At 39.9% G+C, this 72,089-nt stretch overlaps 1 protein-coding gene across 2 annotated transcripts; it reads left to right on the forward strand.

Moving 5' to 3' along the window:
* Positions 1 to 13,295: 13,295 nt before the first annotated feature.
* Positions 13,296 to 52,590, forward strand: LOC134603473 (intercellular adhesion molecule 5-like). 2 transcript variants are annotated; one of them, XM_063449467.1, is made up of 8 exons: positions 13,296 to 13,560; positions 41,105 to 41,347; positions 43,571 to 43,885; positions 45,476 to 45,766; positions 46,204 to 46,467; positions 48,578 to 48,793; positions 49,965 to 50,228; positions 52,043 to 52,590. In XM_063449467.1, the coding sequence occupies exons 1-8, from the start codon at positions 13,497 to 13,499 to the stop codon at positions 52,216 to 52,218; spliced, it is 1,833 nt and encodes a 610-aa protein (XP_063305537.1). In that variant the 5' UTR covers positions 13,296 to 13,496; the 3' UTR covers positions 52,219 to 52,590. The 2 variants fall into 2 exon arrangements, with proteins under 2 accessions (XP_063305537.1, XP_063305535.1); XM_063449465.1 differs by having other exon boundaries at positions 13,297 to 13,560; positions 41,102 to 41,347.
* The last annotated feature ends 19,499 nt before the right edge of the window (positions 52,591 to 72,089 follow it).

The raw sequence follows: 72,089 nt of genomic DNA on the forward strand, positions 1-72,089 counted from the left end.
GAATAAAATTACATATATATATAATTAAAAAATATATATTTTTACAGTTTATTTATTTTCAATTAATAATTTATTTTTTATAATATATATATATATACAATATATATATAGTTATTATGTGTGTAATTTTACTCTAAGTATATTTTTATATTAATAGATGTATATATTAATAAAAAAAACTTAGTATGACGTTATACATAAGAGATATATATATATATATATATATATTTATATATATATATATATATATATATATATATATATATACGTATTATATATAGATATAATCTTATATATTTTTTTTTAAATGTATTAATTTAATTATTATTTTTTTACTTTTATTAAGTTTATTTTTACGTTTCCACCAGCAAGGGGACTGCCTGTCAGTTCAGGCAGAGCATCATAAGCCTGCCTGAAGGCTTCCGATGCTCTGCTCCACACTACTGGGCACCATGTGCGGCAACCCGGAAGTGATCGCTCCGGGGAGAGCGATCACTCGGGTGCCTGGGAGTGTGGGGGGTTATTACACAATGTAATACCCATAGAGCGACTGTGTCACGGACTCCAACATCTCTGCCAGCGTGGCTGCACTCAAACATAACAGCCACGCCGTCTGAGATGTTTTCAACTTAGTCTTCAAACTTAAAGGAATTGGTCTAGATGAATATTCATGTTCTTGGGTAGAACATTGGCTTAAGGATAGAATACAATGAGTTGTCATTAATGGTAAATTTTCAAACTGGACAAAAGTGGTAAGTGGTGTTCCTCAGGATTCTGTTTTGGGACCATTTCTATTTAACATATTTATAAATTATCTTGAAATATGCATTGAAAGCCATGTTTCATTGTTTGCAGATGACACAAAACTTTGTAAAGTAATAAAATGTGAGCTGGATATTTAGATAGATTGGGGGACTGGGCACTAAAATAACAGATGAAATTTAATGTAGAGAAATGTAAAGTTATGCACTTCGGGGTCAAAAATGCACAAGCAACCCCAGTGTGACTGAGATGAAAGCTGAGATCTTGATCGTGTATCGGTGGCCTGCCCCTCCTCCCCCCCCCCCCCCTCCCTCCTTCCACTACTTCTTTCTTCTTCTCGGCTAAAGTGGCATTTCCCTCTTCTCTCCACACCTCTCTATTCTCTTTTTCCTCTGGGGATGTCTCCCTGTCTTTCTGTCCTAATTATCTTTTCTTTCCTCCTTTTTTTTTTGATTTTCCCCTCTTCTATCTAGCCTGATCATGGGGTTTGAAGGAACAGCGGAGCCTTTCAGCTACCCACTAGGAAGATATAGAATTCTGCCAAACCTTATGTTAGGCTCATATAATTGAAAATCCACCGATAGGGGGCAAACCATAAGAGACCCGGGACCGGGTCAGAATTGGGAATTCCGTTATGTATTTCTTCGCATACGTATGTTTTTTCTCATGATTCTATGCAACAAGACGGCCTCTGCGTAGGCCTCACAGTTTAAAGTACACTTGATCTACCTGTCGAGTACTGATCTATGTTGTGTTGGCTTCTGCGCAAGCCTCCAAGTTGTGATATGCTTGCCTGTCGTGTGAAAAAAATAAAGAATTAAAAAAAAAAATGCACAAGCAACTTACACCCTAAATGGTAGTGAATTAGGGGTAACCGCACACGAGAAGGATTTGAGAAATGTTATAGACAACAAATTAGGCAGCAATATGCAATTTGCAGTTGCTAAGGCCAGTAAGGTTTTGTCATGTATAAATAGGGGCATAAATTCTTGGGATGAAAATATAGTTTTGACTCTTTATAAATCGTTGGTAAGACCCCACCTTGAATATGCTGTGCAATTTTGGGCACCTGTTCTAAAAAAGGATATCATGGCACTAGAAAAAGTGCAAAGACGAGCTACAAAATTGATAAAAGGAATAAAGTATTTTAGTTACGTAGAAAGGTTAAAAAATTGTAATCTCTTTAGTTTGGAAAAATGGCGCCTCAGAGGGGATATGATCACATTATACAAATATATTCGGGGCCAGTACAAACCATTATCTGGAAATCTATTCATAAACAGGGCTATACATAGGACACAAGGTCACGCATTTAGGCTGGAAGAAAGGAGATTTCTTCTAAGGCAAAGATAAGTTGTTGTTTTTTACAGTAATAACTATAAAGATATGGAATGGAGTACATACAGATGTTTAAACAGCAATTGGATAAATACTTGCAAAAACATGACACAAAAGGATATCATTTCTAAAAGGTGGAGTAATAGCTGCTTGATCCAAGGAGATATCTGACTGCCATTTTCGGGTCAAGAAGGCATTTTTTCCTAGTTTGATCCAAAATGGAACAATGAGCATTGCAGGGGCATGCTCTATACACCATAACTGTTTCATTCAACTACAGTTATTTTGACATCTGTAACATTCCTTTAACCCCTTAAGGACCAAACTTTTGGAATAAAAGGGAATCATGACATGTCACACACGTCATGTGTCCTTAAGGGGTTAAATGTATTTGATTTGAATCAAATCCGCATTGCTTATTTGAATTTCCAACATTATTTTCCCTTTAACATTTTTGACATGTATACTTATTCAATACTATTTATAGAGAATGGTCTGTAAACCAGTGACAGTGCAAAATGTTTTCATCTGAAACATTTTTACAAGAAAATTAAAGTAACTCAACTCTTTTTATCTACAAACTTTCTGAGCAGCAAATATCTTGGTAATTTCTGACTCAGAATGTCTGACTCAGAAAAGATTATTGCTAGTTTTGTAACGAGGTGTTGGTCATAGATGCACGCTGGAATCTTTTTATCAGTTTTATTTTTGAAAATTTAGCCTTTACATATTTGCAAATGATGATATTGTAAATAAACTGCTCAAGACTGCAGTCTTCCTTTCCTCATCCAAAACAATCGCTAAAATGTAATTAATTCAGCACCAAAACATTGATAGTTTATGTACTTTAACTTCAACGGGGTCAGAGTCCATTGTAGGAAAATGTATGAGGAATCCAAAGAGATCATACACTGTGATGTAGGCCCTAGCCGATGTCCAGATGGTTAACGTAGAGGGACACTCCACTGGCCAAATAAAAAAAAAATGAAAATCACTGTGTAGTAGATAGACCTCATTGGAAACATGCATGCATTTGCTTTTTACTTTTTTTTTTTCATTGCTGGTATATCTAAAAATAGCTTGTAATGCTGCAATTCTCTTGCCTGAATCTTTTGCCAGCCCTCCCCTTCTAACTAGTGGTGTATTCTAGATTTGTGCTGCCCTAGGCATGACAAAACTTAGGAACTCCCCCCCCTCCCCCCCTTCTAAATTTGACTTCCTGTTAAAAACCAACACGCTGTTTGCCTAACAGACACACACGTCTTCACTGATGCATATGCTGACATACACTCACTGATAGATACACAGTCAGTGGCGTACACACAATCCATGGGGCCCCGGTGCAAAACTGATCCATGGGGCCCTCCAGCCGTTTGCTCCCCCAACAGACAGACACACACACACACATACATACAGACACACATACATAGACACAGACAGATACATACAGACACATACACACATACATACAGACACACACACACCGACACATACAGACAGACAGACACAGACAGACTTACACATAGACACACACACACGCAAAGACACATACATAGACACACAGGCACAGACATACACACAGACACATACAGACACACACAAGATACACATACATACAAAGACACATACATACATACAAACAGACAGGCACACATACAGACAGACAGACACACACACATACACACAGACACATACATACATACATACAGACACACACATACATACAGACACACTCTCTTTGCCTAACCAACACGCTCTTTGCCTAACAGGCACACACGTCTTCACTGATGCATACGCTGACATACACTCAATGATAGATACACAGTCAGTGGCGTACACACAATCCATGGGGCCCCGGTGCGAAACTGATCCATGGGGCCCTCCCGCTGTTTGCTACCCCCCGTGACAGACAGACACACACACATACATACAGACACACATACATACACACACATACAGACACATACATAGAGACACACACACAAAGACACAGACAGATACATACAGACACATACACACATACAGACAGACACACACACAAGACACACATACATCAAAGAAACATACATACATACAGACACACACACAGACACATACAGACAGACCGACACACACAGACACAGACAGACTCACACATAGACACACATACATACACACACACATACACACACACACAAAGACACATACATACACACACACACACAGACAAACACACATACATACAAACAAACACACACATATACAAAATATTTTAGTCTACCTTTTAAGTGCAGGAGGGTGACATTCCCTGAGATCCAGTGGTGGCTCAGGCTGGTGGGAGTCAGAGTTACAACTCTGACTCCCTGTCCTTCCTCCCACACGGGCTCTGTGTGATTGCTGGGAGGAGTGACCGGGGCAGTCACTTCCTCCCAGCAGTGATGTCATCCATCTCCATCGGGTGGCCCTAACAGCATGGGCCACCCGATGGGCCCCTTCACGTGCGGCCCTGGCAGTTTGCCATGCGGACGGGGGCCGCAAAACATGGCAGCTGGTACCCGGTTGCAGGGGTCCGCAGGGCGGCCGGGCCCCCTGGACTGACGGGCCCGGTCGCAGCTGTGCCCCCTATATGTACGCCAGTGTACACAGTCGTTATCACACACACTGTTTAACCAACACACACTTTCACTGAAACATACACACTCAATGACAGACAAACACACACACTCACATTCACCGACAGACACACATACACACTCACTGACAAGACACATACACACCCACTGACAGATGCACACTCACTCTATCTCAGACACAAACACACTCACTGACAGGCACACACTGACAAACACACATACACACTCACTGACTGACACATATACACCTGTGTATATATATATATATATATATATATATACATTATATACATTCGCTAACAGACATACAAATTGACTGACAGATACACACTCTAAGTGACAGACACACATGCACACTGACATAAACATTCACTAACAGACATACACACACTCACTAACAGACACACACACACTCTCACTAACAGACATACTAACACTCACCAACAGACACACACACTAACACACACTCTCTCACTGACACACTCACTAACCGACACACACACACACTCACTAACAGACACACACACACTCTCACTAACAGACACACACTCTCACTATCAGACACACACTAACACTCTTACTAACAGACACACACACACTTACTAAAAGACACACACACACTCTCGCTAACAGACACACACTCACTCACTAACAGACACAAACTCTCACTATCAGACACACACTAACAGACACAGACTAACACTCTCACTAACAGACACACACTAATATACTCACTTTTTTTATTATTTGCTTACATTTTGGTGGCTTCTTCCCTGGGGTCCAGTGGGGCTGCTGTTTGCTGGGCTGGAAGAGGCACTCCAGGAGGCAGGCTCATAGTGGAGGCAGTGAGGGAGCAGTGATCCTCCTCTTAGTGATTCCGGAGCCGGAGTGACGTCATATTCCGGCTGCGGCATCACTGCGATGCGCGTGAGAGAGCTGAACAGGGAAGAGCTCAGAGGGCTCCCTCACCGCCCGCCTCCCACATCAGCCCATGTTCGTCTGTACGAATGGCAGCCACCCAAAGAAGCACTCATTAATTACTTCCCTTGTGGCTTCACACTATGTTGCAATGTTCTAATTGATTGGTGTGAACATTCCAAGGGGTTTCGGGGAGGACCTCTTTCGGGACCTCATTCGCCAATGCTCCCCCTGGACGGCGTTCGTCAGACGAACGGTCTGCCACCCATGGGAGGCACGTGTGAGGCTTTCCTTGCGGTTTTGCGGTTTTGACACCTCATTACGAGGTGCGAACGTTCTAAAACCACATTCTAAATGAGATTTCATGGTGGTCCCTGCTCGGGAGGTGAATGGAGTCCCGTTCGTGACGGTACTCCTGAACGGGGAGTGGGTAGTTCTAGAAACACAATGAATGAAACACAGGGTCAAGATAGGGAAAACCTACAAAGGGATGTCAGGACAGTAACACACATTGTCAGGTTCGCAGTCTAGCGAGGGTCCTGCTACAGAAGTCTTTGCAAGGCAGGTGCTCTGAGCAATTTTTGCCTCTTGAGTTTAGTTTCACTGAGCAAACCTAATCAGGAAGTAACAGAACCGGATGCCTGATTGAAAGCCAGGGGGTGTAACCAACTTAAATTAAAAGAGTGCCAATTTCTATTGAAATCTGCACCTTTTGTAGAATTAAAAAAAAGAGGACACACTCTTCACACATAAAGCATTTCAGCAAGCCAAAGTGTTTTATAGTCCTGGAGTGTCCCTTTAACATGTAGGATGCCCAATTACAATGTGCCTTATGTGTGCACAATACCTTACTACTATTTGAAACGGTACAGTGGCAAAATATGACATCACAGAATTAGTTTCATCACTGGTGCAAAAACAAAATATCTAAATGTGGCGGCAGTCACCATCACTCAGGGAGTGAGAACAGCTCTTTTCAGCGCTAAATCACAGGTAATTGTTATGGCTTTTTTTAATTGTATTTTCAAAGAGAGGCCCAGTAATCTACACAAAAAATGAACACATACTAAAAATATATATATATTTTTTTAATTTCATTTCCGACAAAATATAATTTTTTCTGGCTTTTTTTTATGCACTCAAACATAAAACAAATCTGAACTCCTAGAACAAAAATGTACACGAGGATTAAAAAGAGAGAGGAATAGGTCCCCAAGAGGGATTGCCTATTAAAATAGGGAGAGTTCAGAATGAGGTATGTGAAGTGCCATTTACACAGGACATCTGTGCCTAGTGTACATTACAAGTTCATGTTTATATATATCTCAGCAGGTTTGATCCCAGTATCAAAGTGAATATAGCATGTCTGTTACTGTGTTATTCCCCTCTTCCACTGTTCTGACTTTACAGAAAAGCACGAGGTTTCAGGGAAATGAGAAAACGAAAGTGACGTGTGAGTGGAATTTCAAGTATGCTACATTAGCTTCTGTCACTATAAACATACTATAAACTAAGCCGAGGGGGCCCCAGGCATCTCTTCCACAGAATAATTCAACTTTGAAGGACTTTGCATTCCATTTTAATTCGATTTTCATTTAATCTGTACATTGTGCTAGCTAAACATGCTTTATTTAATCATTAAAACGTTGAAGTCTAGCATGAGTCTTCTAGTGATCATAGTTGATTATATATGTCCTACCTGTTCTATGTTAAATTTAGTATTTATTGTGTATTAATATTGTTTTTTTGTATTTTATTGTACCCTAATGTAACAATGCAATGATTTGTGGACCCAGGACATACTTGAAAACGAGAGAAATCTCAATGTTTCTTTCCTGGTAAAATATTTTATAAATAAATAATAAATACATAGTGTCATGTCACCAACTTAACCCCTTAAGGACCAAACTTCTGGAATAAAAGGGAATCATGACATGTCACACATGTCATTTGTCCTTAAGGGGTTAAAGTGCATAGCTGCCAGCTGTCCCACATCTGCTAGGACACTCCTGATTTTTTTTTACCCCTTGCCTGGCACATCAGGAATTTCTTTCTGGTGTCCCTGTGTTCCTTTGGTGTCCTTCTTGGTTCTGAGATTGTCAGAAGTGAAATGTCTCCACAAAGAGCAGTGGGAATGCAATGCATCTTTCAACACACTTTCAGCTGCAATAGGTTATCTCCGGGACCAACTAATCTTTTCCAACGTTGTTCCGGTCCCGCCAGGTCTTGTCTCATTGCGCTAAGATGACGGCGCCGGGTATTCCATGCTCTACTGCCCTATCTTGAACATGCACTTCTAATGACTGCTTAAAACAGGCAATCATGATGGCTTTCTGATGTGTTTCAAGCCCGGGCTCTGTTCCACACATGGGTCCAGCAGAGCGTGTTTTCATGCAACTCTCTTCACTCATGTTGGCTTATCTTGGCCAGTTTCTCACTGCAAGCTGATTGGGGCATGAAATTACTTTTTGTTATATAAAGACCAACGCGGAAAGAGGTCCAAGCACAAGTTAATACCTGTTGATTGTGTAGCTTTTATTTTAAACCGGTTTCTTTTATTTTGGCTCACCTCGCGATTTCTGAGTTTTACAAATCTCACACACAGCTGCTCCAGTAGTTGTCTATAAGTGTCTTCCAGCTAGTCTCTATACTATTTAATAGGGAGAGTTAGTTCAGGTAGACACTAGTGGTTAGACCACGGTGTCGAGGTAACTTTTAGGGTGAATTGAGAGATTTTTTTTTTGATTTTTTTTGTGTGAGGCTTTTCATCTGCGTTTGGACCTGATTACCCGGTCCCTTGTTCTCTGGGGTCCCTGTGCCTCTTCTCTCTCCCTAACCTCGTTTACACTACCTTCCTGTCAGTCGGACACTAGGGGAACTGGAACTTAGATGCTAGCTAGTACTCCAGACAATTGATCCCCTGGGCACCGTTTAGTAGATCTCCCTTTTTTTCAAGTTATACTTTTTGTTTGCATATCCCTTTTTATCCTTAGATTGATTAAAGGTAGTTGGTTTCCCCTTGTGGGACTCTACACATCACCTACTCCTGTTACCTAATAATTGAGTTATGCGGGTAACTTTGTTGAAACGTAGTCATTAATTAGTATTGTCCTGCTATATTTCTGATGAGCAAAGGAGCTTTTCTTGTGCTTAACTTTATCTGTAAAACTTACTCTGTAGACTATTTACCTCAATAAAAAAATATTTGCCCAAAAAAATAAATGTTGAAACTTAATTGCAAAATGCCCCAGTAAAAACGAATGTATCACTAAATAGCTAATACAGAGCAAGGACATTTCAGAACATTCTCAAGCATTGTTTGCGGTCCTCAAGGGGACCTTTTCCTTTTGAGGTAGAAGTGGATTTTCCATGATTTGCATGGGTCATTGAGGTCAAACTTCTCAATGAGTGCATTGTTCCCGTGTGTTCTCTTTCCCACTGATGTAATGCAGGAACTGTAGTTTTTTTTTTTTTTAGTTTTTTTTAGGTAGTGGGGAAAATGACCCAGAAATTATTTGTTTTTAATTTTCAGCATCATTAATTCATATAATGTAATTTTCATTAAAATGTCTCGTAGCTGTTTATTCTCAGTGTAAATCATATTTTGTTTTTCAATTAAAATTTTAGGTTATTTTATTAATATTATTATTATTATTTTATTATTTATATATGCTAGCAAATTCTGCAGCGCTATACAATGGATGGACTAACAGTGACACAAAAGGTAAAAGTAGGGGTAACAAAGTTGGCTGCTAGAAAAGTATTCACTGAGGCCTTATGTTATGTTTGCCAGTTGCAGGAGAGGAATCAAGATGCGGGATGAAAGCTGTTAACAGTTTAATTCATATGCAATCCTGAAGAAGTGAGTTTTCAAAGATTTTTTTGCAGGAATGGAGACTGTGTGTAGATTTACGGAGAAGGGAAGGGACTTCCACAGAAAAGGTGCAGCCTTGGAGGAATATTAAACTATAAAGCATGTTTAGATGTATTACCAATAATCTAAAGGAACAATCTAAGCATAACCCCTACAGCACACTGCAGTGGTTATGGTGCAAGGATTGCTTTGGCGAACACCCCAATGTAAGCAGTCAAACTGTTTACGAGGAGCTTCTGGAAGCTCTCCTAAACAAAAAAATCTGTACTCTACAAGGCCAACTTAACTTTTGCAATTTGTTAGATCAAGTGTTACTTCAATATTTTGTACAAAAAGCAATATTAACAAATATTTGCTAGGGCAGGCATAGGCAACCTTCAGCACTCCAGATGTGTTGGACTACACCTCCCATAATGCTTTGCCAGCATTATGGGGGATGTAGTCCACAACATCTGGAGTGCCAAAGGTTGCCTATCCCTGTGCAGGGTGTTAACCTGTCATAAGCCCCCCTTCATAAAAAAAAAAAAAGTTGTACAAAAAGTCTAATGTGCTCGCCACATGTGCGCATACCCCCACCTGAGAAGACAGAGCGCCGACCCAGCGCCGAGGGAGATCGACGCTGCAATTGGGTGTGTCATAAAGGGTTTTTAGCCTTTTCAATGCAGATATTTAATGGGGGGAGGCGAGATAGCCCCCCATGAATGTTTCAGACAGAATAAAGGCTAATAGATCTTTGTAAGATAAAGTAGAGAACTGTTAGGTATTTGATGAGTTGGGGGTAGTGTGCTAGCCCCCACATGAAAGTTTTAGGCACAACACTCAGGCTAATATATCTTTGTTAGACCAGGTAAGAACAAGCGTTGTTTGTGTTCGATCTCATATAATTACAGATGTGTTTCACATAATTACTGAGATATTATGTATTTTGTAGTATATTGTATTGAAAATGAGTAAACAAAGTCCCATTTTATGTCCCGATTTTTTTGCTGTGGCTTTGGAACCTACGGAGCTTTTTTTCTCTAGACGAATTACAATAGCGTTTAATCGTGAACAGCAAAAATGCACACAAATGGGTTAACCCTCCCCCTCCCCTTTGTATGTGGAGTGTGACAAAAAAACAGCTTGATCTTATCTAAACTAACAAAAAACGTTCAGCCTGAATGATTTTTCATTCAGACATTTTCAAGCTGGGGGCTAGCCCTCCCACCCCCCCTTATGAAAAAAGTTTGTATCTCTAAGTATGTGAAATATCTCTGTAATTCGGTGAGATCTACCACAGAGACCACTTCTTCTTACCTGATATAACACAGTAATTTAGGAATATATCAGGAAAAAAACAGCTGCTCTTCTGGGTGCCATCTGCTAAATGTTATGACACGTTTTCTTGGTTTCCATGGTGACTGCCCTCTATTTAGCAATTTGCAGCAGAATCATAAATCTCCCTCTATATCTGGAGCTCTTAGTGAGGGGATTTATCAGAGCAAAAGAACTGCTATTTTTGGGCAAAATACTAAATAGTGAGCAAAATCCTTGGAAATTAATACATCTTAACAATCCATTTAACAGATTACATTTTTCTTTAATGCATCTAATTTGCCATGATAATCCCCCTTTATCCATTTAAATAAGATGATTATATATATTTCTCATAGTATTTCGGACAGAAAGCTGTCCACTTCTAAATAAACACAGTGACACAGACATATTGTAAAAGGGAAATTCCCATTACTTGAAACATTATTTCAAAGCATTAGGTAAGTCGTGGAAACTCCCAGATGGATAAAGCATGTGGAAAAGTGAAAAAGGGATCGGAAACAAGGTGAGTGAAAATGAGCGTAAACAGAAACTGGTCATATGAAGGAAGAGCATAGGGTGGGAGATGTGGGGAAAATCCTGAATAATAGACAGTCAGACTCCATCCTATAACCCTATATTTATTCATTTTTAAAATATTTTACCAGGAAGGATACATTGAGATTTCTCTCGTTTTCAAGTATGTCCTGGGTATATTACCTCTACCTATAACTCCTCCTATTACTCCATAAAACCTCTCCCTATAACTCCTCCTATTACTCCATATAATCTCTCTCTATAACTCCTCCTATTACTCAATATAACCTCTCTCTATAACTCCTCCTATTACTCCATATAACCTCTCTCTATAACTCCTCCTATTACTCTATATAACCTCTCTCTATAACTCATCCTATTACTCCATATAACCTCTCTCTATAACTCCTCCTATTACTCCATATAATCTCTCTGTATAACTCCTCCTATTACTCCATATAACCTCTCTATAACTCCTCCTATTACTCCATATAACCTCTCCCTATAACTCCTCCTATTATTCCATATAACCTCTCTCTATAACTCCTCATATTACTCCATATAACCTCTCCCTATAACTCCTCCTATTACTCCATATAACCTCTCCCTATAACTCCTCCTATTACTCCATATAACCTCTCCCTATAACTCCTCCTATTACTCCATATAACCTCTCCCTATAACTCCTCCTATTACTCCATATAACCTCTCCCTATAACTCCTCCTATTACTCCATAGAACCTCTCCCTATAACTCCTCCTATTACTCCATATAACCTCTCCCTATAACTCCTCCTATTACTCCATATAACCTCTCCCTATAACTCCTCCTATTACTCCATATAACCTCTCCCTATAACTCCTCCTATTACTCCATATAACCTCTCCCTATAACTCCTCCTATTACTCCATATAACCTCTCCCTATAACTCCTCCTATTACTCCATAGAACCTCTCCCTATAACTCCTCCTATTACTCCATATAACCTCTCCCTATAACTCCTCCTATTACTCCATATAACCTCTCCCTATAACTCCTCCTATTACTCTATATAACCTCTCTCTATAACTCCTCCTATTACTCCATATAACCTCTCTCTATAACTCCTCCTATTACTCCATATAACCTTTCCCTATAACTCCTCCTATTACTCCATATAACCTCTCTCTATAACTCCTCCTATTATTCCATATAACCTCTCTCCATAACTCCTCATATTACTCCATATAACCTCTCCCTATAACTCCTCCTATTACTCCATATAACCTCTCCCTATAACTCCTCCTATTACTCCATATAATCTCTCTCTATAACTCCTCCTATTACTCCATATAACCTCTCTCTATAACTCCTCCTATTACTCCATATAACCTCTCTCTATAACTCCTCCTATTACTCCATATAACCTCTCCCTATAACTCCTCCTATTACTCCATATAACCTCTCCCTATAACTCCTCCTATTATTCCATATAATCTCTCTCTATAACTCCTCCTATTACTCCATATAACCTCTCTCTATAACTCCTCATATTACTCCATATAACCTCTCCCTATAACTCCTCCTATTACTCCATATAACCTCTCCCTATAACTCCTCCTATTACTCCATATAACCTCTCTCTATAACTCCTCCTATTACTTCATATAACCTCTCTCTATAACTCCTCCTATTACTCCATATAACCTCTCCCTATAACTCCTCCTATTACTCCATATAACCTCTCTCTATAACTCCTCCTATTACTCCATATAACATCTCACTATAACTCCTCCTATTACTACATATAGACAGAGAAAACACAGTGAAAGCAAAGCAGTGTGATTGCTGTTTATAAGAATTAGCCATACTTTCACAAGCTTTCTGACCGTCACCACTTGTCTCCTCCTCTTAATTTAACAGACCAGTTGTATGTCAGGGGTGGAGATATAAGTAGAGAGAGGAATAGCAGAGACTGGAGCAGAGACTGAGCGTGTGGGAGAGAAACAGACCTAAAACAGAGAATAAGAAACGGGCATCACATTACAAGAAGAGCCCAGACAACGTGCTGACACTAACCCCTGGCTTTCTGAAGCTCTGAAATACAGGAATTAAAGTCTCTGTGTTTTACTGCAGCTCACATCTTACTTCTTAACGTGACGGAATACACTTTGGATTTCATTATGACATTTTGGATAGAGTGGATTTTGGCTTTTCTGGTCATTGTATTTGGAAGAAGTCATGCTGGTGAGTTAGTGATTTTATCCCGTTATTTCTCAATTATTTGTTCAAGGATTACGCTGTCTGTAAAACAATTATTAAAAACCACAATACTATTGTTTATTCGGGGTGGGCATAGCCTGGCGCCACAACAGCCATTGACTCCAGCCTTGCAGGGAAAAGCAGTTTCCCAGCCGTCCAGCTGTCGTGTACTGCAATGTTCTTATGTTCTCTCTGGCCCTCCAATTTATATGGACTGTAACTTGCACTGGGCATGATGTGAGTTGTATTCCAGAGCAACTAGGGTGATGAAATTTTGTGTAGCTTAACCCCTTAAGGACACGTGACATGTCATGATTCCCTTTTATTCCAGAAGTTTGGTCCTTAAGGGGTTAAGTGAAGTAAAATATCCTTTGTACAGCACTGCGGAATATGTTGGCGCTTAATAAATTATAGTACACCTTTAAGGAAGGCATAAAATACGTATAATCAGATTAACGTTTCTGTGGGTATCACAGTCATACCCACTTCTGATTTTACCAATTCTGCATCACAACAGTAATTTGCTTGGGGTTTACAGTAAAGTGTTTCCTGGACCACCTGTATCAAGTCACATACTGGTGTAATTCTGGGATAAAATGTTATCAGAGAATTCACTAAAGTAACAATTCAAAGTGAAGCCCAAATTTAAGACCAGAGTATCCGAGCTGGAATCATAGCTTTGAATTCACTCGGGGTAGTAGAGGCGGTGCTTTGGGTGCCAGTGTGCCTTGCTTTTGTCAAATTGCTCAGTAAACTGCAATACCCCTTTAAGGAATAAATAGTTTCAGCAGTCAATGACCTTAAGACAAGAATGTTTGCTTCTTTAATTTTCTCTCTTGTGTGAGTGTGAGATTTTGGGAAGTTTGTTCTGATGCAAAAAAGGGACTTTTTTCTGCCCTGCACTTTGATCGTATATTTTATGACTTGCTAGGGTATTTCTGAGTAGGCTTGGTTTAACCACTTGGGTGCTAAAGGTTTGACCTTTTACTGCTTTGCAACATAGTTAGCATATTCCTTATGCTCAAAGCGTAATGAACACTAAAACATAGACTGTTAAACGCATCATGAAGAGCTACAATTGAAGAGCAATATTTTTGATGTGAAGTGCATTGTAGCACATCCTTATTCCCCTTTAAAAGTATCTGGGTTGAATATTACCATTATATTGTATGAACCTGTCGGGCAATTTGGGCCCCTGATCCAGGTCACATGCATTCAGGGGGAACTGCGGAAAAACTTGTTTGAGATGTTTTATTTTGTTGTCTCTGTCCAACGGCTCTGTTTATAGTGCTGCCGTCATTAAGGATTTCTGGGACATTAGCTTTAGAAGTAATTTGTATTTCCCGGTACACACCCCACCCCTCACTCTCACTTTTCAATTGTTTCACAGAGTTCTGGCAGAGTTATTATTATTTTATTATTTATATAGTGCCAGCAAATTCCGTAGCGCTGGATCCTGAGCTACCTTTCAACAGAGGGGGACCTTAAAAAAAAAAAAAAAGAGGGATCCCCTTAAATAGTTCTTCCATTAGCTATCCATTAACAAAATGCTGCTCCTGTCAAAGTGCCGCTTGGGGCCAGGGCTCCACCTGGCCCTATGGAGGGGATGGCCCTGCACATATAATAGAATATAATCAATATAAAATTGAATTCAAAGATTAACGGCATAGATAGCATACACTGATCAGCCAAAACATTAAAACCACTGACAGGTGAAGTGAATAACATTGATTATATTGTTACAATGGCTTCTGTCAAGGGGGGAATATATTAGGCACAAGTGGACAGTTAGTTCTTGATTTTCATATGTTGGAAGCAGGAAAAATGGGCAAGTGAAAAGATCTGCATGACTGGCAAGGGCCAAAGAGTGATGGCTAGATAACTGGGTCAGAGCATCTCTAAAATGGCAAGTATTGTGGGGTGTTCCCGGTATGCAGTGATTAGTACCTACCAAAAGTGGTGCAAGGATGGACAACCGGTGACACAGTGTCAGTGTCATGGGCGCCCAAGGTTCATTGATTGACATGGGGAGTGAAGTCTAACCCGTCTGATCCGATCATACTGAAGAGCTATTGTAGCTTAAATCACTGAAAATGTAATGCTGGTCCTGATACAAAAGTGTGTGAACACACAGTTCATCACATTTTGCGATGTATGGGTCTGTGCAAGCGCAGACAGGTCCGAGCACCCCTGATGACTCCTGTCCATCACCGAAAGCACCTTCAATGGGGTAGTGAGAGTCAGAACTAGCCCGTTGAGCAAAGGAAAGGTTGCCTGGTCTGATGATTCATGTTTTCTTTAAGATCAAGTGTGTTTTCTTTAAGATCATGGATGTCCGTGTGTGTGTGTTTGTTGTTTACCTGGGAAAGAAATGGCACTATGGGAAGAAGGCAGGCCGCCGGAGGCAGACTTATGATCCTGATCCTTATGATGTTCTGCTTGGAAATCTTAGGTCCTGGCATTCATGTTACCTAGAGATTGTTGCAGATCACATACACCCCTTTATGGGGTGGCAGTGACCTCTTTTAGCAGCATTATGCACACTGCCACACAGCAAAAATTGATCAGAAATATTTTGAGGAACATGACAAAGAGTGCAAAGTGTTGCCTTAGCCTCCAAATTCCCCAGATCTTAATCCAATTGAGCATTTATGGGATGTGCTGGAACAATAAATCCAATTCATGGAGGCTCCATTTCTCAACTTACAGGACTTAAAGGACTGCTAATGTCTTGGTGCCAGATAGATACCACGTTCAGAGGTCTTCTGGAGTCCATGTCTCTACACATCAGATGTTTTGCCAGCGCGAGTGGGACCTAGACAATATTAGGCAGGTGGTTTTCATGTTGCGGCTGATCAGTGTATAAAAGGAGATCCATATGTTTTACCAATGAGTGCCTTTGGTGGGTTCTCCTCATACTTTAAGAAAAACTAAACTGCAAGGTGCTGGGTTCTAACCTGTAAGGACAAAACAATCAGATCTGAACCTGGAATAAAATATTGTACCTTCATCCCAGCCAATGCATAGATAAAGATCTGTACATGGTAAACACTACACAGAGTGGAGGGGGCACATTTTGGATAACACTTTGGGGCGTTCCTGGTCTTTGTGAGGATCTGCTCTCCTTCTGAACTGTTACTTCCTTCTGCTGGGTATGTTTACATATTGTTTATTTTATGACTTTGCTGGTTAGGAAGGACTCACTTCCGATATTTGCACGTTTTGCCATTTTTTTTCCAAGGTCCTTGATATGGCTTGTAATTTGTTTGCTAAGTATTATATGAATATGTATTCATTGTAACATTGAGTGGGATGTTATTAACAATTTGACATGATAAAGTTTATTATTTATACATGGTGCACTGCACACCTGGTTTAGCTCAATGAAGAGGGCCTCTGGTTCTCACTAAACTGTAGTGGAGGCAGAGAGCAGCATCCAGCAGATCCCTGGTAAGAAAACAGTTTGAGTCCTTACAATGAGAGGTGCCTGGGCACGCCTGTCACCGTCATCACTACAGTGAGCTGTAGTGGTTATGGTGCTTGCAGTGTTCCTTTAATATGGCATCATGGAGGCATGCACAGCTCTCTCCCTCCTCTAACGACATGCATCGCTACTCATCATCCCTAGCACACTAGATCTCTCTGTTTGTCTTAAGTGTGAACCCACAGTGCTTTGATCATCACCTCTGCCTAGCCATATATTGCACGGACCTAGGTGTCAGCTGAAGAGCCAGGTCAATGTCTGAGCCCTGAGCCCCGAACTGGTAACCTGCCTCAATTAAGTCTTAAATGAATAAAACAAATTATTCATTTGTATTTTGTATTGTGACAATAATATCTTTTTTTTTTTCTTGCAATTTTAAAGATAACAATAAACAGAGGAATAAAGAGGTGAAGTCGGGAGGGGGTCCATATTATTTTATAAGTATACATGAACTTTATATGTAACTATTGTCATGCTTGCCTGGTTCTGTGCTTTTTTCCCCCAGATCTGACAGCAGGATAGACACTGCACGCTACTCGTGTGCGTCTATTTGTGAAAGAATTCGAAACGGACACAAGTTTGACATTCCGCCTGTCCAAAGTGACGCCAGACAATATTTTAAAGGGACACTATAGTCACCAAAACGACTACAGCTTAATTGTAGTTGTTCGGGTGAATATAAACATTCCCTGCACTCATTTCTTTTTCTCTCTGAAAAGGCAGTGTTCACATTGCCCCTTAGGGACACCTCCAGTGGCCACTCTTCAAATGGCCACTTGAGGTGCTTCCTGGGGCAGTGCTGCACAGTGTTGCATTCTAAGGCTTGGTAATATATTGTATATTGTATAAATGCTGAGTGGATTTATAAGCAGAGCTGCAAAAAACTAGGACTCCAGCTAAACTGCAAATCTCAGAATCCTGAGCCAGACATCAGCAGACAGAAGGATGGCTAAAATCTTGGGGGTTATACGTTACGAAACAGCTGTCAGCTAATTCTGGTTTAGATCATGATGTCAGAATTGTGTTTTCCATTAAAATGTAAAGGGTCACTCCAGGCACCCAGACCACTTCTGCCCATTGAAGTGGTCTGGGTGCCAACTCCCACTACCCTTAACCCTGCAACTGTAATTATTGCACTTTTCATAAACTGCAATATTTACCTTGAAGGGTTAAGTCCTCCTCTAGTGGCTGTCTACTAGACAGCCACTAGAGGACACTTCCATGTTCATAGAACCCTATAACATCGCTGGACGTCCTCACACTATTTGAGGACCTCCAGCGTCGCTGAAATACCCATAAGAAAAGCATTGAAAGCATTATTCAATGCTTTCCTATGGGGAGGTCTAATGCGCGTGCGCGGCATTGCTGCGCATGCGTATTAGGTCTCCCCCGCCGCGCATGCTCAATAGGTTGCCCCCGTCGGATGACGTCGGGGGGGAGGAGCGGGGGCAGGCCCTTACCCAGTGCCGAGGGACATCGGCGCTGGATACAGGTAAGTCACAGAAAGGGTTTTAACCCCTTTAGCAGCATGGGATGGGTGGTGGGAGGGAGATGGGACCTGCAGTGCCAGGAAAACAGTTTGTGTTCCTGGCACTGGAGAGTCCCTTTAACTAACCCCTGAGATACACAAGGGCATAGTAACGTTGGGTACACTGAGTATATGTGGGCATAGTAACATTGGGTACACTGGGTATATGTGAGCACAGTAACATTGGGTACACTGAGTATATGTGGGCACAGTAACATTGGGTACACTGAGTATATGTGGGCATAGTAACATTGGGTACACTGAGTATATGTGGGCATAGTAACATTGGGTACACTGAGTATATGTGGGCACAGTAACATTGGGTACACTGAGTATATGTGGGCATAGTAACATTGGGTACACTGAGTATATGTGGGCATAGTAACATTGGGTACACTGAGTATATGTGGGCACAGTAACATTGGGTACACTGAGTATATGTGGGCATAGTAACATTGGGTACACTGAGTATATGTGGGCACAGTAACATTGGGTACACTGGGTATATGTGGGCACAGTAACATTGGGTACACTGGGTATATGTTGGCACAGTGACATTGGATACACTGGGTATATGTGAGCACAGTAACATTGGGTACACTGAGTATATGTGGGCACAGTAACATTGGGTACACTGGGTATATGTTGGCACAGTGACATTGGATACACTGGGTATATGTGGGCACAGTAACATTGGGTACACTGGGTATATGTTGGCACAGTGACATTGGATACACTGGGTATATGTGAGCACAGTAACATTGGGTACACTGAGTATATGTGGGCACAGTAACATTGGGTACACTGGGTATATGTTGGCACAGTGACATTGGATACACTGGGTATATGTGGGCACAGTAACATTGGGTACACTGGGTATATGTAGGCACAGTGACATTGGATACACTGGGTATATGTTGGCACAGTGACATTGGATACACTGGATATATGTTGGCACAGTGACATTGTGTATTCTGGGTATATGTGGGCACAGTGACATTGGATACACTGGGTATATGTGGGCACAGTGACATTGGATACACTGGGTATACGTGGGCACAGTAACATTGGATACACTGGGTATATGTGGGCACAGTGACATTGGGTACATTAGGTAGAATACTATCACCACAATATCGGTAATCTCATATCAATCGGAATATAGACAACAAAAACATATGGGATACGAAAAGAACATAAAACACAATATAGTGTAATACAGTTTAGAGTGAAAATGTGCGCTGTAAATTGGTGCACTCACAGAATGAAGGAATGAATTGCGCTCAAAGGGTGCCTCCCAGTTGAATATGGACTTCCAATATTGAGCCTAAGACACACACCCTGTGGCACGTCTAGTTGTGTGGCCCAATTCCTATCTTTTTGTTACTTTAATCTTTGGAGGGGGAGTCTTTTGGGCACTATGGAGAAGGTCCCCCACCCTCCCCTTTCGTTTGTAATAAAACTTAAAAAAAAAACAGGGGTTTATTCACCTTGAATCCATCACTACGCAAAACACCCAACGCTGATCTTCCACGTTCCCTATGACATCACAGGGGCCACTGAAGTGGTTATGGTAGTTGGAGTAACCCTTTAATTTAGAGTGAACGAGCTTAGGGCACAAATAGTGCTGTTGTTGCCTATCTAACGCTGCACTGCACACTTACCGAAAATGTACACTGCAGGGCTGAATAAAAAATGAATGCTTTGCATAATATGTTTTTGTAAAAACCCATCAAACTACAAAGAGGTTACCGTGTCTGTTTGTAAAACACAGCAAATTGAATTATCATTTTTTTTTTGCTTGTGGCTACTTTGAAGAAGTGGATATGACACTAGGTAATTTCCTGTGTGTTTTCCAGGGTTCGTAGTTAATATCTCACACTGTGTGTGCTGCGCATGTGGTTTCTATGGGAAATGAATGCACAAGGCAGGGAGATACCAGGGGAAAATATCTACCTTTAAAATAACCCTAGGTAATATTTCAGTGCCTAGGATCTAGTTTGCTTAAACGCTTTAGGAGTTAGCATCTTTTTTACTGTATGAAAGTGATCATTTCAAAAGAAATCAGCACTTTTTTTTTAAGCTTATAGGTTGCACTCTCCCAGCTTTCAAGGTCATTGGGACTTTTGAGAGTTAATTTCCACTGACATTTTAAGGGTTAACTCAGTTGATCACAAACCAGTGTGGAAACCAAATGGTTAACATTGCGTGGGAAGAAGGCATTTTTCAAGTGAGAACAGTCTTTGGTGTGGCAGGAAGAGTTCATTGTGTGCTTCTTTTAAGGTAAAATGACATTCTCCATCTCATGGTTCTCTGAACGAGTCACCCTGGTCAGTTTGGTTTGCGAGTCCACCTGTCCATGCAGAGCCTTCTGGTACAAATCAGTTAACTTACCTGAGCTTTACCTAGACTCAGCAGGGGGCACTATCCATTGAAAAGCACCAAACCTGGCCAGAGATGGCACGAGTACCCGCTAATGTTATCGAGAGTGTCACTCTGACCCCCGTGTCTGGAGTACTTGTCCTTTTCAGCTTGGGTAAGTAAGGGCATAATAAATCTAGTTAAATCATTAGATTGAGGGAGCTCCTCTCTTTTATGAAGAGCTCCCCTTTTTTTAGTTGCCCCCTAGTATACACATAGGGACTTGCTCTCTTCCACCCTAGCCAGTTGCTCATTTCAGCCCAAACAATCTTTGCCTGGGTATGTTCCTAGCACTCTGATTCTGGTTCTCGCTGTGTCACTCATGACGCCACACAGTTTCAAATGTTTGTCACACTTTTATGTAACACCTTGTATGGTATAAATGCACTGCCTGTATTTCAATAAGCCAGTATTGTGTTGTCCCTGCACTTAGTCTTGTCTAGTGTTTGGGTACAAGATGGGATGAGCTATTCATCACTTTATCCAGTATCTGCTTGATGTTTGGGCGATATCACTGAAGAAGCTCAGGCTGCTAGGCTAGCTGTAAGGTACCAGGTTTCTGCCGTAGCTCCAGGAGGTCCCTGGTGGCATGGAGAGGGGATTGATACAGCAACAGGTTTAGGACTGGATCCAAAGCCTTGTGATTGTCACAGTACGGAACACGTTTTGAATGGCAGGTGACTCTGTATGAACTGTTATACAATTAACAAGAAACATATATTTAAAAAAAAAAAAAAAATCTCTTGCCTTTTGCTTTATTTCTCATCTCCAATTCGCCATTTAGTGAGTAAGCCCCAGTTAATTTCTTGTATAAATTGTCAAAAATCTCAGTTCGCCCCACTATTTTAGATTGTTATATTTTTATTCTTTGTATCATTACTTTGTATCATTACCTGAAATGTATTAATAATATTTAAGAGCTGTTAAAAATAAACAGGCTAAAAAAAAGTTTGTTTAACTGGTAAATGGATATTTGACTTGGAAAGCGGTTAATTTCTGGTCATAACTTTTCCCTGTTGGTTTCAATTTACGATGCTTCCTTCCGCAGGGAAATGAAGTTGGCGGAGATATTTCAGCATTTCAAGGATATTTTTCTGATTGTTCATAGTGTTGGTCGGAATCAGGATGACAACATTGTTCATTTTAGCAGCAAAGTGTAGATTGTTTTATCCTCATGCATGCTTACTTATGTGGGTGAACAGGATAATTAGCAGCAGTCAACTTAGGAAATACTAAATACACAATCCAAGTTTTTCATTTTGTTTTAATTAAAAGTCATGTAAAGTCCTAGACATCGCACTGAACTCATGCACCAAACCGCAACATAACTAAAATAACATAGGCTGGTGAGATAGCTCAGTGGTTAATGCTCCACTGCATTCTATTTTTTTGAAAGTGCAGTTCAATTCCTTTCGGGGTGGAATCTGGCTGCTATCCTTCCAAGGTCAAGAAAGTATCATACACTTGCGGATAGTTGTATAATGATGCTGTAGTGGTTATGGTGCCAAGAGTGCGTTAGTGCTATCTTACAGTGAGATGTCAACCCGTTTCAGCATAGTTTGACACCTTATCTGGGTCAAACTAGACCACCGTGGCCACATCTGGTCTACTCCTACAGGAGAAGTGAGTGGCTGATTATCGCTCTCGTTACGTGCTGGATTCTCAATTTAAATGTTTTTATGTTTTAAAAAAAAAAAAAAACATGCTGGGGGTCTGCATGTTTTTATATTTTTTTTTTTCACCATCACTAAAGATAACAGCGTATTGAATTGCTCACTGCTTGAACTGTCAGGTTAATTTCACTGTATTGCATTGTGTGTTTTGTTTTGTTACAGGGGTTTGTCATGTTTGCACGTGAGCTGTAGGATTTACGCCCAAAAATATTACAATTTTTTTAAAGTGTATCTCCTACTGTCAATTAGTAAATTGCAAATGGCAAAGAAAGGTATTTAAACCTGTTGTCGCTGCCTGAGTGTCTCCATTAATATCCCTCCTGCAGGACACCTTCAGTGGTTGTAGCAGCTCACCCAAATATTAGCCCAGACTTGATATAGGGTGAAAACAAATTACACTTTATTTGGTTCAAATGTACACGTTTATCCACAGACCCCTGTGTCTGTAAGATAACTAGATCAAGTTACGCTGATCTAATCAACCTCCAGACCACAAGGAGCCTTAACAGAATATCCCCAATACACACATATAATCATCACAAAACCCCTTATGTCTGGTGTCTCTGGATAGCTCATCCCTGAGCACCCTAACTGGCAAAATAGCACAGAGGGACCAAGCTACCTCGGATTAAAGTTTCAGCGGTATTTTTCAAAGTTCCTATCGCTCAGCAGTTCCATAGAGTTTCCAGGCTTGTCCCGTTCAAGCGCATGGAGGCCAACTGATCAGTCTGTGGATGTCTGGTGTGGGTAGGCCAGCCTGGGTTTTAAGTCATCCTGTGCCCCCAATAAATACAGGGTGACTTAAACATAAAAAGGGGACTGTGCAATTTAGAAAGGGAGTCCCCTCTGAATCCGTCATAGCCCCACTTCCAAACTTAAACCTGCCCCCATATGTCCCTATTTTCAGAACACACACACAGATTGAAACACTGAATTTGGAACCCCCGTGTTTCCAGCCCAGGGCACTTGCTGTCATAAACAGCAATCTGTTTTCTCCCTCCCACTTGATTATCACTATGCCTGGAATCCGTACAAGCTGGCTTCTTGGCAGCAGGATTCTTGTAACATCGACGTCCACACCTAAAATAGATATGATCTGCCTAACTTGACCCCAGTGAATTCGCTTCAGTATTACAGATACGATTAGCATCAAATAGCTGCAAACACTAACAGAGATTTCTGCTTCCTCATTGCTTCCGCAAAACAAGGTTTGGCTTCCTTACTGATATGCAAGGAAGGCTGTTGAACGCCCATCCATGATTATGTGTGAATGACTGTGTGTCTCAAGTGCCAAAACTTTAATCGCCTAGTGCTGACATCTAGACCTGTGCACAAATGTGTTAAAGCTGGTTTGAACAAATCAAATTCAAATTTAATCTACGCCTGAACGAACTGATATGTCCGACTTCACAGGTAAATCCTGGACGGATCAGTTCGTTTGGCAGGCGTGATTTTTCGAGTTGATCTGACATGTGATTGTACTTCTATTTAACTGCAATAATGCTCACTGCAGTGTTTTGCAAACCTTTAGATGTGGGAACATTTGATCTGATGAGCTTACAAGTAAAGCACTGTCGTGACCTAGCCATTCCTACCACTGCTATGACAATTTTCAAGGTCCTTGTGTTTCCAGATATGCTATATCATGCCATATCTTCCACAGCCAGCTCTGAGTCCTTTCAAAGTTTGTCACCAAAAGCAACGGCCAAGCATTTTTAATACCAACAAGATTTGTTTTTCTTAGAATTGAGTCCAGCAAGGAGTAGACAGCTCTACAGATCATTAACCACTACCCTTTTGAACACTTTCTGATAAAAAAAAAAATAACGTAACATTTATTTGAAGCAAGGGATGCATAGCTAGTTTTGCACACGTCCCTGCACAACAAGTGTGTGTATAAATGCTGTGCAGAATAAAAACTATTTAAATTTACACCCTTTTTATTATTCACTTATTTCTTCATCTTTTATAAAAAAAAAAATTGGAAAATCTTTAGACATTATACAGTATCCTTTATCTTGTAATATTTCACACAGGATCTAACATGTTAGTATAAAAGAGACATTCACATTTTATCACAGTAGGTGTCCCCCCCCCCCCCCCCAAAAAAAAAAAAAGCAAAATCAGGTGCCCTAAAAGCGGCACTTTCATGCCAAACCTACCTTTCCTCTTCCTATCTGATCTAGGAGGAGGAGCTTAAATCAGCTCAATTTCCTGTGTCAAAGAAAGATTTTCCACAATACTCACTTTTCTTTCGTGATATCGTGATTCTTCATTCGCCATTCCCGAAGCCCTGCCATTTAGACTAGGGCGTGGGCGAATGGACCACATATTGTCCAAATATTGTTTATAAGAATGAAATTTCGATCCAATCAGATCCCAAAAAATTACTAAGTATTAGTAATTAAGGGAGATAAAAATCTCCCTCCTGCCCCTACCCGCTATGCCATGAATGAAAAAAGAGTGTATTGTTCCTCCCGGTTCTCACCCATTGGCGTCTGGTTGCGACCCTAAGTGACACGTGGAGACATATCTTAATAGTAATTGTAAAAATAAAGCCCCCTCAAGTGACATGGGGTCCCCAAGCTCCTAGTAACCTCCCTCAATAAAAGAAATATCTACCCATATCACCCTAATAATTGTGAGGGGAGAGCAATAAACTAAAAAAGGCAAAATTAAATAGTTCATACTTACCATTAAATGACTGCTTCAGCCCCAAAAAAGGGCAAGTAAAAATCCATAAGACCCATCAAACTAATCAAATAAAAAAAGACCCGATCACAAAAAAGAAAAAAAAAAAACAGAACGAATCTATCTTCACCCAACGAGGGCTCTGCGCAGACTGAGCTCGGCAGGCCGGGAAAAGGCTTATAAAGCCTCCCCACACCGTGCAATTTGACTCAAAGGGCTCTGATTGGTTGGCAACATAGCGAGTAGGGGCAGGAGGGGGATTTTAATCTCCTTTATACCAATAAGGGGGTCCTATTGACATTTGCTGTGCTGTTACCACTGCAGGGGATTCTGGCTGGACATATGCAAATTAGTTAATCAAAGAACCACCTTTTTGCCTCATAAATTCCAATTTATACATGGATTCCTTGTGCACAACACCTTTTAAACACAACTCAGGAAGAGGTACACAGCCAGATAACCACTCATGGACAGTTGTTTCGTTGTTAAGGCAACTCTTCAACATGAGGTTGGTTACTTTATTGCTATTGAGGCTTGGCATTACAACAAAGGGGCAGCAGAAGGAGAGCTTTCCTACAACGGGAGAGGACTACATCCCACTACAGAGGATCAGACTAACCAGCTGGGGTAGGAAGTCAAGAGTACTTCCTGGTGCCTCCTGGTAACTGTAGAAGGAAAGACAATTCACTACCAAAAGACGATTCTGGTAGTGAAGCGGTTAAAGCAGATACTCATCCATTATTTGTGGTTTCATTTTGACTTCTCCTTAGGTAGAGTAGCACGCAAAGCAATTGTAAAGCTATAGGCTAAAGTTCTTAAATATCAGAGGTAGATCTTTCAGCCGGATATACCTGTATATATATAACAGATCTCCAAGATGAACAAAATGTTTCTTTTTATCAACAATAAGTCTGGATCCCAAGCCAGGAACCAGCTACCTCCGTTCTCTTAACAGTTACTAAAGAGGCATAAAAGAGCCCAAGACTTCTTCATATATTGTCCAAAACTTGATTTTGGTATCCCACCCAGCCGACCTGACCATTATACTGTATAAGCAAATGTATATCCTCTATATGAGTGTTCCCCAACCCAGTCCTCACGGTTCACCAACAGTCCAGGTTTTGTCACTATCTCCATTGGAATAAAGCAGGGAAATACATCAATCCTGGACTGTTGGTGGTCCCTGAGGACTGGGTTGGGGAAAACTGCATTACCCTCTTAAGGCTCACTACTTCTTCTACATACCTCACCATGGAATGATTGCCCCAGTGTTACTATTAGATGCCATGTTAAGCAAATTACAAAAAGTGCATTGCGTGATAAAATTGGAGACAAGTTATATATTGTGAGGTCAGGCTCTGAGCATGGTTTCCTGTTCTCAAACCACGTATGTTAAACCACAGACATATTCTGCCTACTTTTTACTTAAATACTTACATTTCAGCATTTTATTTATATATAAATTATTTTATGGGCAGACTAGATGGGCTGAATGGTTCTTATCTGCCGTCACATTCTATGTTTCTATTTTACCAGGAAAGGTATATTGAGATCTTTCTCGTTTTTAAATATGTTGAGCCCACAAACATAGCATTGTTACAATAGGGTACAATATAGTATTAAAAACACAAAATAATATTAAAATACACATATATAAATCAACACAGGTAAGAAATATAAACAATCACTATCACAGGCGCATTGTGTATTGAGATATGTTGACAGAGATCTCTTAAATGATTTTAGACTGGAGGAAGATTTGATTGTGTCTATGAGGTTATTCCAGAATTGTGGTACTCTGTTGGAAAGGGAGGAGCGAGCCACTTTCTTTTTGTATTTTGATAGACTAAATAAAGTGCTGTTACTGGATTGGAGGTTATAGAAGACGGGACGAGCTGCAGACAGCCCAACATACAAAAGCTCATTTCAGGGAGGTGGCTTCACCAGCAACTGCACACCCCATGCACATACACACAAACTAAAAGCACCCCCACAAACACCCCAAAACGCGTACAGTCACCAAACATGTATGAACAATGACATGATATTAGATGACAAAACACAACTATTTACATATTACAACTATTTACACACACTATTAACACACAGACTCATGCACACACCTTGACATACAGATACGGACACTGACACACAGATACAGACACTGTCACGTGCACACACTTGCACATATACACACACTGGCACATACACATACACACTCAGATACACACTTACATACAGATACACACACACACACACACACTCAAATACACACAGATACACAGACTGGTATATACACACACTTAGATACACTCACTGGCACATACACACACTTAGATACATAAAGATACACACACTGGCACTTACACACACTGACACACAGATACACACACTCAGATACACACTGACATACAGATACACTACACTAAGATGCACACACTGGTACATACACACACTTAGATACACTCACTGGTACATACACACACTTAGATATATACACTGGCACACACTCACTCAGATACACACTGACACACATATACAGACACTTGCACATATATACACACACTAGCACATACACACACACAAGGCATAATGATTTGATCAGCCGCCACCATTAGCTTACCTTGTTTCCTGGCTAAAGCTGATGGGTGAGCATGTAGGTGCTCACTCCAGCCTCTCCTTGCCTCCATGCTGACTGTGTGCTCCAGCCTCCTCCTCCTCTTAGCTGGGAGGAAGTGACAGGCTGCGTATCACTATCTCCCAGCCGGCAGATACTGCAGGGGCCGGTGAGGCTCTTAAAGGGCCAGGCACCCGACCAGGCCCCTGCTCAGAAGAAACATTCATTGGGTGGGTAATCTTAATGTATGCTAAATGCTCTTAATTTATTGAGGGCATTTAGCATATATACTAGCCTGGAAATCACACACAATCTGATATATATAGTATGTCAGATTGTGTGTGATTTCCGGGATATTGTATGAGACATGAGGGTGTCAGGAAGACACACTACAAATACGGGAGTCTCCCCGACCTACCGGGAGACTTGGAATGTCTGCAACTGGGGAGAGCAATCTGCTCAGGTGGGGTGGGAGCTTCCCAGAAAAGCTCTTAAATACACAACTGGAAAAATTAAGGGTTCGTCCTGATTCCAGCGACAGCCAGTTTAGCCTTTTTATTGTGTCACAATAGTGCATCGTGTAATTACTTTGTAGCAAAAAGCAGCAGAAAGAGTTATACAATGTACAAAGTTTATTAAGGTGGGTTTGCGGCGCAGGTGCATACACTACATCCCCATAATCAATGACCGGCATTAGCATTGCTGTACAATCTGTTTCCTTACTGTAGGGCTTAGGCAGGATTTGTTTCTGTACAGGGCACCTAGTTTTGGATATCGTTTTGATGAGAGTGTTTCAATGTGAAGGCCAAAATATAAATTGGGGTCTAGCAACATACCTAGATAGTTTAAAGAACAAACTGCGGTCAGTGTGCTATTTAATTTTGTTTTGATGCATAGATGGGAATTTTGTAGTTTATGTAATTTAGGTACTTTTCCAAATAGCACTGTGACAGTTTTGTCAGTGTTTAGGAAAAGCTTGTTATCTGTGATCTACTTTTCTACCTCTGTAAACTGGTCTTGGAGCACAGCCTCAATCTGTGGTAGATTTGGCTTGCTAGCATAGATTACGGTGTTGTCTGCGTACATGAGTACAGTTGAGGCTTTGCATACATCAAGCAGATCATTAAGGTGAATAGTCAGGGGTCGAGTAGGGAGCCTTGGGGAACACCACACATAAATGGGAGAGGGAGGGGCTATCAGAAATGGACACACACTGTGATCAATCCGGATTGAAAATAGGTTAGCAGATGATCACCGACACCGACACCAGATGATCACCGACACGAGTTTTTAAGTTTTGTGGACTGGTATATTCTAGAATTGCTTTTACTTAAAACATGCATGACATTATATGCTTAAAAATATTTAATAATTTTCAAAACGCAATTGCAATACTGATGAAAATGTAGGGTGATGGTGAAGCGCTATATTTAGAATAAATTGTAGGAAATGGAGATAATATTAGAGATGAGTGAATATACCTGGATAAAACTCTTTTCTTGCGACCTTAACCTTGATATAAGATTCCTTAAAAGTATAAACACAAAAAATATATCATAGTATAAAACTGTAAAATACACAGTAAAATATATACATAAGATCTTTCCCACTCACACTCTCTAGAGCCAAAAGGTTTTAGCTCAGTTCTTGCTCCTGTAGGGTCCGTAAAGGCGACCCTCTCCCTTCTTGGGAACCTTTTATTCTTCTTTTTTTCAATCTAAGATATAGAGCATATATGGTGCAGTACCTTTGGTAAAAATATCTTATAATTGATAAAATATAGGATGGGGTACTCACAAACCCAGAGCCTTCAGTATAGGCTCAATGGAACAGCATATGTGGTTAAGGACCACAATCCTTCTTTCTTGTAGCAGGAACATTTTTTTGCCAAATAGTGTCTTAGTAAAAATATATTTATTAAACTATCACTTTAAAAGTATATAAAAGTATAAAACAATATCTATACAAATATCCACTATATAGGCAAAGTCAAAAGAGTCCAATAGTTACAGTCTTTTCACATTCCAGGACGCGTTTCGCCAAATAGGCTTCCTCAGCTGGATTAAAAAAAGTCTTTGCAATTGCAATACTGACCAAATTGCTCATGCATCCTTTACATCAGGAAATCCCTCAGCCATAGCAGGTGAGGCAGGGCGGATCTCAGGATATTCAGATTAATGGATTGGTCAATGGCAAAATTATGTTTAATCATGACTTAATTCATGGGGCTACTGCAGCTGCTGTGTAGATGCAACTCGTGTTATGCGGAATCAGAAGGTAAATATGAAATTCAGGCAATTCATTGATCAGAAGACAAGCACTGGTTGTGACATATATCTGAAATATTGAGAAACGAAACAGATTTGGAACCCTGACAGCTCCATTGGAGTAGCTGAAGATGTGCTTTAGTCTATTCCCCTGGCATGCTCATGGATCACAGGGCTGGGTACCGATGATGGTCATGTGAAGCAATAACCAAACAAATTTTACTTGCTATTGACAATATTGGGTATACAAAATTCTGAGGTATGGGAACATACTTTCATAATCACGTATACACGATTTTGGTAGTGAAGCGGTGCAAGCAGATACTCATCCATTATTTGTGGTTTTATTTTGACTTCTCCTTAGGCAGAGTAGCACGCGATGCAATTGTAAAGATATAGACTAAACTCCTTCAATATCAGAGGTAGATCTTCCACCTGGATATGCCTTTATATATATATCGCAGGTTTCCAAGGTAAAGAAAATGTTTATTTTTATCAACAATAATTTTACCTTGGGGAAAATGCTTATTTTATGTTTCATTCCAGGAAATAATCATGTTTTTCTATGTACTTTGGCACCAGAAACATAAACATGACCTATGAGTGTTTTCACCAAAAAACAAAGCAGAAAAGAAACCTCTACAATATTTCACAAGTTAATTTCTCCTCGACTGGATAATGCTCCCTTGGAAATTCTTTTTATAGATTGTCTAGCATGCTATTTCTGACGCAATGCCAGTTCCTTTCTTATCTTAGTATATTATTATTATTATTATTATCGCCATTTATATAGCGCCAACAGATTCCGTAGCGCTTTACAATATTATGAGATGGGGGATTTAACTATAAATAGGACAATTACAAGAAAACGTACAGGAACGATAGGTAGAAGAGGACCCTGCTCAAACAAGCTTACAGTCTAAAGGAGGTGGGGGGTACAACACAGTAGGACAGGAAAACATAACATGTCAATGAAAGTTGAACCATGTAAACATAATCGAATCAGACTTTCCAACTATTTTGAAGGAAAAACTATCAGTTTTATACATTGTAATTTTAAGCTCTCATGATTTAATCATCCATATTGATTTTGTAATTATCATCTTCCTCTATTATTTTCTTCCTTTTCACCTTCCTGTGCTTCCATTTTGAGGGATCTTAGATCAGAATTAGCGGTTATCTCACCCAGGATCCCAGCTCACTTGCCAGGCTGTTGGGCGTTCGTCGAGCGATGATGACTTAAATTGTCAACATTGTCCTGCAAGCAGTGCATTGATAAGCAGCTTTCTCAGCAATCTTCAGTTTGTGCAACTCTTGCGGCTAGTCAGAAAAGTAAAAAGTCAGGTGAACATGACTGCTGACCAAAATAATTACCCTTTTACCCCCCCACCCCCACCTACCCATTAATGACATGATTTAATGGATAAGGGCAACAGCAGCAGCTATGTTTAACTTCAACTCATAACACTGCCAGCATTATCTCAACCTGTCGGCTTTTGGGGTGAATACCCATAGAGACAGATAACCCGTATATTTCCAGAGTTCGTACGGCCTGCCTTCTGCCATCAGCCTTAGCAGGCTGCGGCATCCCAAACCACCTTGTCACATGAATTAATTGTGCTGGCCAGGAACTCCATCTTTGCTGTGACAAAAAAAAAAACAACAGAAAACAAACAACACCAAGAAAAAACACCAACAACAATAACCATAATGGAGGGAGGGAAAAGACCAGTTCTTCACGTTCCTTCTGAAAAAGGCGAGTACGCTCCCTTCTACACACCTTCTTATACTGTCCCATATTTGCTGCATATGAATCCATCTATATCCCACCATTAACTGTGGGGCAGCCGTCAATAGGAGAGAGAGAGAAACAAACTTAGAAAAAAAAAAAATATATATATATATATATATTTGTGTAAGGGGCAAATAGCCGTATATGGAGTAAGGATCCAGCATAAGCGTAGGATAATATAAAGGGAGCAAGTCGGTTGTGGTGTGCCGAGACCGACGATACGGTAGGCTTGTAAATAAAGAGGGCCCACCAAGGAGTAAGAAAGTAAAAGTAAATGGAAAGAAAAGAGAAAGTGTTGAAATGAGGAGTGGGTGGGAGGGTCATTCTGATGCTGACCTCAAGTGATATGAGTCAGGTAAGGGGTGTCCCTTAAATAGGGGAGTGAATTAATTTAAGCCCCTCCCACAAATACAGGCCAAACGGCCTTAAAACTTGTGTAAGGGGCAAATAGCCGTATATGGAGTAAGGATCCAGCATAAGCGTAGGATAATATAAAGGGAGCAAGTCGGTTGTGGTGTGCCGAGACCGACGATACGGTAGGCCTGTAAATAAAGAGGGCAAAATGAATAATCAAAGATTTAATACAGTCAACAAATATATACAAATTAACCAGACATTTCCTTAAATGCATTACAGTATTTAATTCCTGGAAGAATTTTGAAGGTAGGAATCTAGGACCGAAAGTGGACACCATTTGTTGTCGGTAGGATAGTATGTTATCTCTACTGTTGGTCCGTGTTGACTCGTTTCGGAATGTGGTAGAACCAATAGGTAAATGATATATGTGTTTACGTACGTGAGATCGTTGAAGACAATGATCTGTCTGAGTGGTGGTGATGGTAGTGGATTCTCTGGCCCAAGAAAGGCATAAAAGGCAATGTGCATGGCTGGTAATGCCCAACTTGGTAGTATAATTGAATGGTTGTAGATCTAATAGGTCCGATAAGGATGAAAAGTTGAATGGCTATTGGTAATCTCTGAGAGTATCGTGGGAGAATGGATTCCTGAAAACCTCTGAGTATATTCTTGTCTGGTATGATAGCATGAAGTTATGGTAGTTTTGTCCATAGGTTATCCTGTGTTGTTGAATGCCTGTAAAATATATAATTAATGGTGTGTGAGATAGTTTAAGGTGGCAAAAAGAAGCAAAACCTAGGAGAAATGTTATGACACAGGTTGAGCTATGTTGTGTTCCAATTAGATTCTTTAAGCCAGGTAAAACGTTGTGTTATGTGTTCTACAAGTATGGGATGAAAGTGCTAGATGGGATAGTGCATGCTATGCTGCATGAGTATGTCTAATCCATGATTTTGTCTCTGGAACAAAAGAGTGGCCGTGACTGTATGGGCGGCTGTAGGAAGCGTATGATGAACTTGCCTGGAATATAAATGAGACAATTGTCGGCAGGGATGTATACCCCCGTCTGGTACATGAAAGTGAAATGTGATAAGTGGCCAACCAAGTGAGTTCCCCAGAAATATCATGACCTTATGGATGAGTAGTGGTGTTTGTTGATGATATGACATGTGCCTAGTTGTCTGAGTAACAACGGATTGATGACCCTGACCATGATTTACCCCATGCCACAGCAGCTGCTACAATGGGGTAGATCTCCCAAAGGGGCTGAGGTGGTGGAAAAAATTCCAAACCTGGATGCCATGGCCAACAGCTCCAAAGCAATTGTTCCCGGTAGATCGCTGCCAAACCCGTGGTAGATGCCGCATCTGACCATCTGGTTGGAGAAGTGTCAGACAATCCTGGAAGGAACATGCTTTTACCATGCCAAGTGGTTAAGAAATTCCCCCCATGTGCAGGTCTGCTGTTGCTGAGGTGTCTAGGGACATCCTCTGATCGTCATATTGGAAGTGTGGAAAAAAGGGGAAAGTACTCTGGATGTGAAAGCGTGGTCTTGTGGTATGATTGGCATGGCAAAATTAAGGAACCGGGTAGGGATTGTAGTTCCTTGCATTTGTAAGTACTAAGCAGGAGGTAGTGAATGATGTAGTTGAGAATGTTCCCTATTTGTCTTGTGGTAACTTGCGTGTATGGATGCCGACTCAAGTCATATGCCCAGTAATGTGATGATAGTGTCTGAGCCTTCTGTTTCTTATGGGGTACTGGGACGCCCAAGTGGTCAACCAGACTAAGCTGCCGTGAGGCTTCTAGTGAAAAATATCTTCTGATAGTGTATGACTAAGGCATCTGGATATGTTATCATAACCAGCACAGAGTATCTGCGAATATCGATAGTAGGCTAATCTACTAGCTCGAAAGATGAGCAGGGAAAGGATTGCCCAATTTATGCCATGTAAGTGCCAGTGTGTAGGGTAGATGGTAGCCGTTTACTGCGTTGATGATATTGGTCTTACTTAACCAAGCTTCAACCCATGCTTGAGTGATAGCTGTAAAGGTAGATCAATGGTGTTGTATAGTAAGAAAACTCCTCGGAGGGTATGAGCGAGTTGAGACTTGGGGTAGCGGAGGTGTGTGGTGCCAATAAGTCTATGGTTAGTCTTTGTTTAAGGGAAGATTCCTTGTGACAATACCAATGTGTTTGTGTTTGGTGCCATGCTGTAAATGGTGGAGATTGGAAGACCCCTCTGCAAATCTTGGCTATGAGTGTGTTTACAGCCAATGGTTTTGTTGTGCTGACTGTAAGTGAGGGCATGCTATATTCCTTGAAGGTGTGTTTATGATACCTGTATGGGAGCCCTTTGAAGCTCCAGAGCTTTAGTAAATCTACTACAAGTCTGGAAGGGTGATGAGTCAGTAGTGTTGAAAATGCATTAGTGTGTACAGATGGTGAGTACGTTATTTGTAAGTTGTATTGGGACACATGGTTTGTCATGTGCCCTGAACCATTTGAACATATATGCAACAGTCTATATGCAATGCAACTACTCATATCAATGGTCTCTGGTAGTTCAGAGGTGCTGGTACCTGGAGCCTGAGAGTGCTCGTCCATTTGTTTGGGACAAACTCCCTTCTGTATGGGTACCTGCACAAATAAACATCTCTACATATTCCAAATGCCAACCCAACCAAGGGATGGTCAGTTCCCGATTTACCTGGAATCCCTGGATCTGACCATCACCGATACATATATATGCCTTGCTTCCCCAATGTGCTGGGATCATACGTGCAGGGTTAACGACTTGTGTGTCATAAGAATCTATTGTACCAGGTAACCGAGTTTCGGTTGGTGCTGGTTGTAGAGTAGCGTGAGGCCCAGCCTTGTGAGGGCTGTGGTGACCAACTCGAGATTGCCAGTCTATCATAAATGTTTTATTTTTATTTTTTTGGCTCATGAGTTTATGAGTGAGGCTAGCATAGCCTGGATGTCACCTGAGTTGATGTAGCTGGGCCTTCCCCTGCCTCCGTGTTGTCCGTTGATGTATGGAGCCAGTACACTATTACTATTCCAGGTAATCAGGTAAAATGGCGTCTGGATGACCCGGAAGTGGAAATCATTCTTATGCTGACCTCAAGTGATATGAGTCAGGTAAGGGGTGTCCCTTATATAGGGGAGTGAATTAATTTAAGCCCCTCCCACAAATACAGGCCAAACGGCCTTAAAACATATATATATATATATATATATACAGAAAAAGTATGTGAACCCTTTGGAATGATATGGATTTCTGCACAAATTGGTCATAAAATGTGATCTGATCATCATCAACAATAGACAATCACAGTCTGCTTACACTAATAACACACAAAGAATGAAATGTTGCCATGTTTTTATTGAACACACCACGTAAACATTCACAGTGCAGGTGGAAAAAGTATGTGAACCCCTAGACTAATGACATCTCCAAGAACTAATTGGAGTGAGATGTCAGCCAACTGGAGTCCAATCAATGAGATGAGATTGGAGGTGTTGGTTACAGCTGCCCTGCCCTATAAAAAAACACACACCAGTTCTGGGTTTGCTTTTCACATGAAGCATTGCCTGATGTAAAAGATGCCTCGCACAAAAGAGCTCTCAGAAGACCTACGATTAAGAATTGTTGACTTGCATAAAGCTGGAAAGGGTTATAAAAGTATCTCCAAAAGCCTTGTTGTTCATAAGTCCATGGTAAGACAAATTGTCTATAAATGGAGAAAGTTCAGCACTGCTGCTACTCTCCCTAGGAGTGGCCGTCCTGTAAAGATGACTGCAAGAGCACAGCGCAGACTGCTCAATGAGGTGAAGAAGAATCCTAGAGTGTCAGCTAAAGACTTACAAAAGTCACTGGCAAATGCTAACATCCCTGTTAGCTAATCTACAATACGTAAAACACTAAACAAGAATGGATTTCATGGGAGGATACCACAGAGGAAGCCACTGCTGTCCAAACAAAACATTGCTGCACGTTTACAGTTTGCACAAGAGCACCTGGATGTTCCACAGCAGCACTGGCAAAATATTCTGTGGACAGATGAAACTAAAGTTGAGTTGTTTGGAAGAAACACACAACACTATGTGTGGCGAAAAAAAGGCACAGCACACCAACATAAAAACCTCATCCCAACTGTGAATTATGGTGGTGGGGGCATCATGGTTTGGGGCTGCTTTGCAGCGTCAGGGCCTGGACGGATTGCTATCATCGAAGGAAAAATGAATTCCCAAGTTTATCAAGACATTTTGCAGGAGAACATGAGGCCATCTGTCTACCAGCTGAAGCTCAACAGAAGATGGGTGTTGCAACAGGACAATGACCCAAAGCATAGAAGTAAATCAACAACAGAATGGCTTAAACAGAAGAAAATACGCTTTCTGAAGTGGCCCAGTCAGAGTCCTGACCTCAACCCGATTGAGATGCTGTGGCATGACCTCAAGAAAGCGATTCACACCAGACATCCTAAGAATATTGCTGAACTGAAACAGTTCTGTAAAGAGGAATGGTCAAGAATTACTCCTGACCGTTGTGCACGTCTGATCTGCAACTACAAGAAACGTTTGGTTGAATTTATTGCTGCGAAAGGAGGTTCAACCAGTTATTAAATCCAAGGGTTCACATACTTTTTCCACCTGCACTGTGAATGTTTACATGGTGTGTTCAATAAAAACATGGCAAGATTTCATTCTGTGTGTGTTATTAGTTTAAGCAGACTGTGATTGTCTATTGTTGTGACTTAGATGATGATAAGATCACATTTTATGACCAATTTGTGCAAAAATCCATATCATTCCAAAGGGTTCACATACTTTTTCTTGCAACTGTATATATAGGTATCCAAAAAACGGAATGCACACCAGGGTCATTGTAAAGTTAAATTTAACTTTTAATTCATATACAAAATTAAAAAATAAACATCGTTTCGGCTCACATCTGGAGCCTTCTTCAGGGTGGCAGATATCTGCAATCCTGAAGAAGGCTCCAGATGTGAGCCGAAACGTTGATGTTTATTTTTTTTTATTTTGTATATGAATTAAAAGTTAAATTTAACTTTACAATGACCCTGGTGTGCATATCGTTTTTTTGGATACATATGATTTTTTGCTGGAATTGCACCTGGCATCACAGTCATTATATACCTGGAGTGCAAGCACCTTGGATATATATATATATATATATATATATATATATATATAGGGAGATGGGGAAGAGAATAGAAAATATTCAGTAAGTAAAGGTGAGAATGGGGGGGGGGTTAAGAAGAGGGCTACTGAAAAGGGGAGGTATCGCTCCCACTGCGCTCTCCAGGTACGGCCTCACCATGATCACGGTATCCTGATCTAAGTTTGACTAATCCCTATCATCTGTGCGCCGGGACACATAACATTTGAGAACTGTGCAACAAGTATTTAAAATATGAATGGAACCAACTTATTTATCTCATCCCTCTGCGAATATGCACTCGATGTAAATAATTAACAGTACTATACTCTGTATTAACTCAGAGGTTTATAACGGTTTATGTTGCCAGGCAACTGTGTTTTGATCACCTCTTTTATTTTTTTGTACGGATAAATGATGTGTGTGGGTGTTCTGGATGAAAACAAACAAGAGCGATGATTCCCTCATCCTTGCCAAAAGGAAAACAATTGGGCCAGCTGGCATCCAAGATCTAACATCGAACAGGTCATGTAGTCCTGCGAAACAGAAAACGCAAGCAAAAAACAAACAAAAAGCAGACACATAACTGACTTGTCTAGCACAATGCCCCGAACAATGGGAGCGTGACACCAATTTACATTAAGGATCAGTAAAGATGCTAATTTCTGTATCGAAGCCTTCAGTCTATCCATTATAAATACATCCAATTTATTATTTATAGATACAGGAATGGAGGCTTAATTTTAGTTCATCATTTAATTCATGGGTGTATAATTTCTTACACATAGGGAGAGTTTTGTCAGCAGACCAAGTGCTATTCTTAATATAAACATGTATTCCTGACACTATAGCGCTGGACTGCATGTTTAGGTGTGTGTCGTCGTCCCCCCTCTTCTCACCTATAGGAAAGCATTTGGCAGCTAAGCTGTATGTGCAGCAAAGCACAGCTCTGCTACATTAAAATGGTCTCTACGAGACCATCTGATTGAAATAGCCAGTTTTTGCTATATTTGGACGGTAGTGCCTCTAGTGGCTATCAGGGTAACAGCCACTAGAGGCATTTTTACCCTGCACTGTACACATTGCTGTTCCTGCAGTAGTTGGTACTTGCCCAGTTCTTTGATTGGTTCCAAATGTGTTTCTGAAGTCTCCCATCAGGTCCCCACCTAGTTTTATTTTTGTCTCACCTTTAATTGACATATTGTACAGTATAAATATCCTGCCTATTTTTCAACAATTAGTCTTTTTGTCCCTTCCCTGAGCCTTGTCTAGCGTTTGGGTGTGCAGTTCAGGGAGCTATCACTCCATTTATTGGTTATGTGATAGCTGTGAGTTACCCCTCAGGTACCACATTGCCGTGGAAACTCCTGTAGGTCTCTGGTAACATGGAGAAAGTACCGACAAAGTGACATGCTCATGTATGGATCTAAAATCAGGAATCAGACACTCTAAACCTGTTACAGTCTTCCTTCATTTGGTACTGTATTACATACGGTACTCTACGGAAATCTAAATGTCAAATATTTCTGGTTATCCTGTGGTTACACTGAAACTTCCAGCCTTGGGTCACCAAGACAGTTTTTCATATTCTATCACAGTTTTTTCATATTCTATCCATTCACTGACCTGCTCTCATGACTCGCCTTCTGAATGTGTATTAAGCTAAAGATTAGAATGTTCAGGGAAGGAAACCAAGTGAAATGAATCTGTCCAGATGTAATTAATCATAGTATCCTGCCAAACACTCTCAAAAACGTTTATTGAACATATAGATACTAAATTGTAAGCTCGATTGAGCAGGGCCCTCATGTACCTATTGTTCCTGTGTCACTGTGAAATGGTCCTATTTATTGTAAATTTCCCCTCCCCCTTTCATAATATGGTAAAGCGCTGCGGAATTAGTTGGCGCTGTATAAATAGCAATAATAATAATAATAATAATAAATATAGTGCAAAGCCCTCTTCGGTAATAATTGTGGTGCTGTCCGAGAGACAAAATGATTTTCAATCCACAATTTTATAGTTTGGTGAAAATGTATCAAGGTAACTGCAAAATGCAGAAGTACATTTACATATAAAGTAAGGTTGGATATTATATGTTGTGCATTATCGGCATAACCTACAGAAATAATAGACACAACTTATTTACTCAGACTTAGACACAACTAATTTACATGTTGACAAAAAAAAATATCTGAATTAGTATATATAGTAAGAAATAAAACGTGGGGAGAGCTGTACGCTTTATTTCATTAAACAGAGGAATATATTTGTAACATTTATGGAGGGATACACAACCTGGTTTTGATTAGAGTGTGACAGATAAAAAGCACAGTTAAGTGCTTTTTTTTCTTTGAATACTATGAGGATGTGTAATGTAAAATTCTTTGCGCACATCACATTATGAATGTAGGGGTATATTTGTGTGTTATAGGGGTATAGAGTTTGTGGTTATTCAATAAACACATTAAAATAGAAAGAAAAAAACTTAAGGATAGAAAAACCAAGCTGTACAGTTAAGTAGAAGAATTTTTCTAGATTAGCTATTTTAGCTTTCATTTTACATTTTAGTGCAAAACTCTGTGTGCATACATGTGTCTGTGTATATGTGAGTGCAGGACTGTTCAATTTGTCACTTCCCCGTCTTCGTTTCACTGCCCATTTCCATGCCACATCCATTCTTCACAAATCACCTTCCTCGTGCCCTTCCTCATGCCCCCTTCCTGTTTCCTCTCCCTATGTCACCTCACTGTAACCATTTTCATTTGTCACTTCCCTCTTTCCATGTTAATGCCCTGTTTTATTCAATCTCCCCTTCCCAAGTTACTTTTTCCCTTTGCCTTGTCATTGTTTCCATCCAAGCTACATCTTCATCCCTCCCTGCTACTCATGCCACTTCCTCCTTTTAACTCATTATAACCCATGGAAGGGCAAACAAAGGGTGCAAGGGTCTATTGCCTTCCAGGCCACCAGCACGGGCGGGCTGGCAAGGATGGCGGGTACATGGGATGCAGTTTCATACCATATATCTACATATTACAATAGTAGGATTGGCATATCTGTTGGCACAGTACTGCAGGAGTGAGGCACCAGGCAATCATTGTGCAGTCTTTGCTAACCCAGCACCCCTTCCACAATAGACATATTGTAGCATGTGTTGGAAAAACCAGCATGCAGTGTGATACATTTTAACTTAGAGTAATAAAGGTAACTTTTTAACAGCTAATGGAACTATTCTATATATGTGCGTGTTTTCCACTTTAGGGTGAAGGTCATGTGCTCGTTTGTGTTCATTTTGAGTGTTGGGGTTTCCCCATTTTTGGCACACATTTCTTTCACCTTATAGCTGTTATTTTATGTATTTAAAGATCTGTTCCGTTTTCTTTCGTAGCCTCAGAATAATCAACATACGGTACTTTTACAAAAAAAGTGAAAGTAGCATCATATAATAACCTTCTTGTTAAATTGTTGTTTTCTGATTTCTAACACATTTTTTAAATTTTTCAGAAGATCGACCCTGTGAAATAACTGTAATGGACTATCAGGAGTTTGGAGCAGTTAATGAGATCATTACTCTAAATTGCACCTCCACGTGTTCTACTCCAGTCTGGAAAACAAATCTCCGTAAGAGCAACATCCTTAGAGGAAGCACATGGTCATCGGTTGATGTGGCTCTTGAAATGGGCAATTTCACCGCAACGTGCTTTTCGGCTGATGGAAATATTAGCAGTATAGCTCCACTTTGTGGTTATGGTAAGTGACACGTATTGCAAATTATGGCTGGAAGACATACAGGATAGAGGGGTGCTCTGCAACAAAATTCATTAAAGAGCAGACAAAAGTCAAAAGTGACAAGTACTGAATTAGAATCAACTAACTTTTATTAAAAATGTCCACGATTAATTAAAATATGTGCTGATAAGTTATGTAGTCAGCTTTATTCCAACAAAAAAAGTAAAAGGCAAGAAGTCTATAGCCCAACTAGGGTAAAGCCAGAAAGCCACAGGTAATCCACATCAAGTGTAACTGTCCCAAATAAAACTGAATCCAGCAACAAGTATCACAACTCCAAAAGGGCCAAACGGTATCCAGAATAGAAATATTGCAACTCTCACTGGATATATCTAATAACAGTTTGTAAAACCACTTACTCAATGTAAGAGCTGTACAAGTTGTTGGAACTATATAGTAAACCAATGCAGTGTATGCTGTAATGAATAATAAACAAATACACCAGACACCAAATAACGAATGCCGTAAGGCCGTGGTAATGTTTATTAAGGCGTAAAGGGAAATAGCTAAATTAACTCAGCATATTAAAACAAAACTTTAGCAAATCAGGTAAACAACTGGCTGCCTTAACCAAAATAACTCACCATACAAGTTTATTCTCCCTTTAAGAGGAAAATAACCATATCCCAATGATATATCATGACGGGAAAATAATAACACTCTTAACTTAGATAATTAATACACAACTTTAAACATATATACAGATTGTATTAGGATTATTACATATAAAATAAATAAGAGGAAGGGGGAGAGGCTTGTGATATAGCTCCTGCAAGGCACCACTTAGATGATCGCTGGCACAAGCAGGTATTAGCAAAAAAGTAACCCTGCATATACAGAAAATTAGCACCTCGCAACGGTAATAGCCACCTGAGCAATGCTCACACGCGAGCTACCTGTCTTCAAATTTTAATTAGTGCTAACAACTCCAAAAAATTCCAAAATTCGCCTAAAAAAAACAGGTTGCATTAACCCATGCACTACCTAACCAATACGTGCTGCATATATTACTTATGGCCTTATCACCCTTGGAATTACATGATAATATAATGTTAAGAATGTTTAAAGGAGCACGATAGGGTCAGCAACACAAACGTATAGGGTTAAAAACCACCATCTAGCTCCCCTGGTCCCCTCATGCCTCCCTACATATAGTAAAATTGTACTTGTATTCAAGCCTGAAGCTGCTGGCTTTGTTCCTGTTTCCTTTAGACCTGCCCACTGCCTGCTGACATCAACAGAAGTGGTATCCTGATCCAATCACAATGCTTCCCCATAGGATTGGCTGAGACTGACAAAGAGGCAGATCAGGGGCAATTGAATCAATGAATCTCTATGAGGGAAGTTCAGTGTCTGCATGCAGAGGGAGGAGACACTGAATGTTTGGATGCATTTTAGGCAGCCATGACCCAGGAAGGATCTCTAACAGCCATCTAATGAGTGGCCAGTGAAGTTATCACTAGGATGTAATGTAAACACTGCATTTTCTCTGAAAATACAGTGTTTACAGCAAAAAGCCTGAAGGGAATGATTCTACTCACCAGAACAAATTCATTAAAGGACCACTCTAGTGCCAGGAAAGCATACTCGTTTTCCTGGCACTAGAGTGCCCTGAGGGTGCCCCCACCCTCAGGGACCCCCTCCCGCCCGGCTCTGGAAAGGGGAAAGGGGTTAAATCTTACCTTTTTCCAGCGCTGGGCGGAGAGCTCTCCTCCTGCTCTCCTCCTCCGATCCGCCTCTTCTCCTCCCCGTCGGCTGAATGCGCACGCGCGGCAAGAGCTGCGCGCGCATTCAGCCGGTCACATAGGAAAGCATTCATAATGCTTTCCTATGGACGCTTGCGTGCTCTCACTGTGATTTTCACAGTGAGAATCACGCAAGCGCCTCTAGTGGCTGTCAGTGAGACAGCCACTAGAGGATTAGGGGGAAGGCTTAACTAATTGATAAACATAGCAGTTTCTCTGAAACTGCTATGTTTATAAAACAATTAGTTAACCCTAGCTGGACCTGGCACCCAGACCACTTCATTAAGCTGAAGTGGTCTGGGTGCCTAGAGTGGTCCTTTAAGCTGTAGTTGTTCTGTTGACTATAGTGTCCCTTTAAGAATATGCTAAATAGGATGCTGTCAGTACTGTAGCCATGTTTCTAGCCACGACTCAATACAGTCTTTATTTGGTCTAATAGTGCCACCAAGCCAAGTGACAATCGATATGCCAGAGGTGCTAGAAGAAGGGACTGTGAATACCATCACCTGCAAAGTCTACAGCGTGTTCCCTGAACCTTTACTACGCATGTCAGTGACTCGCGATAGGGACATCATATATGAGGAAACATTTGAAAAAAATAATTGGAAGACAATGGTTGATAAGACAATGACATATAATTTCACAGCAGAGCGAAGTGATAACTTGAAGGATTTCTCCTGTAATACCATTCTGGAATTGGGGACATATTCTAATGTCACTAAATCATCATCCAGTGTGACCATCAGAACATTCAGTAAGTTACATATTTCCTCTTTATATATTATGTTACCTTATAACATGAATTCAGGAGAATTCCGGGGTGGCTATAGTTTTTAGTGGGCTCATGCCGCTATTGTATTTCACATGTAATAGTTAGTGTAATTCACTATTGTGTTAACCTCTACCACTTCAGTTGGAAGGCTATTCCATGCATCCACTACCCTCTCAGTAAAGTAATACTGTCTGATATTATTTCACATATTACCTTGTCTAGTAGACATTTTACAGGTGCAGTTTGATTCAGTAGTAAAATGTTTAAAGCACAACTCTTTAATGGGACTCTCCAAGTTGATGTATACCCATTCTCTTTTGAAAGAAATATTGATGTAGATAAATTTAACAATTTGAAGTTTCTGCATTTGCTGCAGATGCTCAGATTTTGCAGCTTCTGCAGTGAGTTTTCTCCAGATCAGGAAATTAATCAGCCAATCAAAACACTTCCATAACAATCCCTTGCAGTGCTGACGCATACCTGCCGAATGTTTTAAATCCAATGTGACACTCCTGATATTGAGACCCCCATTGTGCTGAGCCGAGTTTTTCCTATGTTGTTCAATATCTTGAAACAAAGTCCTAGAGCGTTTCAGCAGAATTCTGCACGTAGTCTACCCTGCAAGACTGCCTTATGTCATGGCATGCATGAGTGATCGATTGACATTGTTTATTTAAGGTCCATAACCAGTGATTCAAACTGTGCTACTGGCACACCACACTGATTGCATACCTACCTGTCCTGGCTTTTTACATTCTAATGTCGGCAGGTATGAGTATCCTATAGATCCCTGCACAGCACGGCTTTATAGGCACAACACGAGGTTTTAGGGAATTCTAGTTCAGTTTTTCAAGTTTGGAATATTAGAAATATGTATATGGGAAAAGGGAAGAACCATTTCCCTGCTGCATATTTAAAAGAGAGAATGAAAAACAAAATCACTGCAGCTATAAAACCAGATTCCTGTAGCTATGGACACAATTAAATAAGCTTCCCAAATGATTCAGCATGTTTAGAAAAACATCCGAATGATTTATCTAGAAAAATTCCCATAGACTTTAATGGCGACTTCTTTAGATAAATAAATAATTCTGACAGTATTGAAGCTTCTGGAAAGTTTATTAAATTGAGACCTATGTTCATGGAAACAAGGGAGGTCTTTGCACCATAACTTATGCATAACATTCTTTGTTGTGGTGTTTGCAGTGTCCTTTTTAAAGCACAACAGTCAATGTCATCAAATTTCACTTGTTTTTCAAACGTTTGGAAAAAAAAAATATATATATATTTTAAAATTATTTTAATAGATTTTTTTTTTGTTTTGGAGAAATTTTCACTTTTTTGAGGGAATGAGCAATGTTGGGTCTGATGTCCTGATTCTGGGCCCAAATCAAAACTGCCCAGCCAACAATTAGTCAACATGTAGTCAAAGAGGCTGTAGTTATTCATTGCTGTAAAATTACATTAGATTTATTTTACTTTAGTACATTTACAACTATACATGAAAAGTAATCTATTTTTCTTACAAGATATGATTTTTTTATTTATTTATATTTGTATTTGTACTTACAGACTTACCATCTCCAGAAATATCTTCAGAGGTGTGGATTGAACAAGGATCAAATGCTAATTCTTCATTTAAATGCACGGTTCCTCATGTGTTCCCTCCAGAAAATGTAACTTTAGATATTTTATTTGAAGAGACTTATTTGAGTCCCAACATAGAAAGACTTACCGATGGCACCGTGATGGGAACTGGTTCATACTCAACAAGTAGCAGTCCTATTGGAAAATATAAACTCAAATGTAAAGCACAATTATTCAACTTTGCCAAAAATCAAACCTTGGATGTAAATATTTATGGTATGGAAATCCATGTAAATTGATTGCTCACTAAAAATAACGTAATAACTTTTCTTCTTATAAACGGAATGGAGATTTGGCTATATTTCATTCAAATAGTTCTAGAGCAATATTAATGTTGGCCTCTGTTTTAGAAGGGCTGTTTAAGAAAGTTGAGATGGCACTCTCATATTCTCTTGGTCAGGGGCAGTTGAAGTTCATTCTCATCGATATCGTGGGGTATTGTAAGGGCTAACCCTATCATATACAAGCATGTGTCACATCCAAAGCAGTCAATCTAAAATGCATTGTTAAAATCTGAAACTGCTGGGCTTTTTAGTAAAGGAAGGTTTACACAAGACTGATGTCAAACCAGCCGTAATAATGATTTGTTTGACGGGACAGTTTTCATCATTTCTAACCTGTGCTTGTTTTTACTTTATTTTACTTTTTTACAGAACATCCTACAGTTAATTTTACTCTGCCCATTGACACTGTTGACTTGGATAACACAGTGACTGCATATTGCGATTTGACAACTCAAAATATAGAGCCCTATTCTGTAGGAATATTTTACGACCAGGAAAAGGCATGTGAAGATCAGCAAAATTGTGATTTCACTGTGACAAGGCGAGCTCGTACTACAAACATAACCTGCAAGGCCTATCTAAGGGAAAATCCAAATATTGCTGAAGTTGCATCAAAGGTGTTGTCCGTCCACTGTAAGTGACTTATTATGATCACAGCACTACATTCTCTGACCTAATTAATATTACAGATGTGAAATTATTCATTGTCACTTATTCTAAGAATCAGGATATACTGATTAGAGCTGCACATTTACTGGCTAAATTATCACCACAGTGGAACTTAGTGACCCAATGACAGTGACAGGTTCCCTGAGTTTAATTCATCCTATAAGTGGTCGTGTTGAGTCCCATTGGTCATGGTAGTAAATGCTACAAGGTTAGCATGCAGGACTTGTGGGATCGAGAAAAAAATACTAATAATTCATTTTAGGGTGCCGTGTAGAGCATTAAATTCTCTTGTTTATTTTGGATGGAGGGGGTCATTTAATTGACACTTGCCATTATTTATATTTTTTATGTTTACTTCATGGGTGCCTCCATTCTGTTCTCCTCTGTCCATGATGTCTGCAGCTTGCTCTTCAGTGGGATTCTTTTTTTATTTTTTTATTTGGAAAAAGCAAATGCTTTAATATAGATCGTGGGCAAATTAGCTTAGCATCTGAAATGGAACTTCGCTGTAGCTCCATCCACTGCAAAAAATTGCCAAAAATCACTCTTCCCATACTAAAAAGCTGCCCTTTCTATGTGTAACTAAAAATCTAAGCTGGTTTCGAAAAAAACGAAGAAAAAAAAAAAAAGAAAAAGAGAGGGAAAAAATAATTAATTTAAAAGAAAAGTAACAGAGCCACTTTGACCAGTGACATCCAGAGATCATCACTGATGCCCCTTAGTGGTCCATTGTGCCTACCCTGCAGTATTACCAGGTGCTGGTAGCAGTGGTTAATTATGCTCAGCATCTATACGCTTCAGTGTAGTGAGCATAATTAATTACAATAAAAATCACTTTAGTAAATCAACCCTAAATAAAAGCAGTCATGCATTTAAATATCCATTTTATTTAATTGGGGGTATTTCTATAAACAGTTTGCAAACGCTGTCTGCAGCATTTGTCAGCCCTCCTCTTCTAGCCCCACCCAGACTTTCTGTGACTGTCCAATCATAGACTTTCCAATGCAGCTCAGTGAGAAGGCTTTTCAAGGCAGGTGCTCTGAACTGTTGGCCTCTTCTTGAGCTTAGTTCCATTGAACTAAACAAACCAGGAAGTAACAGAACCAATTACAGACTTGAAAAAAGGGGGAGTGTAACAAGGTTAATTAAAATCTGCACTTTTTTTAAAATGAAAAAAAGAGGACACACAGTTCATGCATTTCAGCAACTAATGTTGTTTAAGAATCTGATTTGACCCTTTCAATATCAACATACATGAGGAGAAGGGGGAGGACTGAGTGCATAACTCAATTAGAGCAGGTGTAACTCATTGCATTGTATGTCCCTATAGAAATATGTCTTTGTATGTATATATATGTGTATGTCAATGCATGTGATAAAGAAGAGAGTGCGTAATTCGAGCAAGGGTGGATAAAGGGTAGATCACCAGCACAACTAAGGCAGGTAAAGCATCATGGTATTTGCAGTTCTACAACATGCACTTCTCTGGGCTACCTGTGAATTGGAGTATGTGAGTGTGTGTCTTTTTAGGTGTGCGCGATACAAGGGTTGGCACAGATAGGTGTTTGTTATATATCTCTGCCATTGGCAGAAACGTGTGAATTACTAGATTTTCATGTATGTGTGCCATGCAAGTGGCTAGTTGTGTCAGTGGCTAATAAAGTATGTGTGCATGGCTAATTAGATGTGTATGTATGTGAATGGAAATTGCTAGTTTTGTGTGAAAGTGACAATATACGTGTTTGTGTGAGTGACTGGGTATGTGTATGAACTTGTGGGTAATTATATGACTTCAGAAGGTGGGCAGAGTTGGCTGGATAGGGGAGCGGTGGGTATCTTGGGCAAGCTCTGGGTTAAAATTGTCAGTCTCACTGTGAAGCATAATTCTATAATGACAAGGATGGGACATTTAATTGGCAGAAGCACAATCCCAGTGGGTGACTTAATGACAGTGACAAATACAGGAATTTAGATGCTAATCAAATTTCAAATTAGCCAGGACAGCCTTAGAAAATCTGTCACGTTGCATTTGTCTGTACATTTCTGATTTACATTGTTTTTCCATCTATCTCAGATCCTCCACGCTTCACAAATGATCTGTGTCCTGAACGCTTCATATGGGTAGAAAACAAGACAAAAGACTTTATTTGCAGTGCTGAAGGGAACCCAGAAGCTAAAACTAATTGCAATATTCCTTTTCTAATGACAAAGAATGACTCCGATACATACACGTGTGTAGCTTCAAACCGTCTGGGAAATGTTACAACCTCAGTGAACCTGACAGTGCAATGTAAGTCTAGTGCTCTGAGCACCTTGGAATCTCCCCAGTAACAACGATTTTAGACATTATATATTCAAATGTAACTACTGATAAATATGGGATTTGTGCAAACATTGTGCTACTGTTAAACTCTTTGGTTTGAAGTCCAGTTATGTAATTTTCAACATATACTCTCTGACAGGACAGTTTAGAATATTTACATGGTTATTCATTAAAAGGAGAAATCAAAGTGAATTTCAACAGTACTGGCTGGCATTTTCAACGCTTTGGATATATTTTTTTATCCTTTTTAAAGTTCCATTGCCTTGTTACGCATGCACAGTTCATTTCTGCTTGCCATGGCTTAGTATCTAGCCTGCTCAGTGCATCCACATGACCGTTAACAAACTCTTTGACTATTTATACACAGACACTAATTGCAATTTAAAAAGCCAAAGGTGTGGGAAATTAACCTTTAATTGCCGTCTTAACCTGTGTATGTCACCTTGTGTGTCTGTAACAAGGTCAAACATTCAAGGGTATGTAAACTTTTGATCAGCGGCCAATTGGGGGTTATTTCTGTTATCATTATGATTTCAAAAGGAGCCAAACACCATGTGATGATAAATGGCTTCATATGATCACTATCCTTCAATAAAATATTTTTTTTTTTGCATGATCAGTCATATTTTCAAAACCAATGCCAAAATTTCACAATTTCTGCCAGGGGATGCAAATGCTTTTGAGCAAAACTGTAGATATAAACAGAATATATATTTATATTTATATACTGTGCAGAACCCTCAAACTCCCAGGCCTCTAGTAGAGTACCCGAGAATTAGGAATAAACATACCACCCAGGAGGGGTGAGAAAATCTATTTTTAGTATTTATATATCCATATTTTAATTGGCCCTTCAGCTATTTGAAACATGTACGTTCTATATTATATTCTATACCACTACGCACTGTATAACTTATGATAAACTCTATGCAAAATAGAGAAAAAAGAAAAGGAGATCCACAAATTTGCAATGGTCTGCTTTGCTCAGAAATGCCAAGGCCGATTTTATTTTTTTTACAGTGTTAGGAATAAAAATCCACCATGGAATGTATTTTATTATATTAAATATTCATATTGTTTTTTTCTTCATTGACAGCTCCCAATCATTGATTCCTTTAATTTTGCCTTTTCCCTCTAGATCAGCCTTCAAGTCCTGTAATTTCAAAAACACCCAACAGCGATATCGACGAAGGAAATTCTGTGAACCTGACGTGCGAGTCTGATTGTCTACCCACGTGCGAATACAGCTGGGTTATCCCACCTGGCACCAGCGTGGAATATGCAGAGAAAAATAGATTCATTATTATTAACAGCGCAACACATAGCCATAGCGGCGAATATATCTGTAATGTCAAGAACAAGCATGGAATAGCAGAAACAAGAATTGATATAACCGTTAAAGGTATGTGTACACCAAAACACATTTCCTTTCATAAGCCAGCAAATGTATGCTTTGTTTATTATTATATATTTTTTTATTATTCTCCCTCTCCAAACTTTGCCCATATAAAGGTTTAGTTTATAAAAGTCTCAATTTCTAAATAAGTCTATATCCTAATGTTGTATGCCAGAGCTACTTAATTGTTATATTTCATAATGTGATTACCGTATATACTCGAGTATAAGCCGACCCGAATATAAGCCGAGGCTCCTAATTTTACCCCAAAAAACTGGGAAAACTTATTGACTCGAGTATAAGACTAGGGTGGGAAATATCAGCAGCTACTGGTAAATTTCTAAATCAAATTAGATCCTAAAAAAATTATATTAATTGAATATTTATTTACAGTGTGTGTATATAATGAATGCAGTGTGTGTATATGAGTGCAGTGTGTGTATGAGTGCAGTATGTGTATGAGTGCAGTGTGTGTATGAATGCAGTGTGTGTATGAATGCAGTGTGTGTATGAATGCAGTGTGTGTATGAATGCAGTGTGTGTATATGAGTGCAGTGTGTGTATGAGTGCAGTGTCTGTGTGTATGAATGCAGTGTCTGTGTGTATGAATGCAGTGTCTGTGTGTGTGAATGCAGTGTGTATGAATGCAGTGTGTGTATGAGTGCAGTGTGTGTATGAGTGCAGTGTGTGTGTGTGTGTGTTACAGAGCCTTGGTGGAGGGGGGGTGGGCATTTTTATTATTATTATTTTTTAAATTATTTTAATAACTATTTTGTTGTATTTTTTATTTTATAATTTTTTATTTTATTATTATTTTATTATTATTTTTTTCGTCCCCCCTCCCTGCTTGATACATGGCAGGGAGGGGGGCTCTCACTCCCTGGTGGTCCAGTGGCATTGGCAGTTCAGTGGAGGGGGGCTGTCAGGAAGCACTTACCTCTCCTACAGCTCCTGTCAGCTCCCTTCTCCTCCGCGCCGGTCCGGTCAGCTCCCTCTGCAAGTCCCAGTGTAAGTCTCGCGGCCGCACTATGACCCCGCGGCTCTCGAGAGACTTGGTGCTGACCGGATCGGCGCAGAGGAGAAGGGAGCTGACAGGAGCTGCAGGAGAGGTAAATAAACGCACACAGCCCCCTGTCTGTATTATGGCAATGTAAATTTCCATAATACAGACATTGACTCGAGTATAAGTCGAGTTGGGGTTTTTCAGCACAAAAAATGTGCTGAAAAACTCGACTTATACTCGAGTATATACGGTACATTTGGTCCTTTTAAAGGATTAAACAGTAAGGTAGTAGACATTAATTATGCTTCTTTTACACCATTTAATATGTAATCCCTTAAGGACCAATGGCAGTCCATCATAATAATCTGGGCTTTAAACATCATAGAACTTCCATCCATTTAGCGGCAAAGGGGCCTTATAGTGCTTCCAATGATAAGCAAGCAAAACATTTATATATGTCTTAAGGTCTTGTGATGATGTCAAGAACATAATCGGTCCTTAATGAGTATGCTTGAAAACTTCCTTCTCTAAGTCTCTCCTTACTTCAGACTCTTCTAGTTATGTCTAAATTGTCCTGTTTTAGAGTCTCTCATCCAACTAAAGTCCTGAACATTCCATTGATTCTTAAACCTTTTTAGATTTTTTTTCATCAGTCTGAATACATTTCCTGATTTAAAGGAAGACCCTCTCGATTATTAGATCCTCATTATACCACGCACATAAGCTGTCCATCGAGTATCATATAATTTGTTTGCCATAATTGTTGAAATCCATTGTTATTTTATTTATTTCATTATCATTATCTTTTTATTTTCAGGTAAAAATTGGTTGCCAGTTATCATCGTTGTAATAGTTATAATTGTTTTACTAGCAGCCGCTGCCCTCTTAGTATACTACCTATGGCGAAAGGGAAAAATAGGCAGCTACCACGTACAAAATTCAAAGCAGAAGAAATTATCCAAAGAAAACATCCCACTGAGCAATGGAGCCTGAGTTCTAGATGTAAAAAATATAAAAAATGGAATACTACTACTCACCAAAGACATATGACATTGCTGTTCTTACTGCTTGTACTGTTTTGATGTGACTACTATTTATGAATGTACAGATAAAATGAGTGCATGAAGAAATGTTTTGAGCTGAGGCCAAATACTATATCATGGAGATTAGTCCGTCGTTGGATTTGCATTTGCAGCACAAATACTATAGACCCCTTTTCTAGCCCACCTGGCATTGTGCCACCATGACTGGGAGAGCATTAATCGTGGAGCAGTGAAGACATTAACTGGATATGCGGTGGGATTGCTTTTTTTCGTACTCTGTGTACATGGATAAAGTATTAACCTGATTGACATTTGAGAAAAAAAAAAACATTTTTGTATGTTTAAATCAGTATGAAAAATAAGAGATTTAAGTTTTTTAAATACTCGTTCAACTGCTTGATGATCCTTGGACGTTTAGTCGACTGACATCTGGTGGGTTGTCCTACCTTGAATCAGACCCTGAACTGCAAAGCCTTATTCATCATTGTTCACAAATCCTACGCCTAATGTTTGGGCTGCTCTTTGTTGTCACAGATCACACAATAGTGTGTTATATAACTGTTAAGTCCATGTGTCTTTCTCTTAAAGGTTCCATCTCATCATGGTCTTTGCTCACTGGGAAAGATTTTGAAAAGTCAAATGTGTGAACTATGCTTGAGGTCGAGGAAGGGAAAAAAAGCTTCTACATTTTGTGAAAGGCAATAACGAAACAGGATGTGACAATATTAATTTGTTTATTTTACACAATTTCTGTGTTGATGTGTTTAGGTTAGTTTCTCCACATACGTCAACTTTGCAACTCTTCACATCATAAACTTGTTATAAACCCAGATTATTATGCTCTGTGAGCACTCAACAGGATACTGTTCTACTTTCTGTGCAATGAAATAACCTCACAAATCTAAATTATTATGGAAGACCCTCCACCATAAAAACATATGCCTTGTTTCTTTTTTCTTTTAAGCTATACTGTAATACTGCACTGTTCAGAAAACTAGAAATAATTTATATATATATATATATAGTTGTTAATGTTTCCTGTTATTTGTTAGTGGGGTCTTGTGTTCTTGGTCAGAAACTGATTTATTTTATGTTTCTATAAGTAAAACATTTTTTTTTAATTCTTCCTTAAATCTTATGTATATATACGGACTGTTTATGTATGTTAACGGACCATCAAGTGAAAATATTAAAGCAATACTAAAGGAACTAAAATACTTAAATAATCTAGCCTCTACAATACCACTGCGATTCGTGTTCTGCTGAAGGTCATGGTAATGGAGATATAGATGGGGCACACATATAACCCCTAGTGCCACCAAATGGTTTTTCGTCTGGTTGTTAATAAAACGGTTTTGTGAATTTGTATAAAGTATCAAGAACGTTACTGCAGACATTGACATTGTGCATCTATCTACAATATTTATTTTGTATTGCAATTTCTTAACACATGTATCTTTGCACACTAATGTCTCATTAAAATCATTAGGAAACACTGACCTATATAAACTTCTTGACATGAATATTGTCAGATTTTTTTTATGATTTAATGTAAAAACAGATACCGACTATATTGTTTTTTTTTTTTTTATGAATACCATGGAAGTATTTAGAGATTTCAGAGGCACTGGGAATTGGTTTGACTGAAAAATCTAGGATGTCTCACAGGAGGGATAAGTATTCTGAAGAAGTTTCTAGTAGAAGTAAATTTGTATAAATTAAGTCTCTCCAAGCAAGATAAGTGTTGAAGCTATAAATGATCCCTGGAGGTGGTTGAATTTCAGCCTGTCGAGCTCAGTATCTCTGTGCTCCTTTTTTCTCCTGGTGGTGCCTTCCATGCCCTCTCTTAACTATAATCTATGAAGACTTGAGGTTGCCATGCAATGGCATTATACCCCGATAGTCCATAGCATGGCTGAGAAGAGACATCGGTACCACCGTGCCTCAATAAATCACAGTAGACCATCAAGCCCTTGTTGGCCCTTACGTTCAACATCTAAAAGGGAACTATATTCAAAACTATCAACACATTCTCCAAAGCCAACATATGGTGTCATAACAATCTGATGGTTTAATCTCATGGTCCAAAAGCAAATAATCTACGCAATAAGCATTATCTGGACAATACGGTGTGACAGCTTGGCTCTTGTGTCCATTGCTATATAGTCAACTAGGGCGAGTGCAGAGTAACCATGATGCACTTGCACTGAGATTGCATGTTATTTCTTCTGATTCTTCAGAAGCAGACCAGTCAGGGACACAGGATACCAGAACATAATCTGTTTATTCTCTGAACATTAAATTACGGCCATTTAACAATGTTTTCCTTGTTTTTAGCCCAATATTGCAAACTTGGATACATTCTCCATATATTCTACAAATATGGTCATTTTTAATAAAATTTTACAACTATAAAGGTTGTCTACTAATCAGTGTATTACGGTAAATTGAAAGTCAAATTCACAAAATCAAAGTGAAAATTGAGGCATTAGAACATATCAGTTATGTTCCTAACTTTTTTTGCCTTGAATTGTGCAACTTCAGTTTCAATTGGCTCGAGTTCAGTTTCTGGTAAATAAACCCCTTGACGTATCATTCAACACTAATTACTGTTTAGTGAATATAACCCTTGTTGTTTTTGTAATGTTAATCAGTGTTTTGGCTCTGATCTTTTAGATATGAAATAAGAGGTAAAATAACTCTTCTTCAAGAACTAGTCCAGTATGCAGATCCTGATCTGGGGCTTCCAAACCCCAATGTATAAGTAGTAAACCAAAAATTAAACTCAAGTGTAGTAAATGGCAGATTTAATAGGATCAGTCTAACAAATACAGGAACAACGTTTCAACCTTAACTAAGGTCTTCATCACGTCAAGCTTGATAACGTTGCTGCTGTATTTGTTACACTGGTCTTTTTTTAATTCTGCCTCTCACTACCCCTGAGTTCCTTTATAATTTTTTGGTCAAATACTCAAATTTAGATAACAGAAATAAAAATGTTATATATTTTTCTTCACTTAAATGTAACTTTGTGCGTATTGCGAACATGTTTTACACTGGTTGTATTAGAGTTGTGATCATTTTAATAGGATGTAAAACCCCCCACAGCTTGTACGACAAAGATCTATCTTGTTTAAATTCACAAATTCAATTTCTGTGTGAAGTGATATACGGCTGACAATTTTTCTCATTATAATACATATCCTGTTTTTACATATATATTTTATTATTTAGAAAACACTTTGAAAAAATATTGTTTTTAAATATTAAATAAATGCTTTTGACTGAAATATTACTTATGTGTCTATATATTTCAATTAATCCAAAAAAATAGTGAAGCATGGGTTTTGGGAAACAAAAATAATTACTAAAATATGTGATTACCTAACGTAGGACAAAGTGACACATAATAAATAAAATGAAGGTTAATGAAGTCCCAGCGTCATATAATTTGCACCGACAAATACTTAGGGAACTTACTATAGTAATAGATAAACAAGCATCCAGGATTTGCTCTTTTCCGGCACATTTTCCAAATCTTAGTGTTAGGCACATAAAAAGCTATGGTTTACCTTGTAATTATAGGTCTGTAAGTTCAGTTTCCTTAGGGTGAAAGTTATCAAAGGGCCCTTAAGCAAATATATTGGAATGCATTATGAACAATGTGGTTAAGAATGTGCATGGTGAGCACACCACTTTGCTGGATGTGTTCTATTTACTAAGCTATTTCAGTGTCAATCACTGCAAATAATTTCAGCATCCTTAACCACAAGTGTTATTATTACATGGATTCTATCAGATGACTACCAAAAAAATTAATTAACAAATGGGCAACATAGAAACATAAACCAAAGTAAATGATTTGTGTGATTAAGGTCCTAGAGTGAAAATAAGCTGCGCACAAAATCCATCTTCTCTGTTATCCTTCAACGTTCCTCATGAATACATCGTGATTGAATGTACGGAAAACAAACTGATAGCAAATGGACATTCCCTCTATAGGAAGCCGCCTCCTCAGTTCACCAAGATAGCATTGGTTAAACAGCAGTGTCAGTACTAATGTAGAATGGACCATGGTACAAGAAATATTTTTTGGACCCACCTCTAGTGCAAGGATGGCCAGAAGGTAGATCATCCCAATGCTTTGCCAGCTGTGGATCTACTAATTTCCCACCCTTGCATGGTTGTATTTGTGAGCAATGTTTGCATGTTTGAATATGTGCATGTTTTTCCATGGAGTATGTGTGTGTGAATGTAGGGTTGTAATTGTGTGTAGTGTTTTGAACTTGAAAGCAGTTGTGTTTTTGAATGTACTATATCCATTTGATTTACTTGTGTGTAGTGTTTACGTAGTGTTTACGCCGGGCTGAAGGGGGAGGAAGGGGTTAAACGCTTACCTTTCTCCAGCGCCGGGGTCCCTCTGTGCTGGGGACTCTCCTCGTACTTCCGACGTCATCATCTGAATGCGCATGTGCAGCAAGAGCCTCGCGCGCATTCAGTCAGTCCATAGGAATGCATTTCTCAATGCTTTCCTATAGACGCTGGCGTCTTCTCACTGTGATTTTTACAGTGAGAAGCGCGGAAGCGCCTCTAGCGGCTGTCAATGAGACAGCCACTAGAGGCTGGATTAACCCATATGTAAACATAGCAGTTTCTCTGAAACTGCTATGTTTACAGCAGGCAGGGTTAATAATTACATAAAAGATTACATTAGTATACACGTAGAATTTAAATACCTATAAATGCATATATATTAAAATTCTACGTGTGTATTTAAGAAATCTTTTAACATAATTATGTGATTTGATTAATTAAAATTTGATTGACATGCCTGACAACACAGGGAGAAAGTGCAGAGAATTCAATTCGCAAGCACTATATTTGACCCTGTAACTCTCCGAGACACCATAAAACCTGTACATAGGGGGTACTGTTTTACTCGGGAGACTTCGCTGAACTCAAATATTAGTGTTTCAAAATGATAAATTGTATTACAACGATGATATTTTAAGTAAAAGTGACGTTTTTTGCATTTTTCACACGCGAACTGGACTATATTATTGTTGTAATATGTTTTACTGTTTTAAAACACTAATATTTGTGTTTAGTAAAGTCTCTCGAGAATAACAATACCCCCTATGTACAGGTTCTATGGTGTTTTGAAAAGTTAGAGAGTCACATATAAGGCTTGCATTTCATTTTTTTGACATTGAAATTTGCCAGATTGGTTATGTTGCCTTTGAGAGCGTATGGTAGCCCAGGAATGAGAATTACCCCCATGATGGCATACCATTTGCAAAAGTAGACAACCCAAGGTATTGCAAGTGGGGTATGTCCAGTCTTTCTTAGTAACCACTTAGTCACAAACACTGGCCATATATTAGTTTTTTGCTTTTTTCACACAAAAACAAATTTGAATGCTAACTTTGGCCAGTGTTTGTGACTAAGTGGCTACTAAAAAGACTAAACATATCCCACTTTCAATACCTTGGGTTGTCTACTTTTTCAAATGGTATGCCATTATGGGGGTAATTCTCATTCCTGGCTAACACACCGTTTCAAAGGTAACATTACTAATCTGGCAAATTTCAATTTGAAAATGGAACGTTCTATATTTGACCCTGTAACTTTCCAAAACACCATAAAACCTGTTAATGGGGGGTACTGTTTTACTCGTGAGACATCGCTGATTACAAATATGTGCTTTTGTTCCCAGTAAAACCTTACAGTATTACGACATTAACAGCTAAAATGTCAGACGGAAATACAAATTTAAAAAAAAAATCTTATTTTCTCACATTTTTTTTTAAATTTTATTCATAATAAATTATGTTCCATGTATGAATAGTTAATGATATACTAAAGCCCTGTTTCTCCTGAACAAAATGATATATAATAAGTGTGGGTGCACTTAATGTGACAGCGGTGAATTACGGTCGAACAGACATATAGCGCAAATTCCAGTTTTTGTTTACGTTTTGTTTTGATCAGAACGTGTACTATTGACTCCGTCCTGAAGGGGGTTACATTTCATCTGCCATTTGTTTGTTGATCTAAATCCCTCTGCAGCAAAGTAATATCCTGCTCACATTGTATTACCTTACCTAGTTTTGTTTCATCTGACACATGACTTTTAATATCACTTATAAATATGTTGAAAATAAGTTGTCCACCAATAGACCCCTGATGGACACCAATGACCACTTTTGTCCACCTTGAAAGTCTGCCATTAATGACAACTCTCTACACTATATCTTCAAGCCAATGTTCTACCGAAGAACAAGAATTTTCATCTAGACCACTCTCTTTTACTTTAAAGGGAAACTCTACTCACCGAAAATACAGCTTATTTTCCTCCCAAACTAAATTCTACCCATCCCCTGCACCTCTGTAACCCCCCTTGCAAGACATATAAACTTCAATAAATATTATAATTCTTACCTTATTTCCAGCGCCGCGTCACACATCCATCCTCCGTCGTCTACACCCCCTTCCGCGTCATCCGATCAGCTGACCCACTCTCCTTCCCTCCGCCAATGAGCTCATACTCATTGGGAATCATTGGGAAGCAAGAGCGCATGCGCATGTAACGCAGCGCCCCGCCCCTCGCACGCTTCACGCAGAGATTCATTGAATCCCCTTGTGAAGCTGCATTAGACCCACGTGATGTGCGACGTCCTCATACAGTGCGTGGGGGCGTCGCACGTCGTAACTCACCTTTCCTCTCCTATGGATGCGGAAGCACCATCTAGCGGCTAGGTAAGAGAAGGCAGCTGGAGGTGGGATTTTCAATTTAACCAAAACACTGCGGTTTAGCAAAAACCACAGTGTTTTGACAAACTTGGTTAAGGGTAGAGGGCCAAGGCACCCAGACCACTCAAATGAGATGAAGTGGTCTGGGTGCCTAGAGTGTCCCTTTAACACTAACCTATTATGAGGAACCGTATCAAACGCCTTGGCAAAATGTAATTAGATCACACCGATTGCAACACCCTGATCTGTACTTCTGCTTACTTTTTTTGTAGAATGCAAGTGAGCTAGTTTGACATGATAGATGTTTCATAAAACCGTGCTGGTTTTTGCTAAAAGTAATGTTGTTCCTAATGAATTCCTGAATATTATCTCTTTAAAATGCTTCACATACCTTCCCAGGGGTAGTGCTTATGACTCATGGAGTGTTCCTTTAATGAAAATAGTTACTGTATTTCCTGCTAACTAGTTTGATTTCTTTGACACCATAAGCAGCAGCAGATCGCCATAGAGTGAGTCATCTTATGTGGCAGGACATTTGCTGTAAGAGTTTCTACTTGAACAATTATCTGGGCATGTGGACAACAAAAGGTTAACACTGTGTGTTGAGTTGGTGCAGTTTGCAACAGAGTACTGTATTTAATGTGACCGGATTGAAAGAGTTGTGTATTTTTTGTTACAGTCCTCCATCTCATGGCTCTCTGACCAGATAACCTTGGTCAATGTGGCCAACTGAGAGTGTTCCTTTTACTGCAGACTTTGTGGCACATAGCAGTAAACATCCTGGAACTTTAACGAAGCTGTGCGGATAGCACTGTCCAGCCACAAGGCACCAAACCTGGCTAGTAATGTCTTGAATGACCGCTAACATGCTTGTCGTTCGCAACACAGATAGCTGAGGGTATACTCTATCCAGTGGTGTCCTTAGATCGAGGGATCTCCTCTCCTCAATGGAGAGCGTCCCTTTTCTTTGGTTGACCGCTAGTATACACTTAGGTACTTGTTCCCTTCGGCTTAAGCCATTTTCTCAGCTCAGCCCAGATATAGTGGTTGCAGGAGGGTTTTTGTGTCCAGCACTCTGATTGGTTCCCACTGTGTCACTGCAGTCTCCCACCAGGTCCTCACACTGTTATGTATGTCTTGTGTGTATGTAGTGGGCATTGGGTGAGATATCACCCTCAAATCATCCATGAATTCCCCAAATAACGACAGACACTAAAACTTGGATATAACAGGCCACAGCATTTATTAAAACATCCACATACTGTATAACGCATTCAAACGTATAACACTGTACATAATAAAACGATCATAAATGGACATATAAATAACGTTGCATAATGTCATACAGTAATGTAACCAAAACGTCCTTGCCAATCTAACTCACCCCTTCTTAAAGGCTCTTACCTCTTCCCTCAGCATAATAAATTCCTCTTCCTTTTTGGGCGCCCCACCAGCCGTCTTTTAACTTGGTGGGGATCCAACCATAGCTCCCCACCAGCCTGCTTTTAGCTCGGTGGGGATCCAACCATAATGCTCCCCACCAGCCGGCGTTTAGCTCGGTGGGACACATCCAACCTGGTACCCCTTAAGGTTCACCATAAGAAACAGGGGAGGATGAGACCTGGCCATATTCCCCTATTCATCTACCTGCAAACCATCTCCCACCCTATTTGGCAAGGACATGCAACCCAACCCAAGGCCTGTTCCACCGCCTCCTGGATCGCCATATTAAAGAGATTGAGCCCGACCTCAGTCAAATGTACCCCATCCGGTCGAAATAAGTTTGCCGCCTCCTTTCAAAGACCTGATGGTGAATGGGGAAACCCTTAACCCCCATGACAAACTTTGAAACCCAGCCATGTTTCAGTGTTTGCAGATGACACAAAACTTTGTAAAGTAAAGTAATAAAATGTGAGCAGGATATTGCTTTACTGCAGTGGGATTTGGATAGATTGGGGGACTGGGCACTAAAATGGCAGATGAAATTTAACATAGAGAAATGCAAAGTTAAAGGACCACTCTAGTGCCAGGAAAGCATACTCGTTTTCCTGGCACTAGAGTGCCCTGAAGGTGCGCCCACCCTCAGGGACCCCCTCCCGCCGGGCTCTGGAAAGGGGAAAAGGGTTAAAACTTACCTTTTTCCAGCGCTGGGCGGGGAGCTCTCCTCCTCCTCTCCGCCTCCGATCCTCCCCGTCGGCTGAATGCGCACGCGCGGCAAGAGCTGCGCGCGCATTCAGCCGGTCACATAGGCAAGCATTCATAATGCTTTCCTATGGACGCTTGCGTGCTCTCACTGTGATTTTCACAGTGAGAATCACGCAAGCGCCTCTAGCGGCTGTCAGTGAGACAGCCACTAGAGGAAATAGGGGAAGGCTTAACTAATTGATAAACATAGCAGTTTCTCTGAAACTGCTATGTTTATAAAACAATTAGTTATCCCTAGCTGGACCTGGCACCCAGACCACTTCATTAAGCTGAAGTGGTCTGGGTGCCTAGAGTGGTCCTTTAAGCACTTCGGAGGCAAGAATGCACAAGCAACTTACACCTTAAATGGAAGTGAATTAGGGATAACCACACACGAGAAGGATTTGGGAATTGTTATAGACAACAAATTTGGCAATGTCAGTCTGCAGTTGCTAAGGCCAGTACGGTTTTGTCATGTATAAATAGGGGAATAAATTCTCGGGATGAAAATATAATTTTGCCTCTTTATAAATCAAGAGAAAAAAATAGTAAAGGAGGTAATACAGAAGCATTTCCCTCCTTTATTTTTTTTCTCTTTTCTTCTTTCTTTTTCTTATTTTTACTTTTTAGCAAGCAGTTTTCCAAGGTACTGTGTTGCTTCCCTTTTCCCCTCCTTTTTTCATTTTTGAGTTTTTCTTAAGTTTCTTTGTTTATTTTGATTTAGTTATTTTATTTTCCTATATTTACTGGCAAATTGGCAATCAGTGAATTAGAGTGTGTCTGCAAGAGGGCTCCATAACTGTGTATGCTCTATATACACAGTATAGTGTGATTTTCCCCCTTGCTACAGTCTGTGGACTATTAGACTATAAGTATTATTATTTTTAATATACTTTTTTACTCTGCATTATCATTTTACTGGTTTAAATTCAGGACTTTCTATATGGACTTATTCTGAATCAACTTGAGATACCGGTATTTGCATTTATCCTCTTGAATTAATAGTTGTTATTTATTCGATCTATTGAAATTTGACTAGCTCGTGGAACATCTCATTTTTCTCATTAATGACATATCTATTGTATATGGCCATGTTCAAGGAGGATTTCGTTTTTTTCACACCTCACGTTCAAACACACCGTTATTTGGCTTCGTTATATTCACAATGTGTTTTTCCTTTGGAACGGCACGGAGGAAAATCTACTCCTATTTAAATCGGATTTGGATCAGTGTGTCCCAAGCATTCAATTTACTCTGGAACATGATGCATCGATCATACACTTTTTGGATGTGGTGGTAAGTAACACTGAAGATGGTTTAACATTTGATTTGTTGAGGAAACCTACTGATAAGGTTGCATTCTTACAGGCCAACTCTTTCCACCCTGCTAACATGATTCAAAGTCTACCATTCAGCCAGTTGTTACGGGACCGTCGGAATGTATCCCAGGAGGAGAACTTTGATACACAGGCACGTAAGATGATGGAAAATTTCCGCTCCAGAGGTTATAACGACACATCCTTACACCAAGCCCTTGCAAAGGTCAAAATGATTGAAAGGACAACCCTATTGCAATCATAGGGTAAGAAAAAAAAACCAATAGAATCCCTTGTGTCACTACTTACTCAACTAAATCTGGATTTGTGAGACATGTTATTCTCAAGAATTGACTTAAACTAACCAGAGTGAGAGCCACTTTTTAAAGCGTGGGTAAATTCCAAAGAACTTTCCCTCGCTGTGTAAAATGACACAGAGCACTCTGATTGGTTGAATTTCAAACCAACCAATCAGAGTGCTGTGACAGGTAAATGTAGAGACTTAGCTGTCAGTCTCTTCATTTACCTGTCAGAGCACTGTGATTGGTTGGTTTAAAACGACCAATCACAGTGCTCTGAGCTTAATTGCAGGGCGGGGCAAGTCTTTATAAGCCTTCCCCCACCCTGCAGAGCTCAGTCTGCGTGGAGCCCTCCATGGGTGAAGAAGATTATTTTATTTTTTTTGCACTCGGTTTATTTTTTAACAGTTGCGGCGTGTATTATGGGTTTTTATTTAGCCTTTTTTGGGGCTGAAGAAAGAAAAGAAAAGAAGAAAGAAAAAAGAAGTAATCAAATGGTAAGTATGAAATAGTTTTTTTTACAGGTTAGTTTTTTGCCCACCCCTCACTATTATTAGGGTGAGGGGGGTAGGTAGGATTTTTTTTTATTGGGGGTGGGAGTGACTAGGGGCTGGGCTCATGGGTAGGGACCAGGGGGGACATTAGGTCCCCCCCATCATTATTAAATTAGGGTCCCCACCCGCCGCTCATGGGTGGGGACTGGGGGGGACATTAGGTCCCCCCCATTATTATTAAATTAGGGTCCCCACCCGCTGCTCATGGGTGGGGACTGGGGGGGACATTAGGTCCCCCCATTATTATTAAATTAGGGTCCCCACCCACTGCTCATGGGTGGGGACCGGGGGGGACATTAGGTCCCCCCCATCATTATTAAATTAGGGTCCCCACCCGCCGCTCATGGGTGGGGACTTGGGGGGACATTAGGTTCCCCACATTATTATTAAATTAGGGTCCCCACCTGCTGCTCATGGGTGGGGACCGGGAGGGACATTAGGTCCCCCCCGGTATTATTAAATTAGGGCCCTCACCCGCCGCTCATGGGTGGGGACCGGGGGGGACATTAGGTCCCCCCCACAATTATTATGTTAGGGTCTCCACCTACCGGCAATGGGTGGGGACCGGGGGGGACATTAGGTCCCCCCTCATTATAATTTTAAGGTCCCCACCCTCAGGCAATGAGTGGGGACCGGGGGGGAACATTAGGTCCCCCCCTCATTATTATTTTTTAAGGTTCCCATCCGCCGGCAATGGGTGGGGACCAGGGGGGGAGGGGCATTGGGTCTCCCGTTTAGTTTAATTAATTATGGCTCCTGCGTAATTTTTTCATACCCCCATGGAATGTAGGGGGGTTATGCCCCCCTTGTTATTTAAAAGGCTATGCCCCTCTGCCCGTTATTTAACAGGCCCCATCCCCGTGGTATTGGGCCTTTAATGGAGGTTTTAGTACTTGATAGAAATGCCCCCACCTGCGGCAGGAGAGATGGCAGCATAGGGAGGGTTGAAAACTTCAGTTATAGTAATATTAACCCATAGTGTTTTTCTTTGTTTTTTCTTGGCATTGCCAAGGGTTTTTTACAATTTGCAAATAGTATTTTTTTTTTATTTTTTTTTTTTCAATCCATACCCAGGTTTGATGAATTTGTGCCTATTTTTTTTTTTTTTTTTTTGGAGTCATTCTAAAGGGTGAAAAAAATTGTTGTTTTTCTCTCTCTTTAATAAATATATTATTAACTTACTCAGTCTTCTTGATATTGCTTCCATCTCCTTCTTATCTCTAGGCTGATGCATGTTGACTATCTTTCTTTTTTTTTGTTATCTCTGCCAGACATTCCAAGCTTAACAAATTACATTTATATTTTATAAATGTTCACAGGGGTTTTAAAAATCAGCTACTAACATCCGTGTCATTGTGGAAACTATTGAAATTAGGAGAAAATGAACAGGTTAAAAGCAAATTTAGGATATCTGTCTCATTCAGTATCAGTAGCATTATAACTGAATGAGAAAATTGTCTCACTTTTATATTTAAATAAAATTATACTAATGCATTTTATTTGTCTTCATTATCCTTGCTTTCTCAGCTCTTAACTTTTATATTGTTTTAACCTTTCCTTTAATATTATATAATATATCAACCTTTATACTTATTGCTGCCACATAGTTTCCCTGTGATGTTTCTCTTTGATGTGGTATATTAAACTGGTTAATTTATTGTTAACTTGTTTACAATGTTTGAGACTCATGTTCTGCCCATTTTATTCTTCTAGGGAGAGAGTTATAATACTAGTCTAGTACTATCCTTATGTAAATACATTTCCAGTATAAATTATTGATCAGAGTTTATTTAAAGAACAACTATTTAAAATGTATTTCAAATCTGCAATTTTGTGTTTGTGACAAATTAGTTACTCCTAAACAGGAAGATTGATCTTTAAATCCCTCCTAAACTCAGGCAAAGTGCAATCATACAATATGTTTGAATTAGCACACGAGTTGTAATAATTTCTATACATGAGCATACAAATACACAAACCCATGTGAGCAGTAACGCCACATCAAGGCTTCAAACCTGTTACTGTCCATTCACACATCATTTATTCATATTTATAATCTACACATTCGTGCATCATTCGTTCATATTTATAATCTACACATTCACACAGCATTCATTCATATTTCTAGACTTTCCACCCTCATTCAACACTCATACTAGAAGATTTTTTTTTTTTTGCCAAGTAATCAATTCATAATTATTATTTTTTGCAAAAGATAACAAGGGACAGGCATTTAAGGCATATTGTTATAGAAATTGTTATGAAGGCCTATGGAAATATTAAAATGGATAATGTTAGATATATCTTTCACAACTTTGGATGGTGGTACTGGTTACATGGCACTGGAGTAGGTATATCCATCTACAGATGGTGACACCTCAAGTATGGAGGGGGAGCATAGGGTAACCCAATTTAGGGAGGTTAAACTTGAGGAAGGCTATTTGCTCCATCAGTCGTGGTGACATTTGTGACCTTTGTGGATTGAGGATGTTCCCTGTAATTGAGAACACTCTCTCACTTTCCACAGAGGTTGGAGGACAGGATAATAGCTGCTGGGCAACCAGGCAGAGAGCAGGCCACAAGCTCTTCTTACCATCCCAGTAGGCCAAAGGGTCAGCAGTAGGAGGCAAAGGTGGTTCATACAGGTAGGCTCTGACCATTTCAGAGGTACTTCTCTCCTCTCAGTTTCCTGGTGCTTTACTTGCTCCCACCAAATTGCCAAGGGCCTCTGCACAAAATGCAGATGTTGCACTTTGTTGTGCTGGGGTTATGGTGCAGCTGCTAGGAGTAGCAGACATGGCAGGTGTAATGCCCAAATTTGCCTCATCCAGCATGCCTCTGTTTTGCCGCAAATTATGGATTCGATTTATAAGTTGTTCCTTCCAGTATGTGAGGCTGTTCGCTTGTAGTGCCAGTTTCCCTTTAACCCTTGCATCACACAGGGAAGCCAGCATTAGTTCAGGGCTTTTGTTAAATCTTTAATTTAGGCGACCTTTCAGTAGCTCTTTCAGCTTCCTGACTACTGCTGCTACATCAGTCTGGTGTGTGCCGCCTGGAACAGGTTCCCTGCTTTCAAGGAAGGCATTCATCTTGTTAGCGAGGTGAGTGAACAAGGAAATAACTTGTCCCAGACTGGCATTGCTTTGACTTAAGGTCTCAGTCACGTCCCTAAATGATTTTAGGACTGAAACTAGCTGCTCTATTATTGTCCAGTCCTCCCGTCCCAGTGTGGACCCAATACCAATAAACTGATACGAAGAAATATTATGAATGGCCCTATGCTGCTCAAAAATTCTTTCTAGCATTTCTAGAGTGGAGTTCCACCATGTGCTTACATCCTGTCGCAGACGATGTGTCGGGAGCCCTGATTTTTCTTGCTTCTGCCTCAAGATTTCGCTAGACCTTAGGCTATGGTGGAAATGGCCATCAATCCTCCTGCAACGATCTAGTACAATTGCCACCTTGTTGTTACTTTCTGGAATTGCACTCTTCACCACTAAATGTAGGATGTGTGAAGAACAGCGCACACTGATAAAAGAACCATCTTTGAGAGCTTTTACCATATTGGCTGCTCCATCGCTAACCATGAACCCAACATGCAGATTGGTACCTGCCTGCTCTCCAAACCAATTTTCCACTATTCGTTTAATTGCAGGCAAAATGTTTTCAGAAGTATGCTTTTCATCCATTACTTCAGTATGTAGTAGGAGAGCTCTATAACCATTATGCCCTAAAGTTCCACTATCGGCCTGCCCTGCTGATAAGCTTTGACCACATCCACTAGTACCACCACACCCAGGCACAGTGGGCTGCCACCAGTGTGCGGTCAAAGAGAGGAATGCATGTTGACCACTAGGTGCAGTCCACAAATCAGTGGTGAAATGTACTGTCTGACAATCAGCCTTAGCCAGGTTTTCCTTCACCACAGCCACGCAAGAATGGTAAAGTACAGGAACTATGTTTCTGCTGAACGTTGTACGTGAGGGAATAACATATTGTGGAGCAAGGGCATGCATCAGCTGTCTAAATGGCTCCCCGTTAATCATGAGCAAAGAAGCTCCTCCCATAGCTATGAACTGGGCAATCAGGTGGGTGATCTTGTTGGCCTGCAGATTTGACATGCCTCTGGAACTAAAACCAACAAAATTTTCTAGAGTAGACTGGTGTACACTTATTGTGTTCAAGTGTATCTCAGAGCTCCTCTGTGTTTGAGTGTGATATGTATGGAATGTGTGTGTTAGGCAGCGTGTGAGGGTTGATCATTGTAAAATGCGTGGAATGGATGTGTGTGTGGCTGAATGTGCTGTGAGTGTGGTGTGCTGAGTGTGACTGTGTGGGAAGACTGAGTGGGTGGGGGGGGAGGAGCAGACAAAATGGGGAGAGACACAGAAAAGGGTTGTGGGAAAGAAGAGGGTTGTATGAGACATACAAGGGAATGTAAGACAGATTAAACAGGGGATACAATACACTAAAGGGAGTAAGAAATTCAAAAGCTCACCTCATGCTCCATGCCTAGTTTCTCTCTCACTCCACGAGGACGCCGTGTCAGAGCGCGACCCGCCAGGCAGCGCGGTTGGTTCAATCACCCACGCTGACCGCTCACATTCATGCAAACAGCACCTCTGTTCGCACGAACGACAATTACCCAACAAAATTTTCTAGAGTAGACTGGTGTACACTTCCCTGGGATGATGAGGCACCTGACTGTGTCTGTACAACACACCTCTTTGGAATACTTGAATCCTCAATATTCACTGTGCTCTGCCTAAGTGTGGTGGAGGAGGTACCACTGGTGTTAGGTGGTGAGAAGAACTGAGCAAGGTCATATACAGTCCCAGTAGCCTTGCTTCCTGCCCTAGCCCTTTCTTTTTCTGCCTCCTCCAGGAGTAAAACAGAGTGGTGGTAATTATTAAGGTGTAGGTTCATACCAGCACTTGTGTAATGACCCGGCTGTCTCCCCCTACTCACTTCCTTCCCACACAATTTACACTTTGCAAATCGCCCTTCTTGTATGCAGTTAAAGTATTCCCAAACTTTGCTTCAGCGCAGTGCTGTTGCACTACCCTTTTGCCTTACGGCAGTGGTAGATGCAGGTGGATTAGCATCCGTAGAAGCTGTTGCCACTACAGTAGCACTTGGTGCACTAGTGCTAATGGAAAGGGTGGTGGTGGTGGGGGTGTTGCTTATGACAGTGGGTGAGCTATTTCTGGAACAGGAATCACATGATAACTCTGTCGTCATTAGAAAGTGTGATTCAAAACCAGAGACAGATGTTGGAGAAGATGCAGGAGGTGAGTGTATAATACTAGTAGTAGGTGAATATAGGGAACTGCTACCTGTCATCTCAGGATATCCCGCTTGCAATTCCTCCTGCTCATACTGTTGTTCCTCCGGGGCCAGAGGTCTATTACTACTACTGAGTATATTGTCTGCAGTTGTGGGGGAAAGAGTAAAACCATAATTGGATTCATCACCACCACTAAGACCAGACATTGGTGACACTGGTATGGTACTGTGCTCTACCTGTTCAGTAGAACTTGTATCTTGTGGCAATGACAACATAGTGTCACTCTCTGCTGCTCTATTCCTTAGTTGCTTCTTTGGAGTGCTACAAGGACTAGGTGGTAGGGCAACAACTCCACTTCTTTAACTGATCTCTTGCTTCTACCATAAAACCTAGATGGTATGACACTAGCTCTGGTAGAAGAACCTGCAGTGGCAGTGGAAGCAGCAGCAGATGTTATTGTTGAACTGGTGGTCTTTTTTTAGAGGGGAATTAGAAAAAAGCCTCCTTGTACATGAGGGATGCTGCTTTTGAATGGAACTCATAGGCCCTACCAAGCTGCTCTCTTTGGTTCTCATTTTTTGCTGTTTTGTTACAGGTAAACTAGTACGAGTGGTGGTGGTACTAGTGGTGGCGGTAGTGGCAACAGTGTTGGTGGTGACACTAGTAGTGGAGGTGGTGGCAGCAGAGGGGTCAGCATTAGCAGTATTAATTGCTAAGGAAGAGGTAGTATGACTTTCAGAGGCCCTGGCACTACTGCGAATTTTGGTTTGGCAAACACGACCCCTACCTTTCCACAATCTCTTCTTTAGATTAGGCCGGAACATTGCTGAAGGTTTTTTTTCCATTTTTTTTTAAATATATAAATATATATATGCTAAAAGATATTTATGTTACAAATTGGGTTGATGGTAGCTGCTTGGTGGATTTGCTACCAGCTAGCTACGTGCAATGGTACTACTGCAACTTTATTGCTTGATGAGATTCAGACTGAACCTATCTTACACACTCAAAGTTGGTGTGTAAACTGTATGTCACTGTATGACGGAGGTGACCTTAATGTACAGCAAGTAAAGTTCTGTAGCCCTGAGCGATGAGAGAAAGGGATAGCAAGATGTATTACCGGTCCTTAGAGATGGCCGGGCTTAACGTGAAATTTCAATAATCTAATAACTCAAAGGGGTGGCAATACAGGAACCTGCAATCTGGTGACAAAGTATAAAACAAAGTCAAGGATTGTTCAAATCTGGATAACCAGAAACTAGGTCACTAACAGAAATCCACAGAAAAAAAAAATACACCCAGTGTCAGCAAATGACACCTTACAAGTTTTAAACTGGTAAGCAAAAAAAGCAATAAAGCAGGATTTATCTATAAAATAAAATATTTAATAAAAAATTTTTATATATATATATATATATATATTAAGATAAAAAAATAAAAAATAGTTACAGTCTATGTGTCTAATCTATAGTATCACTTCACTATCACCTCACCCTAGTCTCACAACAGGATCAAGGACCCACTACCACACAGGCAATGCAATGGTAAAAGCAATAATACACTGTCTCTCTCCAGTCCACTATCAGCAGGTCTGTCTCTCTCAACAGCCAAAATGAAAATGTCTGAACGAATGCTGCTGCTAAGTGTATGGAAGGGGGATGTCTTTTTTTTTTTTTTTTACTGCTCCTCCTTTCTTTGTCACTGTTCTCTCAGCCAATAACCATCTTTGTTTTTCCTTATTTTGGTCAAGAGAGAAAGCCCCCACACTGTCAGATTAATGATGGATGACTTCCTTTACTGTCTGTCTTAGTCAATTCGGTGTCACTGTCTCACAAACAAACTGTCTGAAACTACTACAAAACCTCAAAATAAAATACTCTAAAAACTAGTGATATTTATTTGTTGCAACGGTGTATTTAAATAAATTATATCTAAAAATAACATAACATATCTTTTAACATAAAATTAATTCAATTTACTTTCTGTCCCAGTGTCCTGTCTACATGTTGGAGAATTTATGGCTGAACAAAGCATGTGTTCTTTATTCAACTGTGAATAAAATTGTATGTTGCAATATGACTTCAACTTTTAAATTGTTTTACAAAAAGAAATGAGGTAAAAAATTTTCAAAAAATTCAAATACATAATATATAGATACTGGGACAGACAGCAATAAATTATAATTAATTTTATTTTAACAGATATCAATCATGTTATGGTTTTAGTATACTTTATTAAAGGGACACTATAGTCACCTGAACAACTTTAGCTTAATGAAGCAGTTTTGGTGTATAGAACATGCCCCTGCAGCCTCACTGCTCAATCCTCTGCCATTTAGGAGTTAAATCCCTTTGTTTATGAACCCTAGTCACACCTCCCTGCATGTGACTTGCACAGCCTTCCATAAACACTTCCTGTAAAGAGAGCCCTATGCTTTCTTTATTGCAAGTTCTATTTAATTAAGATTTCCTTATCCCCTGCTATGTTAATAGCTTGCTAGACCATGCAAGAGCCTCCTGTATGTGATTAAAGTTCAATTTAGAGATTGAGATACAATTATTTAAGGTAAATTACATCTGTTTGAAAGTGAAACCAGTTTTTTTTTCATGCAGGCTCTGTCAATCATAGCCAGGGGAGGTGTGGCTAGGGCTGCATAAACAGAAACAAAGTGATTTAACTCCTAAATGACAGTGAATTGGGCAGTGAAATTGCAGGGGAATGATCTATACACTAAAACTGCTTTATTTAGCTAAAGTAATATAGGTGACTATAGTGTTCCTTTAAGTTATACCGTGGCACTATTACTAGTTCATAGAGTATTTTAAGGTTTTTTAGAGTATGATTATTGGTGGGTATTGGATAATAAGATATTTTATTTTGAGAGATTCCCCTGACAAGACATGAGGGGCTGCAGTGAATATATAATTGTGGGGAAAACAATCACATTATTATTTCATTCTCACTCAGTAATATAGTATATGATATATACTGTATTTAACTATTCATTCATTGTATTATTGTATATAAATAAATATTGTATAAATATATACTGAGTGAGACTGCGAATTAATTAAATATAATAATGTTATTATTATAGAATTTTTATATTTATACAATGTATTGTAATGTATCTTCTATTCTACACTGTGTGGACAGTGTGACTTACAGGGGAAGATAAGATGCCATGTTAGTGTTTAGATTTGATTTAGTGTTTTTTTAGTCCTGACGGTGTGATGTCTCCCAGTGCAGGGAGAGCTCATATCCGCCAGTGAGGGGAGATTTAACCCGTGCAGGGAGACTCTTACAAGCGCAGGTTAAGTCACTTAACCCGTGCTTGTAAGAGTCTCCCTGCATCCCTGCACGGGTTAAATATTAGATTGCAGGGAGATCCTGGGGATTACGTTTTTACTCCGTGCTGTGGGGGTTAA

This window comes from Pelobates fuscus, chromosome 3 (assembly GCF_036172605.1).
Source record: "Pelobates fuscus isolate aPelFus1 chromosome 3, aPelFus1.pri, whole genome shotgun sequence".
Taxonomy (NCBI): Eukaryota; Metazoa; Chordata; class Amphibia; order Anura; family Pelobatidae; genus Pelobates; species Pelobates fuscus.

Bases quoted from the DNA above. Each gene is read 5' to 3' on its own strand.
- LOC134603473 (XM_063449465.1), top strand. From the start codon at position 13,497: ATGACATTTTGGATAGAGTGGATTTTGGCTTTTCTGGTCATTGTATTT. The intron at 13,561-41,101 runs GTGAGTTAGTGA...TAAATTTTTCAG, and splicing joins ATTTGGAAGAAGTCATGCTG to AAGATCGACCCTGTGAAATA. The intron at 41,348-43,570 runs GTAAGTGACACG...TTGGTCTAATAG, and splicing joins AGCTCCACTTTGTGGTTATG to TGCCACCAAGCCAAGTGACA.